Source organism: Phaseolus vulgaris, chromosome 1 (genome assembly GCF_051622355.1).
Source record: "Phaseolus vulgaris cultivar YP4 chromosome 1, ASM5162235v1, whole genome shotgun sequence".
Classification (NCBI taxonomy): domain Eukaryota; kingdom Viridiplantae; phylum Streptophyta; class Magnoliopsida; order Fabales; family Fabaceae; genus Phaseolus; species Phaseolus vulgaris.
The window spans coordinates 51,772,833-51,823,958 of record NC_143498.1 but is presented as its reverse complement, the minus strand read 5'-3'; the positions used below and the strand labels follow the sequence as shown (position 1 = coordinate 51,823,958).

At 36.0% G+C, this 51,126-nt stretch overlaps 7 protein-coding genes and 1 non-coding gene across 18 annotated transcripts; 5 read left to right on the top strand and 3 right to left on the bottom strand.

Annotated features, from left to right (window-relative positions):
- Positions 1 to 16,715: 16,715 nt before the first annotated feature.
- Positions 16,716 to 20,948, top strand: LOC137814910 (uncharacterized). 3 transcript variants are annotated; one of them, XM_068617852.2, is made up of 2 exons: positions 16,716 to 17,962; positions 20,607 to 20,948. In XM_068617852.2, the coding sequence occupies exons 1-2, from the start codon at positions 16,971 to 16,973 to the stop codon at positions 20,734 to 20,736; spliced, it is 1,122 nt and encodes a 373-aa protein (XP_068473953.1). In that variant the 5' UTR covers positions 16,716 to 16,970; the 3' UTR covers positions 20,737 to 20,948. The 3 variants fall into 3 exon arrangements, with proteins under 3 accessions (XP_068473953.1, XP_068473954.1, XP_068473957.1); XM_068617853.2 differs by having other exon boundaries at positions 20,540 to 20,621; XM_068617856.2 differs by lacking the exon at positions 20,607 to 20,948 and adding an exon at positions 18,069 to 18,626.
- Positions 20,949 to 22,455: 1,507 nt separating this feature from the next.
- Positions 22,456 to 26,449, bottom strand: LOC137814911 (putative protein disulfide-isomerase A6). 2 transcript variants are annotated; one of them, XM_068617858.2, is made up of 11 exons: positions 26,104 to 26,449; positions 25,924 to 26,008; positions 25,723 to 25,820; positions 25,547 to 25,602; positions 24,568 to 24,685; positions 24,428 to 24,455; positions 24,207 to 24,298; positions 23,966 to 24,122; positions 23,735 to 23,859; positions 23,472 to 23,571; positions 22,456 to 22,751 (listed from the first exon to the last, which is right to left on the bottom strand). In XM_068617858.2, exons 1-11 carry the CDS (start codon positions 26,265 to 26,267, stop codon positions 22,683 to 22,685), a joined length of 1,092 nt encoding a protein of 363 aa, XP_068473959.1. In that variant the 5' UTR covers positions 26,268 to 26,449; the 3' UTR covers positions 22,456 to 22,682. The 2 variants fall into 2 exon arrangements, with proteins under 2 accessions (XP_068473959.1, XP_068473958.1); XM_068617857.2 differs by having other exon boundaries at positions 22,456 to 22,748; positions 26,104 to 26,402.
- Positions 26,450 to 27,422: 973 nt separating this feature from the next.
- Positions 27,423 to 27,494, bottom strand: TRNAP-CGG (transfer RNA proline (anticodon CGG)). Its single transcript has one exon. It is a non-coding gene; the product is annotated as a tRNA-Pro (tRNA).
- On the top strand, positions 27,423 to 30,638 carry LOC137814916 (C2H2 and C2HC zinc fingers superfamily protein). The gene is made up of 10 exons (XM_068617865.2): positions 27,423 to 27,705; positions 27,813 to 27,893; positions 27,983 to 28,010; positions 28,086 to 28,168; positions 28,359 to 28,391; positions 29,164 to 29,242; positions 29,345 to 29,397; positions 29,526 to 29,586; positions 29,918 to 29,997; positions 30,234 to 30,638. Exons 1-10 carry the CDS (start codon positions 27,685 to 27,687, stop codon positions 30,318 to 30,320), a joined length of 606 nt encoding a protein of 201 aa, XP_068473966.1. The 5' UTR covers positions 27,423 to 27,684; the 3' UTR covers positions 30,321 to 30,638.
- A 2,217-nt stretch (positions 30,639 to 32,855) lies between these two features.
- On the bottom strand, positions 32,856 to 35,459 carry LOC137814919 (small COPII coat GTPase SAR1A). Its single transcript, XM_068617869.2, has 3 exons — positions 35,112 to 35,459; positions 34,422 to 34,553; positions 32,856 to 33,310 (listed from the first exon to the last, which is right to left on the bottom strand). The coding sequence occupies exons 1-3, from the start codon at positions 35,238 to 35,240 to the stop codon at positions 32,990 to 32,992; spliced, it is 582 nt and encodes a 193-aa protein (XP_068473970.1). The 5' UTR covers positions 35,241 to 35,459; the 3' UTR covers positions 32,856 to 32,989.
- A 4,796-nt stretch (positions 35,460 to 40,255) lies between these two features.
- LOC137814920 (universal stress protein A-like protein) lies at positions 40,256 to 41,490 on the top strand. The gene is made up of 4 exons (XM_068617870.2): positions 40,256 to 40,558; positions 40,731 to 40,831; positions 40,945 to 41,063; positions 41,228 to 41,490. The coding sequence occupies exons 1-4, from the start codon at positions 40,360 to 40,362 to the stop codon at positions 41,325 to 41,327; spliced, it is 519 nt and encodes a 172-aa protein (XP_068473971.1). The 5' UTR covers positions 40,256 to 40,359; the 3' UTR covers positions 41,328 to 41,490.
- Positions 41,491 to 42,903: 1,413 nt separating this feature from the next.
- LOC137814908 (Peptide chain release factor 2) lies at positions 42,904 to 48,124 on the top strand. 8 transcript variants are annotated; one of them, XR_011081695.2, is made up of 7 exons: positions 42,904 to 43,419; positions 43,606 to 43,818; positions 44,219 to 44,320; positions 44,542 to 44,679; positions 44,991 to 45,537; positions 47,364 to 47,517; positions 47,630 to 48,047. XR_011081695.2 is itself a non-coding variant. In XM_068617847.2 (7 exons), exons 1-7 carry the CDS (start codon positions 43,033 to 43,035, stop codon positions 47,759 to 47,761), a joined length of 1,431 nt encoding a protein of 476 aa, XP_068473948.1. In that variant the 5' UTR covers positions 42,906 to 43,032; the 3' UTR covers positions 47,762 to 48,124. The 8 variants fall into 8 exon arrangements, 6 of the variants coding, with proteins under 6 accessions (XP_068473949.1, XP_068473950.1, XP_068473948.1 ...); XR_011081696.2 differs by lacking the exons at positions 47,364 to 47,517; positions 47,630 to 48,047 and adding exons at positions 46,700 to 46,811; positions 46,932 to 47,070 and having other exon boundaries at positions 44,991 to 45,295; XM_068617847.2 differs by having other exon boundaries at positions 42,906 to 43,419; positions 44,991 to 45,295; positions 47,630 to 48,124.
- Positions 48,125 to 48,890: 766 nt separating this feature from the next.
- On the top strand, positions 48,891 to 50,586 carry LOC137814909 (uncharacterized). Its single transcript, XM_068617850.2, has 2 exons — positions 48,891 to 49,087; positions 49,891 to 50,586. The coding sequence occupies exons 1-2, from the start codon at positions 49,018 to 49,020 to the stop codon at positions 50,445 to 50,447; spliced, it is 627 nt and encodes a 208-aa protein (XP_068473951.1). The 5' UTR covers positions 48,891 to 49,017; the 3' UTR covers positions 50,448 to 50,586.
- The last annotated feature ends 540 nt before the right edge of the window (positions 50,587 to 51,126 follow it).

Genomic DNA, 51,126 nt, shown 5'->3' with positions numbered 1-51,126 from the left:
GATCAAATACAAATAATTGGATTGAAGTCCAAATAGAAATTGATATCGATTTAAAAAAATGAAAATATAAAATAATTTGAAATAAATAATAAAACATATATTTAGTGTACATCAAACTTTATTCTAAATTCTAAATTTTAAATCCTGAATTTAAATTTAATATTTAATCGCATTATTTACATTTGTTCAACAAAGTTATAGAGTAGTTTTTTTTTCAATTATTTAGATTTAAATAAAATATTTAAAGATTTATGAGGCTTGTACACTTCTTCTTAAATGACGTATCCGTGTCGGACACACGTATCCGTGTCGACACTCGTAGGATACTTATCGGTGAAGTGTTCAATTCAAAAAAATATTTGTTGGATTTTTTAAAATCCTAGCACGGTTCTAACACAATTTTAAAAGGTATAAATACAATAACTTTATAAAAACTCAAATTTATTGTATAATTTTTTATTATGATTATAAAAATAAGAACAAATTCTTTTGAACCAGTCATGAAAAATATCTTCCTGCTCCCAAAAGAATCTGGACCATACTTTTGCACATAAATATTTATTTTTAATTTATATAATTCAAAATTATATAATATATAGATCCGTGTCTCCGTATCCTACATAATTCATATTAGCTATTGGAAGGACACAAAGTAATATTTATTGAATATATATTGATTCGGTCGGTCATTGGTAGTCGATTACGTCAGCAGCAGATAACCACGTGGACCACTCGCAGGGTGACACGTGGATCAGGTGGCAGAGAAATCAGGGAGGAGATCACCCAGAACGGTGATCGGTGGGTAGTAACCGAGTGGCCACCGACAGATCAGTTCCAAGATAAACACCTGGGGGGAGAACGCGAGAAGCAATAGAGCACCGATCAGTCATCGGGTGCATGGTCATCGGGGTTTCGTGTTACACGCAGTTAAACTGGGACTGAGATTCCCAGCGAGAGCGTTACACATGGACCTCGCATGATCATATCTCAGAGAAAGAGGAGCTGCTCGCCGGTAGAATCGTGCACGAGAGTGGCCTGAGGGAGTTAGTAAACCGGTCAGTGATTGGTGACTCTCTTAACCCATTACGTGCATGACATCGTGAAGGGGAAATCGTTTATGCAGAGAGCAATGCTTGGTGAGTGTGCCTAGTCCAGCCACACCTGGCGTTCTCCTGGGAGTGTGCGATTCACCCAGATGGAAGAAACGCGCTAAGTTACTCCGCAAGGGAATAACTTAGGCGCACAAAGAGATGCGCTAGAGCCCTTCAGGTAGTGGCACGTGTACGGTTAGATGTGAGTTGCATGCCTCCACGTGTCACCATCTGAGAGAGGCGCGACCAAGATAAAAGTGCACTCCACGTCGTGAAAGGTACACACCCACGTTTTTACTCATTTTGGTACGTTTTCGCACAATAGCGTAACAGAATTCTGACACACGCAGAGGATAGCGTAACAGAATTCTGTTAGGCACAGACACAGAGACAGAGAGAAAAAAGAGAATCAAAGAGAGATTCAGTGACATTTTTGTTGGTGGTTCTGTGACCTAACTTGAGCGTCGGAGTGCAAACGGCCGCTAGAGGCGCCGTCTGTGTGTTTTGCAGGTTGCGTTTGAAGTTCCCGGAGAAGGTTCTAAGAGCATTCTTGCGGATAGCACAGTTGCATAGGCGGGGTAAGGAAGCGACAAAGCAATTCCTCCACGCTTGAGTTGACGACAGGATCATTTGGCGCCCACCGTGGGGCCCTATGAATCGTGGTCCCATCCACACCAAAGTTTATGAAGTTTCTCAAAGTTTTTGCTGAGTTTTTTGCTGAGAAAATGAGGAGAACCAGACAAACATCACCTGCGCCATCTGCTGAGGAAGGAGCTGTGACAATGGTGCAGGTCCTGGAGATGATGCGTGCGCTGCAGGACAATGTCGCAGCGTCGAGAGCTGAACAAGAGAAGATGCAGGCGGAGTTGGCTGCATCGCAGAGCAGGAATGATGAGCTGAATCGCGTTAATGAGGAGCTGAGAAGGACGTTACAGGAGCAGAAGGAACGCGCAGTTGAAGAAAGGATGTCGATGCCACCATCGCCTCCGAGAGCGTTCCCTATGCCATTATCCCCTGAAATCATGAAAACCATGGTGTCTCCCAACCTGGTGGGAGTGAAGGCGTCGTTCACGGGGGTAGAAGATCCAGAAGCGCATCTGACGGCGTTCCACACTCAGATGATGCTGTCTGGGGGCTCAGATGTCGTGTACTGCAAGATGTTCATGAGTACACTGAGTGGAATCGCCATGGAATGGTTCGTGAGTCTGCCAGAGGGTCATATCACGTCCTTCCATCAGTTTTCGAAGCTTTTCACTGAGCAGTATATCGTTAACAGAGCACCTTCAGTGGTGTCGTACGATCTGTTCGATGTACGCCAATATCAAGATGAGTCGCTGAAAGACTACCTCAACCGCTTCGGAGCACAAGTGGTTAGATTGCCCAGCAAGGACGAGGATATGCTGGTGCATGCGTTAAGAAGGGAGTGCTGCCTGGTCCCTTCAGTGAGTCGCTCATCAGGAGCCATCCCAGCACCTTTGCGGAGATCCGGCGACGCGCGGTGGCGCACATAGTGGCAGAGACAGAGGTTTCTGAGAAAAGAGGAAGTACTGCACCACCGAAGCCGCGTGGAGGACAGGGGAAGCAACAGCAGCAAGCGAGGGTGCATGAGGCAAAGGAGGGAAAAAAGGTGCAGGGGAAACCTCGTCCTTATGCACCCAGGAAGGACCAGTGCAGGGGGCGTGCAAGGGAGAATAATGCACCCCTAAGATACGATTTCATGGTAGAGTTGGCGGATCTGATCGCCCTTCCTGCCATAGCTGCAAGACTCCGAGTACCAAAGAAGACAGATAAGGTACTTGGGAGGAAGAAGAACGAGTGGTGTGAGTTTCACCAAGCCTTTGGCCACACACTCCACTCCTGCTTGGCGTTGGGACACCAACTGGCGGAGTTGGTAAAGTCTGGGTTCCTGGCAGATTACCTGCGGGAGGCGCAGGGTGATCGCGCATCGGGGGCCCAGGCAGGAGAACAACAGCATGAAATCCCTGTGCACGGGGAGGTGCGAACGATTGCGGGAGGCTTCTCCGATGGGGGGTGCACCGCATCACAAAGAATAAGGTATGCTCGATCGGTTATGGCCGTGGACTCGGTAGACGATGGTCATTTCCTCGAGGTAGACATCACTTTCAAGAAAGCTGATCTACAGGACGTTGTACCGCACGACAACGATCCTGTGGTCATCTCCCTCATCACAGCAGGAAGGCGAGTGCACAGAGTGCTCGTAGACCAAGGGAGCTCTGCAAACGTCATGTTCTGGCCGACGTTCAACAAGTTGCAGCTGTCCCCCGATCAACTAAGGTCGTATACCGGGTGTCTTTACGGCTTTGCAGGGGATCAGGTAGAGGTGCGGGGGTACATTGAGCTGAGGACGACGTTTACCGATGGAACAACAGCCCACACAAAAAAGATAAAGTACTTGGTGGTGAACGCCCCTTCTGCGTACAACATCTTGCTGGGAAGGCCAACACTCAATAGGTTGGGTGCAGTGCCATCGACGAGGCACATGAAGCTGAAGCTGCCGTCGATGGAGGGGACCGTAATAACCATCAAGTCAGATCAGGCTGAGGCTAGACGCTGTTATGAGAGCAGCCTCAGGCAGAAGAGGAGCATATGCCATGTCACCTCAACACCACCACCAGGTGTGCTCGAAGAGCGATCGGTGGTTAGGGGAACGCATGGCGATCAGGAGATGGAGGATGCTACGCTGGGGGGCTCCCAGGTAGCTCAGGTGGAAGCGGAGGAGGAGGGCATGATCACTCCTCGCGAGTCAGGGATCGCGAGGGCGGTCATCGTCAGCGAGAGAAGACCCCACCCAGCTGAGGGGTGGGTAGAAGTAGATATAAGGGGGAAAAGGTTCAAGTTGGGAGGATCGCTCGACGAAGAAGAACGAAGGCTGATCGCCGGGGTGATCGAGAAGCACATGGGCGCGTTCGCATGGTCAGCATCTGACATGCCAGGAATCGAACCTGACTTCCTTTGCCATCGCCTGTCGATGGATCCTAAAGTTCGACCTGTGCGTCATAGGCGAAGGAAATTCAACGAAGAAAGGAGGAAAGTGATCCACGACGAAGCGCAAAAGCTCCTTGCCGCAGGGCACATCAGGGAGATCCAGTATCCTGAGTGGCTAGCGAACGTGGTACTGGTGCAGAAGTCAAACGACAAGTGGAGGATGTGCGTGGACTTCACTGACCTCAACAAGGCATGCCCCAAAGATTCTTACCCTCTACCCAGTATAGACGCTCTAGTGGATAGCGCATTAGGGGGGAAGCTACTCAGCTTCTTGGATGCATTCTCAGGATACAACCAGATCAGAATGCACCCCAGGGATGAATGCAAGACCTCATTCATGACTAAACGGTCTTGCTACTGCTACAAGGTAATGCCGTTCGGGCTGAAAAATGCGGGGGCTACCTACCAGCGACTTATGGATAGGGTGCTCTCGCCCATGCTTGGAAGGAACGTGCATGCATATGTAGATGACATGGTGGTCACATCCCGAGAGAAGGAGCATCATGTGGCCGATCTGGAGGAATTATTCACCACCATCGCCAAGTACAGGTTGAAGCTCAACCCTGAGAAATGTATTTTTGGCGTGGAGGCTGGGAAGTTCTTGGGTTTCCTCCTGACAGAGCGTGGAATCGAAGCTAATCCAGAGAAGTGCGCAGCAATCGTGGCGATGAGGAGTCCAACGACGGTAAAGGAGGTGCAGCAACTCACCGGTCGGTTGGCAGCATTATCCCGATTTATGTCCGCTGGAGGGGAGAAAGGTCATTCGTACTTCCAGTGTCTTATGCGCAACAGCAGATTCCTTTGGACACAGGAGTGCGAGGAGGCCTTCATCAAGTTGAAGGAGTACCTGGCAAGCCCACCAGTCTTGCGTAAACCACAAGTGGGCATCCCTCTTCGTCTATACTTTGCTGTGACGGAGAGAGCAGTCAGTTCAGTCCTGGTGCAAGAGCAAGATCAGGTTCAGAAGCCTGTGTACTTTGTGAGTAAGGTACTGCAAGGCCCTGAAACAAGGTACCAAGCCCTCGAGAAGGCTGCCCTGGCGGTGGTATTTTCAGCGAGAAGACTCAAACATTATTTTCACAGCTTCACAGTAGTGATAATGACAGATTTGCCCATCCAAAAGGTGCTAAAGAAACCAAACGTAGCGGGAAGGATGGTCAAGTGGGCGGTGGAATTGTCAGAGTTCGATATTCAGTACGAGCCCTGAGGACCGATAAAGGGGCAGGTGTTCGCCGACTTTGTGGTCAAGCTGTCGTCGGTCGCGACACCTTCAGAAGGTTTAGACTTCCGATGGGTATTATCAGTGGATGGCTCCTCCAATCAGCAGAGGAGCGGCGCTGGGGTCATTTTGGAAGGCCCGAACGGAGTGCTGATCGAGCAGTCCCTCCGCTTTGCCTTCAAGGCTAGCAACAATCAGGCGGAGTATGAAGCCCTGATCGCAGGAATGTTGCTAGCAAGAGAAATGAGAGCAAGAAGTCTGGTTGCTAAGAGTGACTCTTTGCTAGTCACCGGGCAAGTTACAGGGGAGTTCCAGGCGAAAGATCCCCAGATGGCAGCTTACCTGGAATACGTACAGCTCCTGAAGACGTCCTTCACCGAGTTTGAACTAGTTCATGTGCCGAGAGAGCAAAATGCCAAAGCAGACCTGCTTGCCAAGCTGGCCAGCTCAGGCAAGGGGGGAAAACAGAGGACCGTCATTCAGGAGACCTTGAAGGTACCGCGAGCGTTCGTGTCAGACAACCAGGTACTTTAAGTGTACAAATCGATGGAGCGTCTGACGATCGGTCATCGTTCACTGACTCAAGAGACGTTGAAAGCGTCGAGGGTTAGAGCGCAACCGGCAAAGACCGATGAGGCGATGGAAGTTTGCACTGTTAGGGAGCCCGACACGTGGATAACACCGTACCAGTTGTACTTAGAAGATGGTGTACTCCCACTTGACCCGACAGAGGCAAAAAGAATAAAGAGGAGCTCGAGTAAGTTTACTTTGATTGATGGGAACCTGTTTAGATTTGGGTTTTCTCATCCTGTGCAGATCTGCGTGTACGGCGAGCAATGCACTAGACTCATGTCAGAGCTACACGAGGGGGTATGCAGAAGTCATGTAGGTGGACGCACTTTGGCAAGTAGGATCCTCCGCGCGGGATAGTACTGGCCAACGCTGAAGGAAGACTGCGTGAGGTATGCTCAGCGTTGCAAACAATGTCAACTTCACGCAGACTGGCATAAGGCACCTCCCGAGGAGTTGAAGTCCATCCATAGCCCGTGGCCATTTCACATATGGGGAATCGACATCCTAGGACCTTTTCCCCTGGCGATAAGGCAGATGAAGTTCCTCATCGTGGCCATCGAGTATTTCACCAAGTGGGTGGAGGCAGAACCAGTTGCGCACATCACCGCACAGAAAGTCGAGCACTTTGTCTGGAAGAACATTGTCTGTCGTTTCAGAGTACCCAAGAGGCTGGTCTCCGACAATGGCACCCAGTTCACAAGTCATCAGCTAAGGAAGATGTGCGAGGAGTTAAAGATACAACAGGTTTTCGCCTCGGTGGAACACCCACAAACCAATGGGCAGGTGGAGTCAGCCAACCGAGTACTGCTCAGGGGGCTGAAGCGAAGACTAGAGAAAGTTAAAGGAAACTGGACAGAGGAGGTCCCCAGAATCGTATGGTCCTACCATACCACTCCACAGTCCAGCACCCATGAGACACCCTTTAGCCTTGTCTACGGGACAGATGCCATGATTCCCGTGGAGATACAGGAGAGCTCTCTCAGGTTTTTGAATTTCATTGCCGAAGAATCCAACGAAGAACGAAAGGTGAATCTCGACCTACTGGACGAAGTGCGAGAAGAAGCCAGAGTTAGTGCTGAAGCCATCAAGAGAAGAGTAGAACGGAGGCACAACTCCAAGGTGAGGCTCAAGCGTTTCCAGGAAGGTGAGCTGGTGATGAGAAAGGCGCATCAGAATGAGATGGAAAACAAGTTGTCTCCAAAGTGGACAGGTCCATACAGAGTGGTTGAGACATCGGAGAATGGAGCTTATCGGCTGAAAACTCTGGATGGAGGAGCAATCCCCAGAACGTGGAACGCCACCCACTTGAAATTTTATTTCAGTTAAGTTGTAAAGTAGTTGCGTTCTCGCGCTAAAGACACACTCAATTTATATACTGAAAACAGTTGAACAGATAAGGGGGCACTCTTTTCCTTAAGGAGGGTTTTTAACGAGGCCACCCAATGAAAAGATTATCAGCATATCAAGTGTGCGAGAGTTTTCAAGTTAAAATCCTCCTCGCCCCAGGTGCGAGTGCAGGTGATCGGTTAGGCCTTATTCGCCCTAGGCGCGAGTATGGGCGCTAATATAAGTCCTCCTCACCCCAGGCGTGAGTGCAGGCGACTAGGGTTTGAAAAGCCAAGGGTGCTAGTAAGACCAAGAGAGGGAAAGGAAGGATTTCGACAAACGTCCTTACCCATTTGGCATATACCAATGTTGGCCCAGTAAAGCTCTTAGTTTAAACCCTTCTCACCCCAGGAGTGAGGCAGGAAAAGAACGACCCGATCCGCCCAAGGTTGATGACCTTGGGGAAGGTAAGAGGGGCTATCGAGAAACACTCTTCTTCCCCCAAAACAAGGCATCACCTCTGACAATTGATGTCAAAGTCCTCTATGCACTTAGCGCTAGAGTGACAGAGAAGCAAGGTGAAGACCGAAGAACGATGACTGATGAGTTGTTGGTGGATATGCTAGTGGGTAGTGCCTTGTCGGAGGAAGCTTTTCCAAACAAGTTCTTACACAACAAGCCGAAACAGACAGACTATGCCTAGTCAGTCATCTAGTACGAAGCTGTGCATAAGAACTGTTAAAGACAAAGCTAAGGGAGTTGTTAGTCGTGATCAAGGTAGAGGCCAAGATCAAAGAGTACAGATTGCGCTAAACCTAAGCTAGTTAACAGTTAGTTGTGTGCAAAAAGAAAGATGAAGCTTAAGAAGATACGAGAGAAGAAACATATAGCTGAAGCAAGTATATATTCACACCAAGGTCTATACAAGTTTCAAGTACAAGAATTGTGCAGAAATATGAAATTATGAGAAGAAAACTCAAGAAGGAGGAATGAGCTTGCCATCTACCACTTTGTGGTAGATGCTGAACTGCGTAAGGTCCAAATCTGGAAGAACGCAACGAATCTGCTCGAATGCCAGCTCGAACCCATCAGCAAGGGCGTCAGCACCCACGTTCATAAGTTCGGCGTTCTCAGCTTCGAGCTCTTGCTTTGAAGTCTCTAAGGCGTTCTTCTCAGTGGTGAGGGAAGCAATGGAAGAGGCAGCTTCTTCCAATTTGCCCTTTGCTTCGGCAAGCTCGACCTTCACTGCAGAGAGCTCGCTCACTGCCTTCTCAAGTTTCTTCCCCCCATCAGTGGCCTCCTCCTTGGTAGACTTGAGATCCCCCGCTAGTTGTGAGTTCAGTTGGCGTAGGGAGGAAGTCTCAGCCTCCAGGTTGATTATCTTGCTCCTCAGCTCCACCACTTCGCTGTCCAGAGTATTGACAGCTTGCCCCATCAAGATCTCAGTCTTGATGGTCTCCTGGACCTGCAATAGGTACTCTTTCCTGGATTTTTCCACTGATAAGTGTCTAATTTCAGTAATATTTCATATTAAAATATAGGCACTTATGAGGATTTATTGTTAATTTACATATAAAATAATCCCTAATTTATGAATTTATACCTTTTTACATTTTTTATGATCTTTATTTGAATAAGAGTATTTTATTCCCAAATTTGGTGTTAATTGCAGATTTCTAAGGAAGATTGGAGATTTGGATTAAAGATGAATGATTTGAGCTAAAAAGATAAAGATAGAAGGTGCCAGAATGGAAAAGATGCAAAGAAAGATTGGGCCTTTTTTATGTTTTATCATTTAGCCCATTAGCGCGACATAGGAAACAACCTAACCCTAGAAAACTAGGATAAATAGAGGGCTAGAGGCTCAACCTTAGGGTGCCAGATTGAGAGGAAAACACCATAGTGTGAATTGTAACCCAATTGGGAGAATGGAAGGTGATAGAAGTATGCGTGGCTAATTCTACCCTTTGGGATTGGGAGTAATCTGCTCAAACTCTTATGTATTGAGGTGATATTTTATATATTAATATTCAGTTCTTGATTGATTATTGGTATTGTTGTTTTACTTTTAATTCTCCGTGACAAATTGAGAATCTTAAATCTGACCGGGAGGTATTTTTAGGGTTTGGACCTAAACAACAATACTTAACATATTTGAGTGCTAGGAATAGACTTGAAATGTTAATTGCTATTAAACGTCTGAGCTTCGTTCTAAGTTGTTCTTATAAGTATGCGAGGGATCGATAGTTAGGGAACATTCTTAAGGATTTTATATGCGAGGAATCGAAATAAATGATTTTTATACGGGCATCAATTTCAATTAAAGAACTTAATATTAACATGCTAATCAAAATACATGAGAGTGAGAGAGATGAAACTTAATCCCAATTTTTTCAATTGAAGCAACTAATTCTTTGTTTGTTTTCTTATTGATCAGTGCCAACATAATCACTTCACACTCTTTTTTATTGTTCTGTTGTTATATTTAGCGAATATTGTACTTGATGATTCACTGTTCTTTGTGGGATCGATATCCGTCTTTAGGGACAATTATTACTTCTGACAAACGCGATGCACTTGCCGTAAAAAGTCATCAAGTTTTTGGCGCCGTTGTCGGGGACAAGTTTGATTTGTTGAGTATAATTTCCTAAATATTGTGAATATACTAACTATTTTATTTTTTTTATGTGAATATTTTTTTTAGTTTCTATTTTTTTTTAATTTGAATATTTTTGTAAATATTTTGTTTTTCTTTTTAGATGTCAATAATTTTGTTTTTTTGTTTTCTAGATTTTTTTATTATTTTGTAAAGATTTTGTTTTTTTCTCTAGTTTTGAGTACGTACAAAGTTTTTTTTTTAATGTGAATATGTTTGTTTTTTTTTAAAACTGTTATTTTTATGTTAATATTTTTTCTTTTAAGTTTTTTTTTATTTGTTTACTTTATTTATTTTATTTGTATTTTGTTTTGTTATATTTTATTTTATTCTTTACTTTTTTGTTTTTATATTGTTTACGTAGTTTTTTTACTGTAATTATTTTATTTTGTTTTGATTTTTGTTTTTATTATATTTTTATTTTATTTTGATTTGAATTTTGTTTGATCATATTTTATTTTTACGTTTAGCTTAAGTTGTTTATTTAGAGTTTACGTAGTTTTTTATTTATTTATTATTTATTACTATTAGTTTCTGTTTTATTTTTGTTTCATTTTTTTAATAATTATTTATTTTATTTTATTTTATTTTAATTTTAATTTTTAGTTTTATTATTATTTTTGATTTCATTCTTAGTTTTTATTTTACGCAAGTTGTTTTTCTATGTATTATGTTTTAGTTTTCTTAGTTAGTTATTTAATTTTGTTTATTTTGTATATTTTTAGTTTTTATATATTATTCTTGTTTTTATTTATTTTATTTTTCTTGTTGTTAAAAATTATAGTTTTATTATTTTATTTATTTTTTAGTTTTTATTTAAGTAAGTTTTTGTTTTTTTTGTTCTGTTTTTCATTTACTATTTATTTCTCTTTCTCTTGTTATTTTAAATTTTCTGTTTTTCTTTATTTCATTTTTAAAAAAAAAAAAACTATTTACTTGTTATACTAATCTTTGCTTGAGTTGTCTTATGATATTAAGAAAACAAGTTTTTATACAATTGAGAAGACAACCCAGAAGAATAGAAGTTAAAAATAAAGAAAAAAGAAGCAAGGAGAGAAGTTAGAAAAGACTGAGAGATGATGATGACGGTACCTATCACCAGTTGAGGGAGAACATATGGTTTTAATAATGAAGTGGCTAGGAAATTCTGTCTAGCCAATCACTTCTATCAAATAAGCCCAACTGGTAAACCATGGAGAATTTCAAGGGAAACCCAACCTATGTTATGTATTTTGACCTGGGGACAGGTTTTATTATTTAGGGGGCAGATCCAGCAAATGAAACAAAGACTGTAGATAAAGATCTTAACAAAAAGCTGGATGATTTCTTAAGAAGAGAGGATTGAGCAAAAATATGGTTTTATCTTTCTAATTCTCTTTTCTTTTCAGTTATTTGAATTTTGTCTTATTTTATCTATTTTATTTTTCGGTTATTTTGTTTTCTGTTTATTTTCTTATTTGTTTAGTTTGTTTATATTGCTTATTTTGAATAAATTTCTTATTAGTTTGGTAATTTTAAGTCTTGAATTATCTTTCTTGACTAAATTTCAGTTTTAATTTGTTTGTTTTCTAGTTTATTTTTTTTTTCAAACAAAAAAGAACTAGAATATTAATTTTGAATTGTGGAAAAAAGAATTTGTGTTTAAATATTAAATAGTGAGATGAATTAGACACAGGTTAGAAAAGAAAATATGATTGAATCCCTATTCAAATGTAGTTAAAATATGATACATGAAAAGTTAACAGGATGATTGATTATGACAGATAATGACAAGACAAAAAGGAATGAGACCATTTAAACCAAGTGAGTGTGTGAACCTGAAACAGTTTTTGAGGGTTTTACTGATGAATTGACAGTTGTGGTTGCTTAATTTTTATTTTTGTTGCATCATAAAAGAGCATGAAGATGATTGAGGCATTTTTGTGTTAATTAGGAGTCAGGGCCAAAAGGCCAACCTTTATATTAGAATTCCATTTTTTTTTATATCCCCTTTGGGCTAAGAATTTTTTTGTTAATATTGCACCTTAACCTTTATTGATATAATTTTCTACCCTTTAGCATGTCTAAGGAAGGAGAATATAAATGCAATACATATAGAAAAGGGAATGGTTGGTTCTGATTTTGAAAGTTCAAAAAGTTGAAAATAGGAAGAATCTTTTCCTATTATTGAAAAAAAAAAGAGAAACAAAAGAAGAAAAAGAAATAAAAAAAAAGATAAAAAATTCATGAAAATCATGAAAAGAAAGAAAATGGGGAAAAAGGTGACATCGAAAGAAAGTGGTAACTAGATAATATATATGTTCTTTATAATTGAATTGTAGGTATGTTCTTCTTCTTTAAGATGTGCATTTTGTTATCTAAGAAAAACCAATATTTTTTGGAAGCCCAGCCTCATTACAACCCTGGAAAAGACCTCAAGATTCATGTTTCTAATATGTTTGTGATTTGAAGATGAAATGAAAAGCAACTGTGATTTGTTATGATTCAGTGAAAATATAGAGAAACACTTACCCGTGAGCATATGAGAAGATATTCCTTGATGAATTGTCATTTATTTGTTTTGATTTGATCCTGGAAATTGATTGTGTCTATAATTTTCTATATTTGAATTTGGAAGCATCATAAGTTTCTAATTTGATCTGTTGTTTAGTGAATTAAGCTGTTTGATATTTAAATTCAAATATATTCATTTACTTTGCTTGAGGACAAGCAAGATTCTAAGTTGGGGAGAGGGATTTTTCCACCGTATCCCTCATCAGGGCTATGGACCCTTGGGCAGCCTCAAAGTCACTCTGCAGTGACTCCTTGTCGTGCTCAAGCTCCTTGACCCTCTTCTCCAAGACCAGTTGCTTGCGGTGCTGGGTGGAAAACTCTAGGGAAAGCACTATCTGCTTGGCCAAGTGCATGTCCACCTCTTGCCCACTCCATTCGAGAAGCTCCCGGCTGCGTATGAAATGTCGAACCAAGGCAATGACTCGACTGAAGTTTTCATTGCTAGCACCAGAGCTACTTGGCTGCGAGCTGGCCTCACCACCTTCAGCAGTAGCAGCAGAGGTTGGCGGTGGTGGTGATGCAGGAAGTCTTGGGAAACCCCCCGAGTGGGCAGAATCACTCCCAGCAGGTGGAGTGGGTTGACCAATAGCTTGGCCCGCTAGGGGTGGGGGTGGAAGTGATGCTGGAGACGGAAGTTGGGGCGTTGGAGATGGTAGGCACTGAGGGGAGGGGGAGGAAGTTGGTGCTAGGGCAGGTTGAGTAGGAGGAGGTGGGTGTGAACCCTCCTCGATCTGCACCACTTCGATTTCCCCAGGCCTAAGGGATGAAGCCCCCCCAACCTCTTGGTGATAAGAGGAGAGCCAGAAATCTCCTCTTCGGTTGAGGGGGTAGGAGCAACAGCGACCGCAACAGTTGCGGGAAAGGCCTTTGCTAGCCTTCTTCTCTTCTTCTCTAGCTCGGGGCCTTCAGCTGGCGCGACCGAGAGAGGTGGAGCCGCGATGGGCTCGGTGGTAGAGGAGGAAGAACCAGTCTCCTTGGCACCCCTGGTCCGGGCAAGCTCCAGTAGTGCCCTCCTCCTATCTTTCCCTGAAGTCATGTCTACATCAAGGGTAAAAAGAAGAGTTAGATGGCATAATTATGCAAGTGGATAAAATGTTATGCAAGTATGCATGAGAGTGTGCAAGTATTCTAAGAGGTGCAAGAAGAAGAGCCTACCTATGTACTTTTTCAGAGACACCACATCAAACTCGTGTTTGATGAGAAGGGCCGAGTTATATTTTGCCCCTAGGAGCAACCTACACAGCTCGCGCTCGTAGGGAGTGATGGCTTCAAGGCCCCAGGGCTTCTTAAACTCGACTCCAGGAACCCAATAAAGGGGAAACCCCTCGAGCAGCGTTGGGCTTTGCTGGGTAGCAGATATCATGTAGAACCTGCCCTTTCAATCTTTAAACGATTGCTGGTATAGGCCCAAGATCACTCGTCCAACAACTCCATTCAGGCTGACCCAGGACCTATCCCCAGGGTTCTTCGCCTCGAAGAAATGTAGGAAGACGTCTACAGAGGCGTTATGCCCAAAGTAGTTGCAGAGGATCTCAAATGCCCGTATGAAAGCCCAGGCATTCAGATGGAGTTGGCAAGGGGCGACGTTCAACTCCATCATCAGCTCCTTCTCAAAGAAGGTGAAGGGCAAGTGCAGCTTCAACCTTTTGAAGATGGCGGAGTATATGAAGGTGAAGGACACCCCATTGGTAGCCCAATCGTCCGCGCAGATTGGCATCCCTCAAGGAGGAATGCGTATACGAACGTTGAAATCATTCTCCTTGTCGATGGCGCAGGAGGGCTCATCAGGGTCGTTGCTCAGAAGGGTTTTGAGGTGGCCTTTCGGTAGTTGAGTGGAAGTTTCGGCCAGCAACGCCGGGGGAGCCCAATCATGGACCCTGGCGTTGTCCTGATAGGAAGTTGCATCAGGTGGAGGTGACGCTAGTGCACTTGCTGAAGGTTGTGCACTAGAGGATGAGGCGACGATGCGAGCAGTTTGCTTCAAGCGAGCCATTGCGAGATAAATGCAATGGAGGAAAGCAAAAAGTCAGATGAACGGAAGAAGAGGGAATGATGAATGGTTCGGTGAAAAACAGAGGAAGGGAAGAAGAAAGAAAGGTCCAGGCGAAGAAGAGGAAGAGGGAGAAGTAGAGAGCGAAGTGAGAAACGCAAAAAAACCCTAGCGCGGGTTGAGAAGAAGAAAAACAGAGAAGATGAATGCATGGTAGTGAAAAGGGTGAATGCAATCGGTGAAAAGAACCTAAATGGATCAAGGAAGAAGAAAAGTCATACCTTTAGATGACCGCGGAAGGTCTTGAGGTAGAAAGCTTGAAGAAAGTTGGGCGCGCAGAGAGGAGATTTGAAGTAAGTCTGAGAGGTGGAGTATTGAAGAAGATAATGAAACAGTGAAGGCGCGCGCCTATTTGAATAAGGGAAGCATTAGCGACACTCCACGCTGGCCGTTGATGCGTCCACGTGTCGCGAGACTAAGGGAGGAAATCATAACGTTAAAAGGCAACACGTGAGGTGGCACGTGATGCGACCCCACTTGCCACGTGGACCGAGGGCGCGACCACTGAGAACGAGTTCACAGCTCGAGACTGGGGGCCTTGTGATCCGGTCGGTCATCGGTAGTCGATGACGTCAGCAGCAGATAACCACGTGGACCACTCGCAGGGTGACACGTGGATCAGGTGGCAGAGAAATCAGGGAGGAGATCACCCAGAACGGTGATCGGTGGGTAGTAACCGAGTGGCCACCGACAGATCAGTTCCAAGATAAATACCTGGGGGGAGAACGCGAGAAGCAATAGAGCACCGATCAGTCATCGGGTGCATGGTCATCGGGGTTTCGTGTTACACGCAGTTAAACTGGGACTGAGATTCCCAGCGAGAGCGTTACACATGGACCTCGCATGATCATATCTCAGAGAAAGAGGAGCTGCTTGCCGGTAGAATCGTGCACGAGAGTGGCCTGAGGGAGTTAGTAAACCGGTCAGTGATTGGTGACTCTCTTAACCCATTACGTGCATGACATCGTGAAGGGGAAATCGTTTATGCAGAGAGCAATGCTTGGTGAGTGTGCCTAGTCCAGCCACACCTGGCGTTCTCCTGGGAGTGTGCGATTCACCCAGATGGAAGAAACGCGCTAAGTTACTCCGCAAGGGAATAACTTAGGCGCACAAAGAGATGCGCTAGAGCCCTTCAGGTAGTGGCACGTGTACGGTTAGATGTGAGTTGCATGCCTCCACGTGTCACCATCTGAGAGAGGCGCGACCAAGATAAAAGTGCACTCCGCGTCGTGAAAGGTACACACCCACGTTTTTACTCATTTTGGTACGTTTTCGCACAATAGAGTAACAGAATTCTGACACACGCAGAGGATAGCGTAACAGAATTCTGTTAGGCACAGACACAGAGAGAGAGAGAGAAAAGAGAATCAGAGAGAGATTCAGTGACATTTTTGTTGGTGGTTCTGTGACCTAACTTGAGCGTCGGAGTGAAAACGGCCGCTAGAGGCGCCGTCTGTGTGTTTTGCAGGTTGCGTTTGAAGTTCCCGGAGAAGGTTCTAAGAGCATTCTTGCGGATAGCACAGTTGCATAGGCGGGGTAAGGAAGCGACAAAGCAATTCCTCCATGCTTGAGTTGATGACAGGATCATATATATATATATATATATATATATATTATGTTTAATTTTTTTATTTTAAATTACTGAATAATTTGAAGTGGTCCTTTGTTGAGTTATAATAAAATTAATAATATTTTGAGATGTTACACGTTTTATAGTTGAATTTTTTTAAACTAAAAACCTACTTCAATAATAGAAAAAATACATGGGATGTATAATGTTAGTTTAATATTATAATGTCGGTATATTTCTTTTTTCTCATATTCCAGGACTATTAAGCCAATAAAAAAAATCTTACATGATGTGCATGCTATTTGTTTAAATAAAATCAGTGTTATGAAGTATACCGAGAAATTCTCATATAAAAAAATACTAACAGAAGGGAGATTTTATAGACAAATGTAAATAATTATAATCAATCTAATATCTGGTAAACAAATAACTACTAATATTGTAGGATTTTCTGAGTTTTATGCACCCAGAGATGAGGCACCAGAGGGAAACACTGAAGAATATCATATACTGATTAGTTTACAAAATTGGCAATGTTCAGCCTAATCATCATTGGGACAAACTACTTAGAATCTTTTTCTTATCAGAATTAAGTTTAATGTTCATTTATAATAACAAGTGAGATAATTATTAATTAAATAATGTTATCATAATTAATACAAAAATACCGAATAAAAAAATTTGATGTTCTCATCTCATACACTGTTTTATTATAAATTTCTTCCGCAATGGCAATGAAGGATATAAAAGAAGAGTGGGAAGGGCAATTTTGGGAGACAATATCTGTGTTGTGTTCTGTTAATATTGTTATAGTATTTATTTATTCATTTGTCTTCCTTAATTTTCTGCACTAGCTGGTTCCTGCAGTTGCAGTTGCTGTTGCAGGCTTTGCACCTTTCTCTCTCTTGGGACACCATAGCAGAGCAATGGAGCTCCAAACCCGGAGCAATAATGGCGAAAAAGCAAACGCAGAAGAAGACCCTTCCCTCTACGAAGACATGGACAGCACATGCTCCACTCCCTACGTAAGTGCCCCTTCCAGTCCAGGCCGAGGACCCGCAGCCGGCGGGGGCTTCTTCTACAGCGCTCCGGCGAGTCCAATGCACTTCACCATAACAGCAGCTTCCACTTACGCACCCTCTTCCTCTTCCTTTGAGAAAAGTTCCTCTTCCTGCGAGTTTGAGTTCTCGGCACGGTTCGGGTCGACCGGGTTTAATGGTTCCGGTTCGATGAGCTCGGCAGATGAGTTGTTCTTGAACGGTCAGATCCGGCCCACGAAGCTCTCGACCCACTTGGAGCGTCCGCAGGTTCTGGCTCCCTTGCTGGATCTGGAGGAAGAAGAGGACGAAGAAAACGAGGAAGTTGAAGCGCGTGTACGAGGTAGAGATCTGAGGTTGCGCGATAAGTCTGTGAGGAGAAGGACGAGATCCCTGTCTCCTCTGAGGAACACGCCGGTGGAGTGGGTAGAGAGCGAGGATGCGGTGAGCGAGGTGAAAACGGAGAAGAAGGAAAACGTGACCCCTTCCAGTGCAACAGCAACAGGGAGGAGTTCGAAGAGATGGGTTTTCTTGAAGGATTTTCTCAGAAGTAAAAGCGAGGGAAGGAGCAACAACAAGTTCTGGTCCACTATTTCCTTCTCCCCGATCAAGGATAAAAAGGCCCAAAATCAGGGAAATGGGCCGCCGAAGTCCAAGAAGATAACAGAAAAGCCCACTAACGGCGTCGGAAAGAGGCGCTTACCGTTATCGTTATCTCCGCACGAGTTGCATTATAAAGCGAACCGAGCCCAAGCGGAGGAGTTGAGAAGGAAAACATTTTTGCCATATCGACAAGGCTTGCTTGGGTGCTTGGGATTTAGTTCGAAAGGCTATGGTGCTATGAGTGGCTTCGCCAGAGCCTTAAACCCTGTTTCTTCCAGGTAAACTTTTCCTATTCCTATTCCTATATTCTCAATAATTCATAGAAAAAGGTTGTACAGATATCATGATTATTTGTTCTTGTATCGTTTTTTTTGAATCGTTTAGTTGATTACGAGGCTTCACGATCGATCGCGCTTCCTATTGTGGTATCTGTAGATGTTCATAAACAGTGTACAATGATTTAATGCTTGATGTGCAGTAACTGAGTCTGCGTTTATATTCACACTAGCTGGTTCTAGATCAAGAGAAAGAGAGAGGAATTGAATTGAAAATGTGAAAATGCAAAAATATATAAAACTGAACAGTTACAGAGTCCACGTGGTGTGGGGAGGGTGTGAGGTGGATTTAGGTCTGGGGAGCCAGAGTAAACACAGTTGGAAGATGTTTCTAGTGTAGCTCTAAGCAGACCCACAATTGAAAGATGCTTGTGTTTGTTGGCATCTTTGGTGTCCTAAACTTTTTGTTGTTTATGCAAATAGTACATCTGTGGGGACTTGGAATAGAGCAAATACATGAGATTTGTCTTGTTGCAAATAAGATGATCCATACGCTTGAAGTGGGGGCATAAGCTCATGTAACACTATAATTGTTATGGCCTTATCTAATTTGACCTATCTTAATGGATTCGGTTAAAAAATAACAAGATGTTGAACTTATGTCCTACGTGTTTCTTAAGATGTGGACTTAAGGTCGATTAAGATTATTTCATAATTAATTGCCAATAAGTTTGTCATAACTTACAATCTGGTATGTAATGAATAATCTCTAATTGAAGTTATTGCATTGTTTTATTGATATTTATATAACAATCATTTTGATGTTTGGTGCACACACTTTTCTTAACTGTGATCTTATAAATGAGAGATAAAATGAAAGGATAATTTTTTTAGTAATTAAGTCTTAGTTTTTAAATAACAAACCTTTTTAACTAGATTTTTTTGTTAAGTTACTTGAAACAATATGCATAGAACTAGTATTTAAAATATGAGAGACTTTTTTAATTTTTCTATACTTTTCTCAATTTCTAACAGTGGTAGAGTTCTTTTTTTTCTAATTTCAAAGATATTCTTACACATAGATATACTATCCATTTCTTTTAATTATTGTTACTGTTATACGGGATTATTTAATAAATGAAAATAGGGTTTTATTTTTTTTTTCTTTTTCGATAAGTAATGTTGTTTTCGAACTTAGACTTTTAGGCTTTTAAATATTTATCTTTAATCATAGTTACAATCCCCTTTTTTTTTCAGCAACATCATCTAGACTTGTTTAGTACTATCGACTTTTTGTTATTAAAAATTATATGAAAAACAATAATTAGAAAAAAATGATGATATACTATACATTTTTTTTGCATAAATTAGTGATAGAGTAGTTATGTAGGTTCTATTATTTTAATAATAAGGTATAATTAATTAATAATGTAAAATTAATATATTTGTTAAATTTCTATTTTTATTTTATTTTAATGCTTATACTTTTAAAGATCTTAAAGGTGACATTTTAAAAGGTCTTCCTAACTAAAAGGACTGTATATGTTTTTAAAAAAATCTGTTTTGGTTAAAAAACTTATTATTAATGTGATGGATATGGATATACATTTAAAAAAACACTAGAAGATTTTTAGAAATATTCGCAAAATTGTTTTGTAGCGGAAAATAAAGTTGGAAACATTATTACAAATTTGTTGATTAAAAAGTTGTAGAAAAAAAAAGCTGTTTAACCATTTTTATTATTTTGTTTAAAGTTATCAGTTAATGAGTTCAGACATAACAGTATGAATGAAAAATGGTTAAGACTGGGACGACTTATGAGAGATTTTAGATAGGTGAGAAAAAAAAACTATACAAGAGAACAATATATTAGAATTAATTAGTTATTATAATTAGTATAAATTTTATATTGTTAATTTAAAAAATATAATTTATTTGTAATTTTTGTATTGATTATGATTATTATTTTCAATTTTATTTTATTTATAAGTTTAATATATTTTGTTCTGAGATAATGAATTATTGATTACACATTCATATTTCACTTATATTTGTGTTTTCTTTTAATGGATAACTAATATTTACTTATTTAGAGTAATGTATAACAGATAAAAAATAATAATTTCTAAATGTTGTTAATATTTAAATGATTTACTGTAATGCCTGACTGGGTGCAACTTAAATCTTTTTCAATTCACATAATTTTTTAAAATAAGATAATAAATAAATAAATTATAAAAAGGTAGAAATGCATACTACTTTTTAATTTTAAATATGTAAAACATTTTAAATTCTTGTGAATTAATAACATTCTTTCAAATATTATAATTTCAAATTTTATAAATTCTTTAAAATTTAAATTATAAATATTAATTATAAAATATTTTTATTAAAATCTTAAAAGAATCATTATACTTTTAGAATGTTATTGACAATCACATTCTTTATTGACTATTAACAATATTGGTAACTTGGATATTTTAAAGTACAACAATAGTTGAATTATGATAATGAGATTGGTTAATTTCCCCAGGTAAAGTATAGAATGTGAGGAGTAAAATAATTGTTGTGTTTGAGCAGGAATGGGGTTAGTGTAGCAAAGCAAAACCTGGGGATGATGAAAGTAACATTCCTTTTTGTCTGTTAGGGATGAAACAATAGAGAGAAATAGAGAGGATAAAGGGGAGTGTGATGTTCAATCTCATAACATGAATAATCAAAGGTGGGGCTCCTCTCCCTCTGTGGACCTTACACAAACAATACTAAAAACAAGATAACCTACTACTTCTGATCTGAATGAGATGGATTCCCCTAAGTCCATGTCAGCTTTTCTCCCCCACCCTACACTCAGGTGGATTACTACCTCATACACACAATTCTACCTGTAATCACTGTATTCTGCAAACAAAGACAACATAAAGTGGACAATGGTGCCAACAGAATAAGGGAACTTAATCTAATATTGAAAAAATGTCAAATTGATTCTTTTTACTTTGTATATGATTATATAAAATTGTTTGTTTAGTGGTATTAGGTTTCTAGTTACATGAATGATTCTCACGTCAAATTAGTATAGAACTTCTGAGTAGAAATGTTTAAAACAATGAAAATGGGATTAATCTCACTCCACACCTACGCAGAAGTTGATTAGCATTAAAAATCAATCTCACACACCTTAACTAAGATGTGATTGAAATGAATTTAAACACACATTTACATTACAGAAGACTAGTAAAATTACATTTTTAATGATTTAAAACTAATTTGGTAAAAACATCTACAAAAATTCTCACTGCACGATCATTTAAAAATTTGAAGTGTAGCAATATTATGCAACTACCTACAGGAAGCTCAAGGTTTTTTTACTATGTTGGACAATTTTATAAACTTATTATTAAAATGGGTTTTATTTACTTGGTTACACAATTTTAAGAATGTGAAAATGAAGTCGTGTCATTCGATTTTGATATTGAGTATAAAGTCGTGTTAACATGATAATTTTTTATTAATGATTTTTTTTAAAGTTATGTTAAAGTTGTCACAACCTCAGTTTTACTGAAATTTTAAAAATAAATAAGTATTTTCAAAAATTATTTAAATAATTATTTGACAAATTTATAAAAGTAAGAAAGTGTTGTAAAAAAAATAAACTTAGGAATTTTTTAATAAATTTATAAGTTTTATAAAAGAAAAATCAAACCGTCGGAATATTTTTATAAAAAAATTCAAATTAAATAGTTAAGAATGAAAGCTGTTTCTCAAATGAGAGAAGAAATGTCATGACCAATATTCAAATTAAATAGTGTTAAGAATTTGAAAGAAGAAATGTCATGACCAATATTCCAATTTTGAGGACACCAAATTTTAAAAAATCAACTATTTACTAATAATTTTAAATATTTTTAGTATATTTTAGAATTTTTCTATACAAACTTTTAAAAAAATATATTTAGTAAAATTAAAGTCCATAAATCTAAACACGACTTCTTTGTACTGACTGACACAATTACAAAATCATGTCAAGCTCAACACACTGTTTCATAATGAAGTCGAAACAGACAAAGTTCAATATAATTTTATTAAAACTCATTATTACAAACAAATTCAATATAACTTTATTAAAACTCGTGATTACAAGCCATTTTAATCTCTTAATCTTACCACATTATTTTAATATTGCTGTTTCTAGAAGAATTAAAAGAGATTAAAGATAATATAAGTATATGAATTATAAAAAGTATTTTTTGTGCATATAAACTGCAAAAGAACTTCATAGCTAAAGGAATAAAACAAATAATTAAACAAATTAAAAAAAGAAGTAAACACAGTTGTTTCTGAAGTCCAACACATAATGTTATAAGCTTGTTATAAGCAAACAAACAAGCTCTGTGCAAAGATTGTTTTTTTTTACATGTGAAATTGTAGTTGTAGGTCGATTGAAGGGAAAAAAACAAAAGACAATAACGATCTAGCCTGAACAATTTAGAGTATGATGATTTCTCAAATGAAAATTGTACTTTTGCTTTAATTTTACGACTCACCAAATGATCAGTACAAAAATGTGCGTGAAAGGGACTCAGAAAATGATCAGTACAAAAATGTGCGTGAAAGGCTACTTATAGAAAATGGGACATCTAGAAAACTAGGATGATAACACCTAGAAACTGACGGAAATATAAATCATCCCTGTAGAGAAAGGAATGACTCTTCTATCACACTAAGATCAAGCAAATGTGAATAAGATGTTCTTCTTCAGAGTGAATTCATCTGCTTTTGCTGGGCTGATTGACTTCTTCAAAAGGCAGAAAAGTTCAATCAGACGAGTAATTCAAATTACTAACAATAAAAATCAAAGTTTTGTGCTAATTGATTACATATCAGACCATAGGACTCTAACTTAAGCCTTCAATAAACAAAAACCAAGTACATCATTTACAATTTACATAATCACCAATAGTGCAGTAAAATGAAAGGATGACAATGAAATGATTGAAAATGTAATAAGCATTTGAAAAAATGAAATAAAAAAAAAATCGGTTGAAGATTCCAGCATGACAATTGAGAGAATTCCATTTCCATAATATCAAATTCTTTGAAGCAAAACTACGGATCTCTAATATGATATTCATAAATTACAAGAAAAGGCTTGGAGCCAAGCACCATATATGAAAAATATGAGTAGCAAAAAGTTCTACCAATATATTCATTATCTTCATCTTGGTGTGCTATGCAGCATATAATTTCTGGTTTGTTCAACAGAATTAAAGTGCAAGATAAATATGAACATGACCAGAATATCGTCATAATCATAACGTTTCATCAGTAAGAAAAGATTTGTATAGTATTCCATCCCAAAAAGTGGAATAAGAAAAGATTTGTATACTATTCCATCCCAAGAAGTGGAATACACCCAATAATAACATTATGATATGCACCTCTCACTTTTATAATATTATGATTACATTAATCTCATACATTTAGAATATCAAATTTGAAAATGTGATCAAATTACCTTCTCAAGCATGCGGTCAAGACGAAGAATTTCATTCTTTGCATAGTCCGAACCCTTTTCCATACTCTTCTTAGCAAGTTTTAAGTAGAGGTTGCCATATCTGGTCCAAACAAAAAAGGACAAATGTCATAAAATCAAACAAATAAATGTTTAGAATTAAAGAAAGAAATGTGGGTAAAACATTTATGGCTTCACAATAATCACAATTAAAAATAAAACCTGAGAAACCATAACAGAACCGAAAAATATAGAATCATTCAAACCTGGCAGAAGAACCCTTAAGCTTCTTAACTTCCTCCTCGAGTTGGGAATATACTGCCTTCTTATCATTATCTTCAGCATCCACAAACTCCTTCACCAAGTCATCCAGAGATTCTACTATACCAGCCTACATAAGAATAGTGTAGCCATTATAATGATATTATTACGGTCTCTTTCATTTTAATAAACATATGTATGCTGATTAAAAAAATAAACATATGTAGTTAACTAACTTTAGAACTGAGCTGTCCCTTCCCATCACGGAATGTACCACATTTCTCATTGATGAAGGCTACAAAATCATCCAAATCACGACCACCATTATAATCTTCACCAGCTTTATTGCTCTTTGGGAAAAATTTCAGTGTAGGATAGCCACTAACACCATATCTGTATTGGCAAATTTCCAAATTAGGCACGTTTACTTCTTAAATATGATATCAACCTAGTTTAAATAGGAGATAAAACACTCACTTCTCAGCCAAATTCTTATACTTGTCAGCATCAACGTTGGCTATAACTACTTCTTCATCAAGGTTAAATGCTGCGGCAACCTTTTCATAAGTCTGAAAAATAGTAAGAACTTCATCAGGACAGGATAGACCTTTGACATAATCACAGGCAGGTGAAACTTATTAAGATACAATAACCATGAGCTATATAATAGGCGTCTAAGCACAGAAGAACATTCTTACAGGGGCAAGGGCCTTGCAGTGACCACACCTGTAAAACATTATTAAATTTATCAAGAAAAATATTCAAAATAAAAATTGAAAATGAAAAAGAAAATCTAGCGATATAATGAAGTTTTGCAGATCATCTTAGGTATACTTACCATGGTGCATAGAATTCCACCAGAACATCTTTTGTTTCATCCAAGACAACCTCATCAAAGTTTTCTGGAGAGAGAATTACCACGCTGGATGGAGCAGAAGCTATCTTCACACTAGTACCTGCATTAACAAGACATGTCATATCAATGCTAAATTGACTTAATACTATACAAAGAAATGATACAATAATATAGAAACACTAAAAATGCCAGAGAAGTGCAAGCAACACACTCGTTCTCTTGAACTCTTTACTGCTAGTGAAAATTAATTGAAAACTGTTAATCATGAGTGGGATTCCATAAAGAAAGCGCCAAACCCACAAAATTGCGTGATTTCAATAAATTTTAGCTAATAATAAAGATTGTGTTCAACATAGTATATTGCTAACATTTCTCAAAATGCCATGCAGAACAAATAATGAAAGACAACATCGTCAGAGCATACTACAATAGAGATAGTGAGCAGCGTGGCAATTAAAGAGGAAAAAACATGAGATGGTTATTTTGCATTACTAAGTATAAGAGTCATTTCAGATACCAAACAAAGCTATAAGTGTTTTTAAAAGCCTTTCTACTGAAAAAAAAAAACTTTATCTTTTCCCTAGACAAGCTCTCAGAAACACTTTTACCTTATAGACTCTCATTGTATTTGGTACAGTGACTCAAAAAGTCATGATAATTCTGGATAATAATTTCAACCACTATCAATCAGTTAGGCATGAGTGAAACAAAATTCATTAGTTACAAAAAGACGCTTTCTCAACACGTGCACCAAAAAAAAATATCTTCAACATTCTTGAAAAACATATTTATAGGTCCAACATTCCAGGGAATGCAAGTTCATTAATATCTTCAAATCACCTCGCCAAATTAGTAATAAGTAATTCAAAGTATTCTAAAGTCACAACCCCAACATCGCATTTGAATCAATTAAAACACGCATATTTACATCCAGCAAATGGACACTGCACGACAATCATACCTGCTTCAACGTTCACAAACGCAGCAAGCGCTTCTGCAGAACGTGCACCTTCGTACCTAGAGATTTCAATCAAATGATATCAGATGCAATGAATAGCTACAAGTTAAGAAGAAGAATATTCTGACATTTTCTATGGAAAAAAAGAGAGAGTATGAAAGTAAAGGCAAAGTGCTCACTTTCTTGGTTCTAGAGATCCCTTGGGAAACCATTTAATGGTAGGGTAACCAGAAACCCCATATTTAGTGCAAACGCTTTTATGCTCATCACAATCCACCTATCAAGAGATCCTAACTATATAAAAAAAACTTTTGATCCTATAAAACGAATCATAATAAAAAAAAAACTAAATCTCATTAAGAAAAACGCTAGCAACCAACCTTCGCAATCAAAACCGACTTCGCTTTTCTGAAAGTCGTTCCAAGTTGTTCGTACTCCGGCGCAAGCCTTTTACAATGTCCACACCTGACATTGAAAACACAATTAGATTTTATAATTCACAAGGATAGAAACAATCAAATGGAGGCGCGTGAGGTTAGAGAATCGCGATTCGCGCGTACCAGGGGGCGTAAAACTCGACGAGAGCGCCACGATCCTGGCCAACCTCTTTTTCGAAGGTGTCCTCGGTTAGCGCAACGACGTCGTCGGCTGAAGCCGATGAGAGAAAGATCATGAGCGTTATGGCTGCAGCGGCCACCACCATCCTCGTTGTGGAGCTCCACATTGTTCGCTTTGCTTCCTCTTCGATCTCTGTTGATTTTTTCTGTGTTTTCGTATCAATGTGAAAGCACTACCTCTGTCACTCTTCTCCTTCGATTTGGTGTTGTTCTAACTTTCCTCTGTTTTTTTTTCTTCGCTTCCACCTAAAGGGAAAATAAATACAATCAAATCAAGAAAGAAAAAATCAACTAAAATCAACACAATTAAGTGGCTCTTGTTATTACTTTTTTTTGTCAGTGACCATAGTTTATTAAAAATTATAGGATTATTAGTGAAGTTTATAATTTTTTAATTGATGTTTAAACTGTCTTAAATGAACCATGTACATATAATTTAATAAAACATGTCATATCTTAGCATAGCAAATTAGAGAATATATTGTAACGGACATTGAATTCAATGCATAATTTCACCTTATAATTAATACACCAATATTAAGAGTTAATGATTATGGTAACATAAAATGATCCTTTAAAAAAAGAACACAAAGGATAGAATATGTAGAGTACATAATATTTCTGAATCTACTAACAAATACTCATGCCACCATTACACAAGGCAAAAAAATAAGAAAAAGAGAAGTGAGAAAAATATTTTAAACACTATTAATTTTTTTCTCTAGTCAACGATTTTTAAACCATGTAAACTTTAAAATTATAATTAAAAATTCACTTTAAAATCTGTAAACAGAACAAATATTTTAAATTTTGGAAAACTAGCGAAATTATTTTTACATTGAAGGACTTAAAATATCACATTTGCATTCAAGAAACAAAAAAGATTATTTTGTAATTTAAAGAAATAAAATAAGATTTAATATAAATTTTAGGGACTAAAAATTATTTTATTAAAAAAAATAAAAATGCATGATGACACATATCATTTACATGAATATCATTAATTATGTTGAGAGTGTACTTCTTTTAATGACTATCTTAACGTTGTTAATGATAAGTAATTCAATTAAAGTTTTCAAGATCACATATTAAATTAGTATGAGGTGTTTACCTATTTTGTTTTGTAAGCATTTATAAAAGTCATTTCATTTACAATTAAAAAATAAACGGCTAAACAATACCGTGTAGGATAAAATATTTTACAAGTAAATAGTCTACACAAATTTTATCCTATCACCATCTAATTAAAAATAATAGAGGGAGGGGTGTTGCGAGAATCGAACTCGCGACCTCTCGCACCCGAAGCGAGAATCATACCACTAGACCAAACACCCTCAATTGTTAGTTTTTAATTTTTATTTAATGAATAGTTCATTTGATATTATTCTTTCTTCCCCGCACTTAAACTAGGGTTTGATAGCATCCTCTGAAAATGTGCCTTTATTTCAATCAATTACCAAATTGCTTCGGTGATCATTGTAACTTCCTCTACATTTGTTAGTTTTCATTCCTTTGCTTGTATCAATGTCTAACACCAGTAACAATGTAAGTGCAGAATCTTGGAATCTCCCCGTTTCATCTCCACAATCCGTCGATGATTATGGAAGATTCTATTTGTTTCTCTGATTATCTACATATTTGACTTGAATCAGGTCGCTGGGGTTGACAACACATTCAGAAGAAAATTTGATCGAGAAGAGTACCTGGAACGAGCACGGGAGCGCGAGAGACAGGTGTGTTGTGTTGGTGTTTCTGATTCTGCTTCTGATTTTAAATAATTTAGGTTTCTTAATTGTGCATGTGTGTGTTTAATTGTGAATAGGAGGAGGAGGGTCGATCGAAACCTAAAGGTAAGTTACCTAATTAGTATTGAGGTTGGAGTTATGTTTGCTTTGAGTGACAACGACAACATCCTATTGGTGCAGCTAAAGGTCCTCCCGTGCAGAGGAAGCCCTTGAAGCACAGAGATTATGAAGTGGACCTTGAATCTCGCTTGGGCAAGACTCAGGTATGTTACTGTCAGCAGTGATTACTAAGTTCAATGCTCTAATGGTTATAAAGGAATGTCAAACATCTATATAGTATTTTGTTAAATATATAAGCAATGAATGGTCAGCAGGGGTAATATCCACAGGTACCAAAAATTTATCACATAATCCTGCTATTCTGCTGTACTGATAACATGCAAACTTTTGCAGGTTGTTACACCGGTTGCACCACTAAGTCAGCAGGTACTTGCTTTTAACTTTTTCATATTTGTTTTAGGGTTATTGATAACTGTTGTATTCAGGCACTTTTGGATTGGAAAAATGTTGTTCTTTTCTCATTTTGATTTCTTGTCAAGTTTCTAATTCCTGTTCTTGACCTTAGTTTCTTTTGTTAGGGGATGTGTTATATGTTAGGAATAGGTGCACTTTTTAAAAATGAATTTCAAAATTTTCCAGTTTCATGTCGAACTTTTAAATGATAAAATTTTCCAGTTGTGTCTTTGGACGTAACACATGTTCCTAAAATTTAACTATTGCCATAATTCTGGCTGTTAATTTCCAGGAGAGCAATACATTACTGACCTCTCTTAGTAAAGTCTGGCATTATATACCAGCACTGTTAGAAATCTATGGCATTGTCAATACCCACAAATGATTTGCACTCTTTTTTCTTTGACCCATCACCAATGCGAATGCCTTTTGGTGCACAATTTGCATATGATTCCCATGTTCAGCTGAATAAAACTACAGGACACGAGATAGGATGGAAGAGGTATAGAGCTGAAAATGAACATCTTCGCTGCCTCTGGATTAGGGAAATTTTCATCCTTGTGGTGTGGTTGTTAGTTGTATATATGTCTGTTAGTTGTATATATGTCTGTTAGTTGTGTATATGTCTGTTAGTTGTGTATATGCGCTAAGGAATACTAGGAATAGGACTTATTAAATGATTTCACAGTTTTTTTTGCTATCTGGATGGTCTTTTTGTTTCACCGATCATTTACATTTATTGCAGGCTGGATACTACTGCTCAGTTTGTGAATGTGTGGTTAAGGACTCGGCAAACTACTTGGATCATATTAATGGAAAGAAACGTATGTAGTCTTTCTGTTTGTGGCATGTTTTCTCTAATTTTTCTATGTAATTGCTTTAAGTGCCTGTGGTTCGCTCATATTTATTTCTTTGTTGTTCCTTAGATCAAAGAGCCTTGGGCATGTCTATGCGAGTAGAACGTGCTTCTCTCAAACAGGTGCAACTTAAGATTGCTCTCTATTCGCTATGAAGTCAAATGATAAATTCCATACCTTTGTGTGTCATGTAGTTCCTTAGTTCTATATGTTCCTCTGCATGACTACTAAATCTTTTGATGAAACACAGGTTCAGGAACGATTTGAAGTTCTTAAGAAACGAAAAGATGTTGGTAGCTTCACTGAACAAGGTAGAACATTGTTTTGGAGAAGGGTTGGCTGTTATTTTCATTGAACCAAATAACTTTAAAGTCTATGTATATTTTTTTCTTCTTGGCCTTAAACTGTATAAGTTTGACTGATCTTCCGTTCCAGTGGTGGGTCTTGAACTAATGTTAAATATATGATTCCTTAAATAGTAATGTTTTCCATGGTCTGTTTTTTTTAGGAGAATAATATGTTCTTTAAATGTATTCATGTGAAATTGTAAAAAGATTTGGCAGCTTGTCCACACCATAGTCCACCATTGTTTAAGATGGACTTGGTTCTTGAATATAGAAATTAACTTATATTCTGTCACAGATCTTGATGAGCGGATTTTGAAACAACAACAAGAAGAGGAAGAAAAAAAGCGTCTACGAAGAGAAAAGAAGAAAGAAAAGGTAAAATTATGTACAGTTGCTTTTTTTTTAGTTAGAAATGGGCAATGTTGAATAAGCCTTTTTGTCATCCTCCCTCCTCTCCTCGTGCCATCAAGTAAATGTTGTTTTATGTTATCTACTTGTTTTGAGCAGTCATCTTTCTAATAATGATTTTTAATGTTATCTTAACAATTAAATATCGTTTTTTTTATTTCTCCCAACATAGTCAATAACTCGTGTTCAATTTTTGAATTCAGAAGGAGAAGGCAGTGGAAGAACCTGAAATCGATCCGGATGTTGCTGCCATGATGGGTTTTGGAGGTTTCCGGTCATCCAAAAAGTGATGACATTCCGTAAGCAGAATGAATTGTTACGAGATTTGGAATCTTTATTTGGCAGTTGTAAGCTGAATCTGATATCTTCCAGCCTCATTTTGGGTGGCATAAGCGGAATGGTGGAATAGTGGGTCACAAACAGTAGTATGCGTGGTGATATTCAATCATGTGATTTGGTTGATTCATGTACATTTCTTTCTGATGGCTAACCTGATGTATTATACAAAGCTTGGTACTTGTACTCTCCTCTATGCTCCATCCATAGTGGGGAGAGACAACTTGCTGTTGTAGCAAATGGAAAAAATTAAATATGAACATTCAATACAATCTGGGTTGTGGCTTTTTCTAGGGTATAATTATTTTGATGGAGAATAGAAATGACTACAATATTCTGCATGATTCATTATGCAATGCTTGCTGGCAAGAATACTAGCTGGAACATGCATTTGCCATGGTTATGTGCTCTAATTCAATTAACTTTTGGTACACAAGATCATCGAAAGCTGTATATAGTTAGTAAAATAATTGGAAAGTAAATGTAAATTCAAGCTGTATATTTGTTAGTAAAATAATTGGAAAGTAAATGTTAATTCAAGTGGAGTTCGGAAGAGAAATTTTGAATTGTATCATTTTGAAAATACTGTATTATTTTAAATTTTTTTATTTTTGGAATAAAGTATTTAATTTCTATTGTATTAAAAAATAAAATATAAATTTTAAAATATAAATTTTAATATTTAACATTATGAAGAAAAAAAAACATTAGGTAATTTTAAATATTAATACCTAAAATTAATATTTAATACTCTTTAAAAGTATATAGATAAATATCTTTACATTAATATTGATAGAGAAGATATATAGTTGAGAAAGAAAGAGTACGGATCAAGAATATAACATTCAAATGTTTTTCTTTAAAAAAAAAATTGTTTTGAATGTTTATTATATCTGAAGAATAATAATAGTGACATTTATTTCAAAAAAATTAAATTCTTTTGCATAAAAATAAAAATATTTATTTAATTTTGATATATTTCCTTTTGTAATAATTAAAAAAACTCAGATTAAAAAATTTCTATTTTATTTAAATATCTCCTTTTCATTTTTCGATTATATTTTTGCAAGAAAAAAAATGATTTAGGATTTATAATTTGTCCTTTTAAATTGAAATGGGTCATCTCCTTGGAGTAATAATGGTGACCATGACAGGATAAAAAGAGAATACAGCAAATCAAATAAAACAAAAAAAATGGAAATGCGAGGTATCGATCCCCGTACCTCTCGCATGCTAAGCGAGCGCTCTACCATCTGAGCTACATCCCCATATGTTTATTCTTTAACATATTAACTTAATATATCATTATATACAATTTCTATTCACTTACCTATTATTATTTTGCCAGTTTTCTTAAGTATTGTTTCAGGTATTATTTTTATACAATCAACCTTTTTGCTATACAATATTTTAGGTATGGATAAATATTAGTAACTATTATGTTATTTTATTTACCCTTTTTGCTATACAATATCTTATCATGTGCTTACTTACCCAATCAAATTTTACACACTTCATGTCTGGTTATTTTCAATTCTAACTTAGTTAATGCTTTTAGGATGTTTAAATTTTTTTGTGTCCATTCTAAACAAAGTTAGTCTTGGTGTTCCTTCGTTGATTATTTGCATGTCACTCTTTGATTCAAAATATGATAATAGTAAATATATTTTTGTGTCCATTCTAAACAAAGTTAGTCTTCCTAGATTATTTGCATCTCACTATTTGATTCAAAAACATGATGATGGTAAATATATTATAATTTCATTTACAGATATAATAAATATATTTAGAGTGGAATTCATTTTATTTGAGTAGCGCCACTGATAATCTGAAACAGCAGTGTATCGATTCACCCTTTTTTGTAATGTTATTATGATTGAATGGAACAAAAATAAATAAATATATGGATTTTTTTTTAAAAAATAATAAAATAAACATATTACAATCCAATAATAAATAATTTTTTAGTGAGTCTAGTGGCTTGTGGGCATACTCTTCTTCAGTCACACTAGCTTTTGTTATGACAAAAATTACATCAATGGGCTCCATGGACCTAGATCTAAATGGGCATATTTTCTTTTGCACTCCATAGAATTATTTGGGAAACGTTTTATGCATTCAGAAATAGGTTTTCCAGGTATTTTTTAAATTTAAGAAAGTCCAATCTTTTTCTTACACTATAAAATCACTTTGACACATTTTATTCATTCCACGATAGGCTTTTTACATTACATAAAGTCCATTTGGAACGAAGTGAGGTGCTAAAAAAATTTAGGGGGTGTGAAATGTTAAGCCCATAACTAACTCTATCTATAGAGACCCATGTGGCTAAACGGGCTGCCCACGGGCCTTCGCACATATATACAAGTCTACCTTGAGAGACCGTGAAGAGAGGAGGAATAATAAGCGGTTGTAGAAATCATGGACCAAATTCATCAATCACCACAGAAAAACTGAAATTTTATCAGCTTATAAAGGAGATGGAAGTGGGGGGTAGGTTCAGTCATTTTATATTTAAATAAAATTGAAATATACTGCAATTTCGTACCATCAATACCTCCAAATCATAACTACAGAAACAAACTTCTAGAAATGAGAAACCAAGCCATCTCTTGGTAATGGACTATTTGATGTACTGGGAAAGCCATTTGAAACCTTCCCCATAGCCCATTTTCTTCACAATACTGCACATGAACACCTCCATGGCACGAACATTTGAGTCGGTCAAATTTACCTTACCTTTGCCTGTGGTGAAGTTAGTCAGGCCCAGATGGTAACGCAGCTCTTCTTCTGAGGCAGCATATGGAATATCAATTTTGTTCCCAAGGACAAGGAAAGGGACACTGACTAAAGATTCATCAGAGAGTAGAGCATCCAGCTCTTTTTTTGACTCAGCAAATCTTTCCTTGTCATACGCATCAACCAAGTACACCACTGCATCTACCTGTATTAAAGAAGGATGCAACTTGATCATCATCACAAAATAAATAGACAATACAATAAAAGATCTCGGGCAAGAAAAAATGATTCCTAGTTAAAAAAAAATGTCACAAAACACCAAATCCGAAACTGCTTCAGAAACAGATATGTATGATTAGCTCATTCTCTAAAGTGAAAAAGGCGACATCAGCAAGCTATTACCCGTCATTTCTGCAACTACACATGAATCAAATGAGGTAACAAACATAATAAAATAGTAAGCATAAATTCTTTGGTTCAGCAGTAATCATATCATGAAACACATATTAATCTTTTAGAAAATTCTGCAGCAATGGTGTGTATGGTAGGTGAGAAATTAGAAGGGAGAGGGTGGATGGAAATAAGGTGGAAATAATTTTAAAAGTAGTAAGACTCACTGTATTATTTCTCACTTATTTCCACTCGTCTCTACCCATCATTTCTCTATCTGTCTTCATACCTTTCACTTCCACTTCATTCCTCACTAATTCTCTTTTTTTTAGTTCCCTCTACCTTATTTCTCTCCTCTACACCAAACAGAGCCTAAAAGTATAGTTTATACTTTACAATTAATCTCTGTTCCGCCAATGACAGTACGGAACACTCGGATATTTTTATCCTGGGTAACAGCTAGAAGCAGTTCACATATTCTAAGTCAAACACCTCGTGCAGCTTTGTTCCTGCAACCACTATCAACACATATTAGCATGTCTAGCCATGTTAACAAATATAATTTATTATGTGAGATAGGCTGCAAGAATCCCGCAATGTTGTTTGGCTCTGTTTAAGATCAAATCATGTCTAGCCAACCATGTAAACAAGACAGAAAACAAATTGCATTGGGGAACAAGGCCAAGATCTTAATATATCTAGAGACGGCCTAGCGACATCCAGTCATATGTTTTCACCCATTGTGTGATTAAGACAATTTCAGACTTTAGAATTGCCCGAAACTATACATCAACAACAAATTCTTATTCCACTAATTGAGATTAACTATAAGGATCACATGACTAATTCGACTTGGTTAAAAACCAACCTTGATGAATATTATCCCACTTTCAACAAAACTATGTTGAGGGAAAAAAGAAAGAGACCTGGGCATAGTAATCTTTCCACACTCTTCGAGCAATCTGATGACCCCCTAGATCAAAAGCTTTGAACTTGATCTTTCCAATACTCAACTCCTCTGACGTAGGATACTGGGTAGGTTGATGCTGGACTAATCTCTGCAAAACCAATTCTCATAATAAAAAAACATCACAGCAAGACCATGGAAATTCAAGAAGCTACAGACTGAGAAGTACACACATGCTATTCATTCAATATTCGATGTCAAGAGAAAGCAATAAACCAAAGCATGTCAACACCGTAGCCAATTGTGCATAGAGAAAGGTAATGTTAGGAAGCTCAGCACTTTAACAAGTTTATGTCAACGTCTCTTGCTAAAACAAGGAAAGGCTCCCACATGGGGCAAACATACAAATCCAACAACACTAAAGAAAAGTTGTAAACTCCCCTCTCCCCACAGCAAATCCATCAACACTAGAGTATCTTTCAGAAAGACATAAAAAACCATAATAACCTTGTTTTCTTTAAACTTTTTCAACTACCCAGATCATTTTCCCAGTAAAGATTAAAACCAGTGTGAAAATAGGAAAAGTAAATAAGGGCATAGATCCACCGCTATTGAGGAAAACACATAAAATCCAAAAGAAAAAACAATACTACACATATCGGTAACGATTGGAATGAAAAAGGGGAAAATGGATGAAAAGAAGAGGAACCTCATCTTTGAGCATGTGGAGCAGGGTGGTTTTGCCAGCGTTATCGAGGCCCAGGAATAAGATCTTGGCCTCCTTCTGCCACAGGCCAAGCGACGCTAGAATCCCATAAAACCAATCCACCAAAAACATTGCCTTTTTATCTGCGAATTACCTCAATTGCTAGCACCAATAAATTTCGATCTCCGCGTACTGAATCAGAAATTGAAGTTTTGTTTTGAGTAGAAAGACCTAACCCCAAAACCAGAGGAGAGAGGAAGTGCTTGGTTGCATTTCGATTCGGACTCTATTTGTTTGCAAAATATTAGTTGTAACATACAATATTTTCGCTACTTCTTTTTTTACTAAACTAAAATTTAATTTGCTTTTTCATTTGTTTATAGATTTATTTTGGTATTTAAAATTTAAATTAAATTTAATATTGTCTTTTGAAACGGTGATTGTTTCTGCCTCTGAGATACCATTTTGATTTTTTTTACTCATTTAAAACGCAAAAATCCTGTTTTATTATATTTAATTATAATCCCAGGGTAATATCTGAATATAAAAGCATCATCGTAAACATGATGTGTATAATTTTAAAGAAGAGTCACATGAATAATAAAAAATTGAAACACCTAATATCAGAATATTTTAATTACTTGTGATATTCACTTTTCAATACAATTAAAAAGGTACCATAAATATACGTTAGTCATCTTAATACGTGAGACTGAATTACTACTAGCTCACGTGATTTATTTAGTTTTTAAACCTTCTCAAATTTTATTTTAATCTTTAACTTAAATTAACAAATCCATGCTTATTTGTATTATATACATTATTATTATTAGAATGATTTTATCTTACTTTTATTTATTTTATCAATGTGATGTTACTGTTTCACTTTTCATAATAATAGTTTTTAATTATATATTATTATTATTATTATTATTATTATTATTGTTAGTCGACCAACATAACAAATATATATTTATTCGATTATGCATATACATTCTGTAGAAAATATTCTATATTTAACTAAAACCAAACATATTTGTGTCGATAAAATTCATCAAGGAATCACACTGTATTTAACTAAAATAATATTAAATAATTCTATTTAATATTAACATTTAATTTATGAGTAAAGTCTTTTTGATAATTAAAATTACTAATTTTATTATTATGATTAACTCACATTTAATTAAGATGGATTTTTCTTATATTCATTTTATAAAATTATATGTATACAAATTTTATTAATTTTTTACTGTTTGATACATTCGTCTATATTATTTAGGTTATTACTAAAGGCTGTGTATCTCATTTTAATTGATTCGTGACTCAAAATACATACTATTTTCTAAGTTGGATTATATTACTACCTAGGTATTATTTTCTAAACAATTTATAATTAAATATAGCATCAAGTACTAACTATTTTGTAGAAATTATCGTAAGTTAGTATTGTAACTAATTAAACTAACTTTCTTAACTCGAGCTAATTACGAAAATTACGAAACAATCACTAATTGCATTTCTTGATTAGTTCCACCTATCAAACACAATTATCAACGTTTTAAGATCAAACTTAAAAAATCAAATTTCCTCCAATATTTCCAAATCCCAAACCTTACATTACGTGCATCTAAAACAAAAATCAAATAAAGGAAAAATAACGAAGAATTGAACAAGGCAAAACCTCAATATACTTCTTCTCTGTCCAACTAGTTCATGGAAGAAAACGCAAAAAAATAGTAGAAAATCGCTTTCTTTGAGAATTGGAGAGACGAAGAAAGAAAAATTGAAGAAGGATCAACCACAAAAATGGACATGGAATATGCGTTTGTACATAAACTAAATTCAAGTTTACCAAGCTTACCTCCCCCCTTAAATTAACTAAATTCAAAACTAAAAACATTATTCCCCTACTACACTAAACCGATCAGTTCACCTCCATCCTACATAAATACATTTAGTTACATCTTAAACATATATAACATTTAAATTACACTTTTAATTTTATTTACACATTTATATTAACATCTAGACACAAGTAATATATGACAATTTTTTTTTATTGAAAATGACCAAACACGTGGAACATTATTAATTCAATTGAAACATAATTTGTTGGAGATCTCACATCGACTACACATAAGGACATTTCATTGTATATAAGTGGGATGCAAACCTCATCCTATGAGCTGGTTTTATAAGGTTGAGTTAGGCTTAAAGCTCACTTCTTAACATAATTCTAAAGTACTTTTTAAAATTTGATGTTTAAACTCTAAAATAAACAAAAAAAAAAAGAGTAAGATCTTCTTAATACATTTCAAGAATCAAACAAAGGTTTTTCTTACTTTAACTGAGTTGAAACTATCTAAATGGATTGAGAGAGGTTATGAGAAAGACAATCATTGGTCAAACTTAATTATCTTAATAATGATTGTCAAATTTGTTGATAAAATATTGAGTGGATGTCTATCTACAAAAGATTTTTTGGCGTTCAAGTTAATAAAAGCATAACTAGACAAATATTTTATAAGTGTTTAGTGAGTAAGTAAAGTATACTGAATGAGTACTTCCTAGATAATCAAGCTATATTTTTAGGTATTACTGTAAAAAAAAAAAGATCTTAGACAGTGATTTTTAGACGACAATTTTAAAATCGATGTTTATGAGTACGTTGTCTATACTTTTGAATTATAGACGCCAACTAAAAATCGTAGTCTATCAAAATCGTTGCTTATATATTACATCAAATAAGATACAAATAAAGGTATATTCGAAAATGTTTAAAAGAACCATCGTCTATATCTTTTTATGAGTATCTAAATTTTGATGTATGGTCCAATCATAGGCGTTGGTCATGTTTAAGATTGTAATCTATATAAACGAAAGTTTACGAAAGTTGGATCCATAACCGGCTCAAACAACATCAAATATTTACATAAAAAAGAAAAATTAAGAGTGGAAGAAAAAGAGTAAAGTTAGGAAAAGAAAAGGGTTAAACATTACCTTATAATAATACTAAAATCCTTGGAGATTGTGAGTTAAGATAAGATTATGAATTTTGAAGTTTAGTGAAGAAAAGTTTGAAAGTTGCTAACGAGGTTAAGGCAAACTAAAAGATGTCAAAATAGTATCACTTGTTTGTAATAAGAAAGTGTAAAACTGTAAGAATTAAGAATAGTTAAAGGTAGAAAATGCCAATTTTAGTAAGATTAAGTAATGATTTTATCCAAATTTTTGAAAGTGAGTAACGATATATTTGAAAATCTCTAACCAGGTAGTACAAAATCAAAATTGAATTCTGAACAAACACAAACTGATATTCTCAAGTCATTGTATTCCCCAATTTTTGAGAAACGAACCCATCTTCTCAACTTCAACACTGGGATGTTGTTAAGATAAACTATTTTTAGGATCCTTGCAGTTTTTTTAATCATAGATTTCCTGCTATTGTTTCGAATTTATGGAATTTGCCTTACTAATTTAACGTTGGATAAACTCTAATGAAGTCCCATTCTAAATTTCAACTTTTTTATTTATTTAAGTTATTGAGTTTATACTTATCGCTTTCCTTGACATTAATATATACTTTGAAATTGCAACTGTAAAATGAAACTTGAATTATTTATACATAATAACCATTTAAACCATGAATGTAGTAGTTTAGGTTACTTTTTGAGATTTTTTTTGCTTTTTTTTATTCAGTCTCTCATATTTTTATTTTCTTTTTTAATTTTATATTATTTTTCATGTAATAAAAAAAGAGAGTAGATAATTTGGATGACAATTATACAAATAGAAGGGATTAAGGGAGAAATAAGTAGGGATGAAGTTTGATGTCTACCTATATGATAAAATTTTCTATTATGCAATTATTCTTCTAGCCTTAGTTAAAATTAAAACTGAAAAATAATCAATTGTTTAATTTTCCGTCAAAAGCTAGCTAATTGACCATGCTAGTTAGAATCATCTGAGAACGTGATCTTACTTACCATTTGTATTTGTTTAATCCACATTTGTCGTTTCTCACCACCAACCTCTACCAATGTAAACAACGACACTAATAAAGAAAAAAAAAACTTAATTTTGATATCTGAAACCTAAATAATTGTATAATTTATTGAATTAAATAAATTTAGTATAATTATTAGTATTAAGATGAATTTTTCGTATTAGTTTACATATCTAGATTGTCGTTTGTATTCACAAGGACCTTTCGATAAATTTTCAACAATTTAGGTTGTGTTCGGCTTCTGATGTGGTTAATGACGAAGATTTTGATTGGTGTTATGAGTGGAATTTAGAGACATAGGAACTCTTTGACCTTCGACAGGGGCGTGGTAGATGCATTCGCACTGGTACAGATAAATGTTTGGTCTTGAATTTTTGCAAAGTCCTGTTGTAATTCTTTTACATACCTTAACTGGGTTTTGAACCCAGTGGATTGTATGAGGTTGGTTATTTAATGTTTTCTTGAGTTTGGTTTGGTTGTTCCTTATTTAAGTTCGAAGTGTTCCTTGGTAGAAGGTTGGTAAGACGTTAGCTCTTTATGTATAAGGGTTAAAAGTGATTCCATCTACTCATTTTTTATGGCTGATAAAAAAAAATTTACCTAATACAAAAATTCATTTTACTTTTAACTATATTTAAAAATTAAAAAATATTTGATGAGTATAACACAGTATTAATTATTCATATATTTTAAAAAATAATAATATAATACAAACCAATCACCACTTATTTATATAACATTTTAAAAACAACGAAAACCAGAAGTCCAAACCTTGACCAGGCCAACAGATTCTATCAAATGTTACTGCCAACTTCGCCCCAAACCATGAACCAATCCTACGGTATGGTTGAATGGATAAGAACCAAACTCATGCTATTTATCTTGAATTGAGATTAAACTTAGTGATTTTAAATTTTTGGAAAGATAAAAACAAAAAATATTTAAAGAAATTAAAATCAAATATCGAATATTTTATAAAAAAAATAAACAATTGTTTTAAAATTTATAGAAATAAAGACCAAAGAATAAATGTTATAAAGATGATTAAAAAATATATGTAAAATAAAAAACTGAGAAAAAATACAGTAAACGAAACGAGTAATGAAATAAAATTACAAAAGTCGTTATTAATTGATTTGTAATGATGGTTAGTGTGGAGTAGTATAAATAAAGTCCTTCTTTGGTAGTGCTGTCACTCACAGATTGTTTTGTTCTTTGTTGTTGAGTTGGTGAAAGTTTGAAATGAGTGAAGAATCTAGAAACGAACGTAGGGTCCTGGTGGCCGTGGACGAAAGCGATGAGAGCATGTACGCTCTTTCTTGGAGTCTCAAGAACATCATTTTCCAGAATTCCACTGATAACCTTGTCCTTCTATACGTCAAGCCCCATCATGGAACTTATGCAAGTGCCGCAGACAGATTGGATGATCCTGAAGCTCCAGGTATTCTTTCCTTTTATAATCATTAGTCACCAATTATTGGTTTTTAGGGTAATTAGATTTCTTAACTTTGATATTAATACCTAATTATCTCCTATTCAGGGCAATTTTGTTGCTCTTATTAGTCTTGTTCTCAATCAAGATTGTTATAATTCTTGTGTTTCGTTAATTTCAGTGTTTTCTGCTGAGGTAAGGGCAGCCATCCGCAAGTATAGTCAAGATGTAGCCGATTGCGTGATAGAGAAATCTAAGAGATTGTGTAAAAATCTCCAAAACGTATGTTGCTTCCTTCTTTTGAGATTGGATTCAAGAATTACCCATCTTATCATCATCATCAGCATACCCTTTTTCCTGTTAGTTCTTGATTTAATTCTTGTTCACTTACATAGGTAAAGGTGGAGACACACATAGGGAGTGGAGACCCGAGGGAAGTGATCTGTGAGATGACTGAGAAGTTGAATGCTGATTTGCTAGTCATGGGTAGCCACGGCCATGGACTTATAAAGAGGTAAAGTGCTAAAATAGATAACCTATAGTTCTTTAAAAATTTGCTTAGTTTTGTCAGAAGATGAAATTAGTATATTTCAGAGTCCCATTGTTTGTTTCATTTTGTGTTTCCCTATGCATGTTTGAATAGTACAGTAAAGTGTGGTTTCTTTTTTTGAATTTCAGTATTTTTCTTGGAAGTGTAAGCAATCACTGCTCCCAGAAGGTGAAGTGCCCAGTTCTGATTGTGAAGAAGCCAAAACCATGTGCAGGTGCTGAGAAGTGATATGTCAGTTTTGTTCTTTTTAAGAGTAGCTTTTGTAGGAAGATCTTGTCATGTGGTTGATTCATGTAAAGGCTTTTGTTTCATGTCTTGAACAGAAATATCTTTGAGAATTGTGATTGCTTAGAGTCTCAATTTGGATAAATGGATAAATTCGGACCGGTTTTATCGGTGTGTGATTGGTGAATCCAAATTTGATTTACTTTGAGCTAGAAAGTTGTTCACGTAACTTCGAAAATTTCAATAAGCATAATAACTCGTTTTTCAGGTATTATACTCACAAAAACGACGCCGACTTACATTTTGCCAAGAATTTTCTGGAGCAATGATGTGTCGTTTTTTCCCCTTATTATAAAGCATAATTTCAAAAACAAAATATATTTCCCAGACATCTAAAAGCCCTAATTAGTTTGTTTGTACAGTTTCAATATTGAAAACAAAAATGAAGGAACTATGAACGTGTAAATTAAAATAGCCCTTTTGAGGAATCAATACATGTAGTCTCAATTAATACTATTTTTGTTGTTTTTAAAATTCATGCATTATTTATGTGAAACTTATATTTTAGATACATAAATTCTCTACCTTTTATATTCGATAAATGTTTAATGGTCTTCAAGCAACCTGAATTTTAGGAGTAGAATCTATGTTATTGTGACAAATAAATCAAAAGTATATATACTAACGAACGAAAGTGTTATGATTGTTATCTTCTACTGTGGGTTTTAAGACTAGTTTTTTTTTTAAATATTTCTGAAAAAGAGCTGAGTTATAATTTTTTTCAGCTAAAATTTAGGGGACATTTAATACAAGGAGATTTGCAGTTCTTTCAAGATAGGTATTGTAAATATGTTCATGTTTGGCTTATTTTTTAAAACAAAATTATCAAAAATTTCATTTTCTAGAAAGTGAGTTTTAGTCACTAAATACAGTTATAGATTTCTTTTAAAAAGCACCAAAAAAATAACGAGAAAAGGCGAGTAAATGATTAGTTTTTAGAAGTATAAACACAATAGTTTTCTGAAAGTATTGTTATTTATTACCTAAACAAATCCAAGAAGTTAGTTTCTGAAAGAAGATTTTTCTTAAAAATATAAAAATGAGTATGTTAATAAAAAGTGTAAACAGCAATCCTTTGCTGTAATTCCTGGGTTTACTTGACATAAAACTCTAGGATTTTTCTTCATGCACCCCACAATTTCTTGGTACATATTATAATTTTTAAAATAACCATTTTGCCTTCTTTAAAGTGATTTGATTTCGGATTACTGATTCTTGAACTTTTATTCGGAATACGCAATTGAATAAAATATTGGAAACAAAGTTTTTGGAATGAACTTTCAAAATATATTTTGGAACGTATAACATCTTATGGAATGCGTTTTTTTGAAATAAGCTTTCCAGAACGACCTTCTTTTCACAATCGTTCTCTCTTTTTCTTCGGATGGAGGGCAATTTAGTCATTTCACTCAACTTTGGGGTTGCAAGTTGAAACATGGGGAATGCAGGAAGTAAAATCCGAAGCCGAAACCCTATGGTAGGCCCATAGGACCCGTTGGAGAGTTCATGAGTTCAGCTGCAGCATGAGCATCTTCATCGTCTTCGTAGAGTCCTGAAGCTGAAAGGTGGGGTTCTGTTTCTTTTCTTCTCCTCACAGAAGTGTTAGTTTCCCTGTTTGCATTGTTCTGTCATACACAAGGGCTACAGCATGACATGTTTACTACGAAAATCTCTTAGGACTAAGGCCTTGTCCCCGTTTCTGCACAAACTCGTCGGAAACTCGTCCGAGTCTCATCACACTCTGGCCTCCACATGCTGGTTTTGGTGTCACCAATCGTCACATTCCCTTCCACAAAAAACCAATCCTTGCTTCTCTTCAAATTCGATCCCAAGTTCCCGCTTCTCTAACGCGCTTCTCCAAATTCGTTTTTGGGTCTCTGAGGCCGCCGCCACCGAGCCCTCAACCTCTGATGGGCTCACGGTCCAAAAAATTCTGGCCAATAATTGGAACATTCTGGACGAAAACGACGGCGATTGGAAGAGTCATGCCGCCGCTGTAGCTCAATCTATTAATTTGATCAAACGCCGCTTACAGGTAAATACCCTGTTTTCTCTTTAATTAAACGTGCTTTTTTTAATCATTGCTTAGTAAGTTATTAAGTAGTTAATTACTAATTAGTACTGATTGGTGTTTGTTTTAGTGGCATTAGTGTAATTGTTCTGATTTCCAGATTTTTTTCTTGCGTTTGTTAGAGCTTGATCGTGTGTGTTGTGGTGGCAGTGGGAAAAATTGAAGGTGAGGTTGGATATGTTATCATTCCAGCTGGGTAAGGAAGACCTTTGGGATGATCCGGTGCGCGCAGGTAAAATAAGCCGAGAACATGGTTCGCTCCTGGGGAAAATGAAAGAAGTAAATGCATTGGAACAAGAGTTACTTGAGCATATTGACATGATAAAGCTTGCCCGCGAAGAGAATGATGCGGATTTGGAATCGGTGGGGACTCGCTTCATCTTATCCTAGGCATGTATTCGCCTTTTTTTTATAGTCTTATACATACAAAAGGGTGTGATGCTTAATAATCTGACCCTTATGTTCCTTTGATTTGGTGTTCAAAGTAGAGTGAAGATGAGGAGAATAACACAACTAAAAATTTAAGCCGGTGAGGATTTGGTAATTTATTGTCACAAGAAAGAAAATTTAAGTAGACACTGAAATGTTTGAAAATCTTTAGGGCTCAACGTATTATGTGGTAGATATAATTTGTAGGAAACATATATTGATGTTGAACACTAATTTGTTCTCTTTCAATGTTTGTAGAGAGGAGTTAGATTGATCATTTCTTTCTAGTACATGCAGATTTATATATTCATGCATTGAATATTTCCCTTTTCAGGAATCATTGAAAGTTTTGCTTAACATGAGAAGAGATGCAAAAGAGAAAGAGCTAGAGGCGTTGCTTGCTGGGGAGCAAGATTCTTGTTCTTGCTACATTGAGGTTGTTGTCATAGACATTTAAAAGTTTTTATTACGGCGTTTCTGGTTTTATCACTATTCATGCCCAAGCCATCAATCTAGGTCTAAAAACATGATGTTGGTATCCTGCACTAGTATATCTTAACAATTTTTTCCCTCGTGCTTCGTTAGAAAGAAGTGAACTTGGCCTATGTTATGTATGCGTATATGCCTTTTTAAGCTTACTATTATATAATTATATAGGTTCAAGCTGGGGCTGGGGGTACGGAGAGCATGGACTGGGCATCAATGGTCATGCAGATGTATAAGTCATGGGCACAGCGGCGTGGATATAAAGTAACTTTAATGGATGAAATGCCTGGTGAGATTGCAGGAATCAAGGTTCTTCTTCACACCATTTCAGAATTATTTACTTTAAAATTATTTTGCAATTTTCCACAAAAGTCTTGCATGCATGGCCCATGGCTACCTACCTCTAATGTGATTACTGTTTCTGATTTTCAACTGTCAAGTTCTATGTTGCTTAATTTGCATAGCATTTAAACTTCAAGCAAGATCACCAATAGGATTCCATTTCCTTTTGTAGCCTAGTTCAACATAGATTTTGCCTTTGACACTTATTCCCTTATGTTATATTTTCTTTTGAAGGGAACTGCTAGTTTCTGAATATATGGGTCTATTTGCTTTTTCAGCGAGCTACCATTAAAGTAGATGGTGAGTTTGCATTTGGATATGTCAAAGCAGAAATAGGAGTGCACAGGCTGGTGCGCATATCACCTTTTGACAGCAATAAGCGACGACATACTTCATTTGCTGCTGTGGCAGTGATTCCAATCCTAGGTGATGGATCTACCCATGTACAGATTAATGAATCTGATCTTAGAATTGAACGATTTCGGGCTGGTGGTCCTGGTGGCCAGCATGCTAACACAACCGATAGTGCTGTAAGAATAGTTCATATTCCTACAGGAGTTACTGCAACTTGTCAGAACGAAAGGTAAGAAATATGTGTACATATTCACACATTGATTGTGTTGTGTTTTGTGAATTTCGAGTATTACAAAAGGCATATAGTCCCACACTGCCTAGATGACATACTCTCAAAGGGTTTATATACCAAGACAAAGTGGGTAGCAAAGGAGGTGGGCCTCGTGTGCATGAAGTTGTGAGCCTCATTTGGGCTTTTTGTGCACGGTTCAGTTGAAATCCTGCCATTTCCCCAGCACGGGCAATAAGGAGGTCTAGGTTTTTCTACCACTTGGTTTATTATTTATTTTCTCTTTTGCCTTTGGTTAATATAAATTTTATATCCTATCCAGATTTCCTTAGTTTTTGGCCTTGTGAATGTTGGATCCGAGGTTTACTGGATCCTTTGGTTTCCCGTTCCATGAATGTTGCCTCCCCTTCCCTGCAATGTGCCTCCACTATCTAAGCAACGTTCCTCCAAAACTTTAGTACCCTAGGCAATCATGGGAGTTTGTGACCGTGTAGAGTCTCCAATTCCTATAAATAGATGTCTCTCTTCTTCTTCAAAACACACATTTACTTAACTATAGCTAAAAACTAAACTTACAATGTAAAGAACAGATATGTACAATTGAGACATGATTTGATAAAGCAGTTGCTAAAGAGTGAAACATTCCATTGATTATATTAAGTCAGAACAAAATCTAGTAGATCCTTTGACGAAAACCCTACAGAGAAAGATGATTTTATAAACATCAAGGGGAACGAGACTCAAGGCTCTGGTAAACAAACAAGTGATGGAAACCCAAGATTTTTTATTGATATGGGTAAAAACTAGTCACTTGTTAGTTTTACTAGCACTAAAATTGATTTGAAATCAAATTTGTCCATTTCTGTAGTGTGTGAAAGTGCTTGATGTCATTGAGATGGTAAACTTTGTACTTAATTCTATGTGGTATAAGGAATTTGAACTTCTAAAAACTTTTTAATGATTTTCATATCCCTTATGGGTGATGTGTGATTTGCAGTATACACTTGATGAAATCACCTATATGAACGTCAAATGGGTCCTCTTGCATGAGATTTTGGCAAGATTTGTAGAACACTCATGAATACTAGGCATGTACATGGTGTAGTAAGCGCAACATAGCGATAACACTGGAAGTGATTAATTAATCGCTAGCACACACTAAGTGTTTTTCGTTCATATAGCTTGTTATACCAACTATATTGTGGGTTAAGTTTCTAAATCTAGGACAAGTTCATATAACTTGTTATACCAGTTTCGATACATTACCTCTTATACGAGATCCAAAATTTTCTTCTTTCTCTTACCTTTTGCAATATATGGGGAATTGTTGTGAATTTTGAGTATTACAAAAGATATATAGTCCTACATTGCCTAGATTACACACACTCAAAGGGTTTATATTAGGTAGCAAAGGAGGTGATCCTCGTATTCATGAAGTTGTGGGCCTCATTTGAGGTTTCTATGCACGATTTAGTTCAATTCCCGGCGATTCCCTCCTTCCCCATGCAATAAGAAGGTCAAGGTTCTTTTTACCACTTGGTTTATTTGTTTTTTTTCTTTTTTGCCTCTGGCTATATAAATTTTAAAGCCTATTTGGATTTCCTTAATTTTTGACTTTGTGAACGTTGGAACCTAGGTTTATGGGATCCTTTGCTTCCAAGTTCCATGAACGTTGCCTCACCTTTCTCTGCAATGTGCCTCCACTATCTACTCAATGTTCCTCCAAAACTCCCATAACCTAGGTGATTATGGGAGTTTGTGACCGTGTAGGTCAAGTCTTCAATTCCTACAAAAAGTGCCTCTCCTCTCCTCCAAAATACACCTTCACTCACTCTCCTCTCTTCTTCTATCTGGTGTTCTTTGCTCTTGAGAACTTGCTTGCTGGTTCTGTGCTCCTTGGTACCACCCGAGAAGTTCCTATTGTACTCTGAGGGGCTTGCACGACACAGATAAATCCTTAAGGGTAGTGCTCGTCCATGCCTCAGGAAATGATCTTGTTTGTATTCTCAATCAACCATTTATTATGTTGTGTTCTTAGGTTTTGATTTTGGGTATTATTTGAAAACAGATCGCAGCATCAGAATAAGGCTTCAGCTATGGCTGTGCTTCAGTCAAGGTTAGACCAACTGGAGATGGCACGCCAGGCTAAGTTCAATGCACAACATACAGAGTCTCTCACTGACATAACATGGGGCAGTCAGATTCGTAGTTATGTTCTCCATGTAGGTTTGAGATTGTACATGTCTCTCCCTCCCATTTTTTAGCAGTCTGACATGATCTAGGCATTTTACCTTAATTTTAATAATAACTAATATTATTTTATGTATGATGCAGCCTTACCGTATGGTGAAAGATCTTAGAACAAACTATGAGGTTTCAGATCCTGACTCCGTCCTTGAGGGTGATCTAGACGGATTCATCTTGAGCTATCTATCAGCTTCTTTGGATAAAGAGGATGATGCTTAAATCAATCAAATTCTCAGCCTATGGCAATATTTTGCATATTCAGTGCTGAAATGCATTTTCAGAGTCTGAGGTTAAGTCATTTCTCATCAAGGTTTATATCAGAATATAAGGAAGCATTTTTGGCTTCCTATGGTATATGTGCCGCGACAAATACATATCACTAAATTATATATATGTGGAAGTATGAAGCTTGATATTTTTTGGCTTGCGGAGTCGGAATAACTTCCCATTACCTTTGATGCAGGCAAACCATGATTATTGTTCTTTTAAGATTCGTTTATATACACATGACACTAGTAGAAGGAACGTGAGATTTGTATCCTTTTTATCTCCTGGGAATAAAGGATGATTTTTTTACTAGAATTTGCGTTTATCTCTTGCTACACTAATGAGTCTAACAGTATATATCAACGTTAACGGCAAGTACCTTTTGTTCTTTTAATCTCAGTTGGAGAAGTTATTTTCGACAAATTTGTAACAAATCTACGATATTCTTTTTCATTCCTTTCGATGTTTCGATATTTTAAGTTGCAATATTCTTTTTGCTAATCCCGACTTAAGAAATTGCAATCTTGAACAAACTTCGTGACTGACATATCGATCCTATGGTATGCTTCATTATGGAAGTGGGAATTGATTGAAAGAAAAGAATGAAGGTAAACAGCTTTTGTGACAGAATGTAACATGTGGGTGACATTCAATAAAAAAATTAAAATTAAAATAAATAAATTTAGAGGCTAAAAGTGAAATAGTTTTAATGATAGCGTGATAGAAAAGAATGATACGTAAGGATAATTGTGAGGTTAATGTAATTAGACTGAAAATTTTAATTTAATATTACATAAAATTTATACAGATCCCGTTAAATATAGAAAACAAGACTTATATATATTGTTTAGTGCTTTTTACATTAATGTTATCCTAATAATTAAGATTATATAATTGAAGTTGTCCGAAACCAACGTACACATTGCTGAATTCATTACATGAAATTTTAATGCCTAATGCAAGCCCATTTTAAACAATGTAGTTGGGCCGATTAGACAACCCATAATCATTAACGTTGTGCACTTTCGAATTTGGCTTCTCTCTTGCTAGCAATAATTTTACCTGAACCTCAAACCAAGAATCTATTGTTAAGATTCTTCCCTCTCTTGGAAGGTTTCATTTGAAGGCCTCTTTAATTTATCATTGTTTATACTTTACACTAATTTCTAAATAATTCCTTACATTTCGTTTTCCGTTACTGCCATGCCATGGCTTTCCAGAAGAAGAAAGTTCGATTTCTAACCATTGTGACTGCCATCGTTGCTTTTAGCGTCACAGGTATCCAATTTTTCATTTCCTATTCAATCTATTCTATTTTTTTTTTCTTACAATTGATTTACCTTTTCTTCATCTTTCTCTGAAACCATTTGACATTGATGTTATCTAATTATAGACATCAACGAGATTAAAAAATGTGGCAGACATCAATGAGATTAAAAAATATAGCAGATATCAATGATTTAACTCTTGCATCTCTACTTTGTTTGATTGCGTAGAAAATAAAGGAAGAAAAACAGCAAAAAAATTCGGTTCCTTTTTTTTTAATTTCATGTCAAATTACTCGTAATCTTGCATCAGGCACGATTGGACAGTGAATGTTTATTGCTTACTTCATACTAATTATTCGTGAAGAATTTGACAATGATCTTAATTTGGGAGAGTTTGCATAATTAGTTTTTATTTTTCTACAAATATTGATTGTGAAGTACTACAAGAGTCTATAATCAGAATTCTATTAATCAAAGTAATATTTTAATATCAAGTTTTAACTGATAAATATTGTTTTTACTGATAAATAATTCTGCACCAATTGTCTGGGACTATCATGATTGTTCACATAATAGTTACACAGCGTAGAATATTTCTTGTGTGATGTGCATGTTTTAATTTTATTATGTGATCATTAATGTGGTGGATTCTGCTTCCTCTGGAGTGATAAAGATACAATTAATATGCAATCTCCATTGTTAACTATAAAATGAATGATTAGAATATTTGAAGACATTCTTGTTTTGATCTTGAACTTGTTCCTTATCACTAACACATTCTTGTTGCTCATTATTCCGTGCTCCTTCTTTTAGCCAAAAAATGCAAGCAACTTGTTGGTGAGAGTGCATCATCCCATACTGGGAAGTTCGCACTCTTAAATTGCTTTGACATGAATTCTGGAACATTAGCATGTAGTGTGAAGGAAGGTGTGAAGCTGTACATGAACAATATCAGAGCTGCTCGTGTTGAAGGAGCAAGGCAAGAAGCAACGCAATCTGCCCTTGTTGATGTTGTGAAGCAGGGAATGACAGAAAGTGCTTCAGTGAAATATGCCAAAAAAGAAGGTGAAAAGGCAGCAAAATTGGCTTCTCGTAAAGCCAAAGTCACTATGGGTCCTATCATGTCTTCAGGATGGGATTTTTTTGAATCTGTGTACTATGGTGGTACTTTGACTGAGGGGTTCTTTAGGGGAAGTGGCACTTTGTTTGGAACTTATGCTGGAGGCTTTCTTGGGGAGCAAAGGCTTGGGAGACTTGGTTACCTTGTTGGAAGTCAGATGGGTAGCTGGTTTGGAGGTAAACTAGGGCTAATGCTATATGATGTCGTTAATGGACTGCATTTCTTGTTGCATTCTGTTCAAACACTATAGAGAAAACTTTAAGTAACTTTAGCTAACTAACCAACTAGAAGATTAATTATGATGTAAAGTTTTCAATGTTTGAATCTACTTTCTACTGTATAACTCCAAAACATCTAAAAGATTCTAAGTGAAATGAAAGTTGTAAGTTACAACATTGTTATTTTCTTCCATTTTGGATGTATATGCAAGTCTACAACAATGTTTATAAATTGGATTTTCTTCAACATTTATGCTCCAATGCTATGTTTGGAAACATGCATAATTTTTATTATCGGAATGTTGTTACCTTTCTGATCTGTCTTACAAGAAAATTATGAAATAAAAATTAATTTTAAAGATAAAAAATATTTAGTTGCTATAGTGATTAAATTATATATTATTTTAGAGACTAAACAATTTGTTGATTTCTAAATTAATTTCTATTATTGTTAAATAGTTATTTTAGAAACTAAACAATTTGTTGATTTCTAAATTAATTTCTATTATTGTTAAATAGTTTCTAAATCGGTATTTAATTAGCTATCAAGGTTTTAACTATAAATTATTTAGATTCTAAATTTGGTAGAAAAACTTTGGTAGCTAATTATATGTCAAATTAGAAACCATTTAACAATAATAGAAACTAAATTAGAAACATATTAACATAGAAGTTTAACATACATACATAAATTTTTTTAGATAAATAACA

What these genes read in the sequence shown, in the direction of transcription:
- LOC137814910 (XM_068617852.2), top strand. Translation starts at nt 16,971, where the DNA reads ATGGAGCTCCAAACCCGGAGCAATAATGGCGAAAAAGCAAACGCAGAA. An exon ending in TTAAACCCTGTTTCTTCCAG is followed by an intron (nt 17,963 to 20,606) that starts GTAAACTTTTCC and finishes TTTGTCTGTTAG; the next exon opens with GGATGAAACAATAGAGAGAA.
- LOC137814911 (XM_068617858.2), bottom strand. Translation starts at nt 26,267, where the DNA reads ATGTGGAGCTCCACAACGAGGATGGTGGTGGCCGCTGCAGCCATAACG. An exon ending in GGATCTCTAGAACCAAGAAA is followed by an intron (nt 25,603 to 25,722) that starts GTGAGCACTTTG and finishes TGAAATCTCTAG; the next exon opens with GTACGAAGGTGCACGTTCTG. An exon ending in ACTGCAAGGCCCTTGCCCCT is followed by an intron (nt 24,299 to 24,427) that starts GTAAGAATGTTC and finishes ACTATTTTTCAG; the next exon opens with ACTTATGAAAAGGTTGCCGC.
- LOC137814916 (XM_068617865.2), top strand. Translation starts at nt 27,685, where the DNA reads ATGTCTAACACCAGTAACAAT. An exon ending in TTGCACCACTAAGTCAGCAG is followed by an intron (nt 28,392 to 29,163) that starts GTACTTGCTTTT and finishes CATTTATTGCAG; the next exon opens with GCTGGATACTACTGCTCAGT. An exon ending in GAGAAAAGAAGAAAGAAAAG is followed by an intron (nt 29,998 to 30,233) that starts GTAAAATTATGT and finishes TTTTGAATTCAG; the next exon opens with AAGGAGAAGGCAGTGGAAGA.
- LOC137814919 (XM_068617869.2), bottom strand. Translation starts at nt 35,240, where the DNA reads ATGTTTTTGGTGGATTGGTTTTATGGGATTCTAGCGTCGCTTGGCCTG. An exon ending in TCCACATGCTCAAAGATGAG is followed by an intron (nt 34,554 to 35,111) that starts GTTCCTCTTCTT and finishes TTGGTTTTGCAG; the next exon opens with AGATTAGTCCAGCATCAACC. An exon ending in GGAAAGATTACTATGCCCAG is followed by an intron (nt 33,311 to 34,421) that starts GTCTCTTTCTTT and finishes TCTTTAATACAG; the next exon opens with GTAGATGCAGTGGTGTACTT.
- LOC137814920 (XM_068617870.2), top strand. Translation starts at nt 40,360, where the DNA reads ATGAGTGAAGAATCTAGAAACGAACGTAGGGTCCTGGTGGCCGTGGAC. An exon ending in GGATGATCCTGAAGCTCCAG is followed by an intron (nt 40,559 to 40,730) that starts GTATTCTTTCCT and finishes CGTTAATTTCAG; the next exon opens with TGTTTTCTGCTGAGGTAAGG. An exon ending in GGCCATGGACTTATAAAGAG is followed by an intron (nt 41,064 to 41,227) that starts GTAAAGTGCTAA and finishes TTTGAATTTCAG; the next exon opens with TATTTTTCTTGGAAGTGTAA.
- LOC137814908 (XM_068617847.2), top strand. Translation starts at nt 43,033, where the DNA reads ATGACATGTTTACTACGAAAATCTCTTAGGACTAAGGCCTTGTCCCCG. An exon ending in TGATCAAACGCCGCTTACAG is followed by an intron (nt 43,420 to 43,605) that starts GTAAATACCCTG and finishes TTGTGGTGGCAG; the next exon opens with TGGGAAAAATTGAAGGTGAG. An exon ending in ATGATGCGGATTTGGAATCG is followed by an intron (nt 43,819 to 44,218) that starts GTGGGGACTCGC and finishes TTCCCTTTTCAG; the next exon opens with GAATCATTGAAAGTTTTGCT.
- LOC137814909 (XM_068617850.2), top strand. Translation starts at nt 49,018, where the DNA reads ATGGCTTTCCAGAAGAAGAAAGTTCGATTTCTAACCATTGTGACTGCC. An exon ending in CGTTGCTTTTAGCGTCACAG is followed by an intron (nt 49,088 to 49,890) that starts GTATCCAATTTT and finishes TCCTTCTTTTAG; the next exon opens with CCAAAAAATGCAAGCAACTT.